We start from the raw sequence: 70456 nt of genomic DNA on the forward strand, positions 1-70456 counted from the left end.
ATTACAGGTGTGAGCCACCGTGCCCGGCCAGAGTGTTCATCTTTTACTTCCTTATGAATTTGTAAACATTGCTTATATATTGGTGATAGTAACTCTTTGTTATATATTTTTGATCAAGCCTAGTTTACTTTATGCTTTCTGCGTTTGCTGTCATGCTTACAAAAACCATCCCTATTATTTCAGTCTGACTCTGGTGGTTACAAAAACAGGCTCATTCTGAACCTCCAGAGAAAGAAGGGGAGGAGGCAGTGGGCATTGTAAAACTCATGTTCGTTTTAAAGGAGGACACAGACTAAGAACCTAACTTGTTTCATTTCATTAATCATTGTTCCAATATTTTTAATAATCTTGGTCAGTATACTATCTTTGTTACATAGTAACGTTTTACATAACATGGATCTATTCCATACTTTTATTTCCAACTGGATCTTTCTGTTAAATGCTACATAAGTACTACACTTTAAAAAAAGTATTATGGCTCAGCAATGTAGATTACTATTGATAAGGCAGGTCCTTCCTCCTTGGTCTTATTTTTCACATTTATTTTTCCAAATTTCAGAATCTTTTTGTTGAGCTACAAAAAAAAAAAAAAAAGACACTAATTTTTAAGTAAGGTTTATTGAGGTATATCTATTACAATTCACCCTTTTAAAGTGCACAGTTCAGTGAGTTTTCACAAATGTATGCAGTTGTGCGGCCACCACTACCAAGACACAGATCATTTTCACCACTTCCCCAAATCCCCTCCTGCCCCTGGCAATCATTTGCCACTGCAATATTATTAAGCCTCTGTTGAAGACTTAAGTCAGGAGAAAACTGACATATTTACATTGAGTCTTCTCACCAAGGAACAAACTATTTTCTTAATTCATATCTCAACATTTTTTCCAAAATTTTATAATTTTCTTCCCCTGGATCTGAGTCATTATTACATTGATTCTATTTATTATAGATTCTGTGTGGTTATTGTGAATTTAGTAATTTTTAAATACAGTAGGCATTGATTTTTGCATATTTACAACTGGATGCTGAGTAGATACATAAAACACTCAAAGGAGAGCTGAAGTTTAGGTGCACTAGTTGGCACTTTGGTTGGGGTCTCATGTCTAAAAGCTGCCCTACTTTTTTTTTTTTTTTTGAGACGGAGTCTCGTTCTCTTGCCAGGCTGCAGTGCAGTGGCACAACCTCAGCTCACCGCAATCTCCACCTCCCGGGTTCAAGCGATTCTCCTGCCTCAGCCTCCTGAGTAGCTGGGACTATAGGCGCCTGCCACCACACCCAGCTAATTTTTGTATTTTTAGTAGAGACGGGGTTTCACCATGTCGGCCAGGATGATCTTGATCTCTTGATCTCGTGATCTGCCTTTTCTTTATCTTGTCTGGTTATTTGCATCCCAGAGGCACTCTCTAGGGCCTACTTTTTATATCCCTCATACTCAGCCTAACATAGGTATTCCGCAATGTTGACGTCGTCAATCCATCAGTGAATGACTGTCTTGGGCTGTGATCCCGCAGATTCCCGACAGGGCTTTCTGAATGTACACGGCTGATGCTGGTAGAGGGAAAAGTGAGCCATCCAAAGGCCTGCCCTGCTTTGGGCACTAAACACTTGCCTGTCTCCATTAGGAGTGGAATTTAATCCTTGCAGGGCTCTCTGGCCCCACTTTCTTCTGTAACTAAGAGCGCCTTAGCAGAGCCTGGGCTGACAGGCAGACAGGCAGTTAGTCTCTCTCAGTCTATTACACGGGTGGTTCTCAGCAGGCTACTGCACTAGGGCCGACAGAGATCAAATGATCCTCAATCAGGTTTCAATTGAGTATTTGACAATGCCTACATGGAAAGACTGCACTGAGCCCCGGTAACGCCCCACAGGGTAACCAAGCAGCATCTCTCTCTGCTTTTTGATCATGTTACATCAACTCAATGGAGAAATGCTTGGTATGCTGTGCTGAATAGAAGTTCTGACAGGGAGCGACAGTCGTCTTTGATGAAAGTTTAAAAAGTGGGGCAATTAAATAATTATCAGAAAATGGAATTTGTTTACTTGAGAGACCCTTCAAATTGTGTTTCATGGGAGTGAAATTAAATAAAGAGCTTCCTGGAGGGGAAAAGATTACTTAATTCATTATTCTTTCTTGACTTTTTCCCTTTCCCTATTGGGTAAAAATTAATAGACTCTGTGCTATTGGGGGTTGGGGAGAATCCATGTGCCTAAGACTGAGGTGGGGATCTTGTTAAAATACAGACTGTGGGCCAGGCGTGGTGGCTCAGGCCTGTAATCCTCAGCACTTTGGGAGGCCAAGGCGGGTGGATCACCTGAGGTCAGGAGTTCAAGACCAGCCTAGAAAAATGGCAAGATCCCGTCTCTACTAAAAATACAAAAATTAGCTGGGCATGGTGGCGGGCGCCTGTAATCCCAGCTACTTGGAAGGTTGAGGCAGGAGAATTGCTTGAACCAGGGAGGTGGAGGTTGTGGTGAGCCAAGATCGCACCACTGCACTCCAGCCTAGGCAACAAGAGCGAAACTCCATCTCAAAACAAACAAACAAAAAACAAACAAACAAACAAACAAAAAAAACAGACTGTGATTGAGGAGAGCTGGAGTGGAGCCTGAGACGCTGCATTTCTGCTAAGTTCCCCAGTGGTGTGACACTGCTGGACCACAGACTACACTGAGTAGCAAGGCTAGAGAGGGAGTTTGAGTATTAGCTTTGCTACAAACTTGTAGATAATTCACCACTTGGGCCCTTCTTCCTCTATACAGTGAGGACATACCAGATGGTGTGTGACACGTCTGACATTGTGATGGCGAAGCCACCTCAAGGTCCTCCCGAAATCTTGGTGGCCAGGGCTCTTGGTATGACCTCTTGAGACCAGGAGGCTCTCACAGCCATCTACAGAGCTCAGCCTTGGCCCCTTACCTTTGCGTCATCCTTGAACAGAAAAAGGATCATGGGCTGCCAACTGCAGACCCACCCAGGAATACTTCAGATGGCTCAAGCACAGTGGTAATGTCCCTGGCTTACTCCATCAAAATGCAGTGAGCATCATTGGAGCAGTCTGGAGCTTGACTGACAACGACCAGCTGCTCACCACAGCAGCTAACAAGGAATGTGCCCACTCTCTCCTTCAGTTTGCTCCTCCTCAGTGTCAGGGTCCCAGGGCCCTAGAAACCTCTAAAAGCCTCCGAGCAAACTTCTTTGCCTCTCAAAGCTGTGGCAACTTTAGGTCCCGTCCTCCAGCTTGGGGTTCACTAGAGCTATTGATTTCCTGCCCCTTCAAGTGAGGATGAGAAGACACTGTCTCCGGAGCCTAAGTGTGGCTACCCTGCTCCGTCCACACCACACCTCAGGCCCACTTCCCTACCATCCGCCTCCCGGTTTTGCTGAAGCTTGCTGACACTTCCTCCACGCTGTCTTCTTTCAGGCCTTCTCTCGCCTGGGCAACCTGATGCTGGCATTAGCTTTTCTCACTCTGCCCAAGCTACAGCAAATTGCTCAGAGCTGTCCAGCGCATTCTCCACATCACAGACTTGCTTTCTTTCAAGCCTGCATTTTGCAGGGACTCTTTCCCCTCTACTTTTCTTTTGGAGTTACAGGGTGCAAACAGTAAAAGGCATAAATCTTAAGTTCAAAGTTTAATACGTTTTTACGTATGTAAGTCATCACCCAGATCGAGCTACTGAACATTTCAATCACTCTGGAAGCTTTCCTGGCACCCCCTTCTGAATTACTAACCATCCCAACTCCTGCCAGAGTTAAGCACTATTCTGACTTCTGTCATGATGGGTTAGTTTTCTCTGTTCTTGTAGCATCATACTTCATCCTAACACAATTATTCCTGTTTTACAAACCTAAAGAAAAAAAATACCCAACAACGAGGACAAGTGGGTTAGTCTTTTTAATCTGGTCCAACCTGAATATCGCCACCCTATGTTTGAGAATGGGAAGAGAGGCTTGGGGGGAGAGTTGTCTTTCCCTAGGGTTGTGTCTTCCTTGAACTGGATGCAAACATGGACAAAGTCACATGTATGACATGGAGACAACACATCTCCACAACGAATTGTGTCGCAGCTCCTTGAAATCAAAGGACCAAATTATAAATGAGTTTACACTGACTGGATATTTGATGATATTAAGCAAAAACCAAACAACAAAATCCAAGAGCAAAAACAAAAACGTTTTTGCTGTGCTGGTGAAACTGTGGTTGTTTTTTTCTTTCTTTTTTGTTTTTTGAGACAGCTCTTGTTGCCCAGGCTGGAGTGCAGTGGTGTGATCTTGGCTCACTGCAACCTCCGCCTCCCGGGTTCATGCGATTCTCCTGCTTCAGCCTCCTGAGTAGCTGGGATTACAGGTGCCTACCACCACCCCCGGCTAATTTTTGTATTTTTAGTAGAGACGGGTTTCTCCATGTTTGTCAGGCTGGTCTCGAACTCTCAACCTCAGGTGATCCACCTGCCTTCGCCTCCCAAAGTACTGGGATTACAGGCATGAGCCACCGTGCCCAGCCAACTGTGGTTGTTTTTAAGGACAGAGTTGGTCTCTTTCAGAGGCACATGCTGGGAATGGGCTGGGGTGGCAGTGGGTGGGGGGTGCAGACAAAATTAAATGATGGTAATTACTGAAGCTTGCTGATGGGTACATCAAGTTAATTAGTTAACTGTTTTACTTTTTGAATAAGTTTCAAAATTTCCATAATAAAAAGAAAAAAAAGAAAACTCAAGTTTTCTTTCAGTTAAATACCCACATAAATGTTCTCCTGAAATAGTACACAAAGTCAGTGACTTTAAGGCCCCTTATGAGGGGGGAAATGAGCATCCTCATGTTGAAGATTGAAAGGAAATACCTCCAAGTATTATTTCTTGGTAGTGGAACAACAGTGATTCAAAATTTTCTTCCTTCAACTTTTCTGTATACCAAACTTTCTTTCCTAAGGATATGGTATAATTATGGAAGAAGAGCCAACAAACTTTCAAATACATTGGAAAAGTGTATAGGAAGTAATTACCCCCATAAGGTCTAAAGGCGTTATTAAGGAATATGTGGCTAAAGAGGCTATTACTTGCATCTTGTTAATGAATAGAAATAACCATCCATTTTGTTACAGAGTAATATAACCTCTAACTGGTAAGTAAAAAGCACAAACTAGGCAGGGCACAGTGGCTCACACCTGTAATCCAGCACTTTGGGAGGCCCAGGCGGGTGGATCACGAGGTCAGGAGATCCAGATCATCCTGGCTAACATGGTGAAATCCCGTCTCTACTAAAAATACAAAAAATTAGCTGGGCGTGGTGGTGCATGCCTGTAGTCCCAGCTACTCAGGAGAATCGCTTGAACCTGGGAGGTGGAGGTTGCAGTGAGCCGAGATTACACCATTATTGCATTCCAGCCTGGGTGAGAAGAGCGAGACTCCATCTCAAAAACAAACAAACAAACAACAACAACAAAAAACAAACAAAAAAGTACAAACTAATTGGGTAAAAAATGCTCACATGGGTGACTGCTCTTTTAAAGGTAGCTCATATACACATACACAAAGATTTAAATTGTACTAAATAGAAAACCAAGAAAGGTTTGGGAGATTATGGATGATTTGAAAATATTAATGTTAATTTCTTTCAAACGTAAATTTAAGAACAATAAAAGCTATTTTAAAGGATCTTATGCAGATGCATTTACAATTTAAAATCATTAGCCTCCCAACTCGCATATTTTACTGGTAGTCAGTAAATCTCACCTCTTACACTTAAGATATCAGCTGCTTCATGAACAGCCAGACACATGAAGTACATTCATGCCTACTGCATTGATATGATTCTTGTAATTTTCAAATAAACAAGTGGCATTTCTGAAAATATTAATTCTATTGAAGAGTCTAGTGAAAACACTGTAACCCACCCAGGTAAAGATTTGCAAGGGATATTTCACTGAAACACAGCCTTGCGGCCGGGCATGGTGGCTCATTCCTGTAATCCCAGCACTTTGTGAGGCCAAGGCAACGGACCACCTGAGGTCAGGAGTTCAAGACCAGCCTGACCAACAGACAGAAACCCAGTCTCTACTAAAAATACAAAATTAGCTGGGCGTGGTGGCACATGCCTGTAATCCCAGCTACTTGGGAGGCTGAGGCAGGAGAATCGCTTGAACCTGGGAGGTGGAGGTTGTGGTGAGCTGAGAGTGCGCCATTGCACTCCAGCCTGGGCAACAAGAGCGAAACTCTGTCTCAAAAAAGAAAACAAACAAAACAACAGCCTTGCTTTTGATTTCCCAAGATTTGCAGTTGTAAAAGGTTGCCCCACTGGCATACGGCACCTCCGTTTTGGTTGGATTCACACAGTCACCATAAGCTCACGATAGGAGCATAACAAACAGGAACCTACCTAGAAATTGGGACTCGAGTTTTGCACCTTAATTCTCTGAGACTGTCCCCTTGTGCATAAACAGGAACATCTGAAGACATCACCTCTAAGGTCCCCTTCCCCGCTTCTAACATTCTGACTTCAAGCCTTTAAACTTGACACTAGAATGAAGAACAAATAAAAGTTTTCTCCAAAAGCTGCTGTTCCCTTTTTGGGTCATTGCGCAAGCCTTAACCTGCAACAGCTGAGAACTAAGACTGAATTTTATCTAAGAGCGAACTTGCTGCAAAGGGATCCACACAAATGTTTTGTGGCTTAAAACAGATAATCTTTTTAAAGATTTGGCCTTTGAGATACTTAATATCTCTCTTGTTAAATGAGAATAGTCTTTTAGTAAGTTCCTTTCTTGACCAGATTCCTAGGAAAGTCATTCCAAACCAACTGCTTCCGAGTTGGTTTCTATAAACTAAATCTTGCAGTTGTTTATTAAGGAACAGGCTATTGTATTAGCTTGCTAGGACTGCCTTACCAGGTTTGGTGGCTAAAACAACAGACATTTATTTCCTCACAGTTCTGGAGCTTGGAAGGCAAAAATCAAGGAGTCAGCAGGGTTTTTTTTTTTTTTTTTTTTTCTCACAACCTCTCTCTTGGCTTGTAAGATGGCTGTTTTCTCTCTGGCTTCTCATGGTCGTCTCACTGCGTCTCCTATTCTTTTTGAGACAGAGTCTTGCTCTGTTGCCCAGGCTGGAGTACGATGGCGCAATCTTGCCTCACTGCCACCTCTGCCTCCTGGGTTCAAGCGATTCTCCTGCCTCAGCCTCCTGAGTAGCTGAGATTACAGGCGCCTGCCACCATACCCAGCTAATTTTTGTATTTTTTAGTAGAGACAGGGTTTCACCATGTTGGTCAGGCTGGTCTCAAAACTACTGACCTCAGGTGATCCACCCGTCTTGGCCTCCCAAAGTGCTGGGATTACAGGCGTGAGCCACCGCGCCCAGCCCCCCCAACCCCCCTTTTTTTTTTTGAGACAGAGACTCACTCTTGTTGCCCAGGCTGGAGTGCAAGGACACAGTCTCGGCTCACGGCAACCTCTGCCTCCTGGGTTCAAGCAATTCTCCTGCCTCAGCCTCCCGAGTAACTGGGATTACAGGCACCCGCTACCATGCCCGGCTAATTTTTGTATTTTTAGGAGAGAGACGAGGTTTCACCATGTTGGCCAGGATGGTCTCGAACTCCTGACCTTAGGTGATCTGCGCACCTCGGCCTTCCAAAGTGCTGGGATTACAGGCGTAAGCCACTGTGCCCGGCTAATCTATTATTTTAAGAACACCAGTCATATAGAATTAGGGCCAACCTAGCAGCCTCATTTTAATTTAACTATCTCTTTAAAGACTCTATCTCCAATTACAGTCACATTCTGAAGTACTGAGATTAGGGCTTCAATGAATAAATTTTGGGGGACATTATTCACCTATAACTAGCATAGTTTTCTTTTTTTCACATACTTTTACTTTGATATAAATACTTAGGTTTAAGTATTGAGAATTTAAAAACCAAGACCTCTATCATGTGCCTGTAGAAACATATCATGTAAAAAGAATCTGTTGTCTATCTAGGCATTATATTTGTTGCATCTTAGGATTTACTGAAAAACTTTTGGAGAACTTTGCCCCTAGGGCCGCAGCTTCTGGCAGAAAAAGGCCAAACCCGGGATTCTAGGGCAGTTAAATTTAGAAACAAAAGCCAAGATTCATTCTATCACTCAATAATCATTTTCTTCAATGGCTGACACACCAAAAGAAGGGTCAAATTTATTTAAATTCGTTTTATGTATCTCTACATGGAAATATATAGAGGGTCTCACTCTGTTGCCCAGGCTAGAATGCAGTGGTGTGATTATGGCTCACTGAAGCCTTTAATTCCTGGGCTCAAGTGATACTCCGTTTCAGTCTCCTGAGTAGCCGGGACTACAGGCATGTGCCACCATGCCAAAAAAATCTTTGGTAGAGATGGGCGGGGGTGGGGGTCTCACTATGTTGCCCAGGCTTGTCTTGAACACCTAACCTCAAGCAATCCTCAGGCCCTGGCCTCCCAAAGTGTTGGGATTATAGGCATTAGCCATTGTGCCAGGGAAGTTATTTCCCCAAAAAACGCTTTCTTAAGGGATGGTCCCGGTCCGCCAGCATCTGAGTCACCTAGGATATCTGTCATGGAAGCAGGTCTTTGCATCATACTGCAGATTCAGTGAATGCAGCTCTGGGTCTGGGAACCTGCACTTCAGCAGGCGTCCCACCCACCTGCCCGCTGGAGCCTGTGGGTCTCTTTCCTGAGAACTGTGTGCAGCCATCAATGCACCCAATCATCACCCATGAAAAAGATCATGCTTGTTGGAACAGCAAAACTGAGTATGTTTATTTTACACAAAGTACAATCCAGTATATGCAGAAAGGTACTCAGCATCACACTCGTGATCAATATCCTCTTATTTCCATTTGGTATGTCACTGAAAACTTGGCACACCACTTAGCTAAAAATCACATAAAAGAACCCCTAGAGAAATCAAACTGATGTTTTTTTTCCCCAAACAATAGATTTCCTCTTCATTAGTCAAATCTGATAGTGATATTCATTAATAAGGAAAACTCAAGTTTTCAAGCATCAACTCTGAATGGCAGAGACCCTAATCTGACTATTATTAGCCACCATGAACTCAGAAGAGCAAAGAACTCAAGAAGAGGCAAGCAAGAGCACTATGGAAATCATATTCTTTTCCGTGAAATTCAGTCCCACAGCTATTTGAGCAAGGGTCCAAGACAATGGAGAGGCAGCAAAGCTGCCGGGGAGGGCCTGTTCGCAGGCAGAAATGCACTGGCTGTGCCTCACCCCGCTGTGTCCTTCCGCAGGTGGGCTCTTCACTGGCTTCACTTTAACTTGGTCCTCTGGTCTCCCCACAGCTTCCTGGGAGACTTTGGGTTGTAATCTTTACAGTTCCAAGAATCAATTTTGGTTGAATGCAAGGGTAACATCCCCATCCAAAACAGAAATGTTCTCATGGTATGAAGGCCATTCTGTAGAGTGCATGTATATATGTTTATATTTATATAGGCTCCTATGCGAGACAAAGTTTCCTTCTTCTTAGCAAGAGAATACTGCATCCAGCAACACTGCTTTGGCTAGCTCTTTTTCCTGTATGGCCTCATGTGTGCGGCAATTGAAGCAGCTATTTCTCCCTTCCTCTTGTTCTGGCCAAAATAATCTAGAAACTCACCATCTGGTCCAATCAAGTACATTATTATTGTGTGATCCACCTGCAGAGAAAAGGGAGGCGAGTGTGACAAAGATTACCAAAATAAGCTGCTTATTTTACTGAATGTATGCTGTAAGATAAGAGAACTTTACATTAATGCTTAAATAACCTTTGCAGCATCTATTATTTATGGAATAGGCTTAAGTCTATTATAGCAAATTCCTAACAAAAATTGTCTAAAATCTTTTGTGTCCTAAACATCTGCACTGGTTATTGCTTGTCACATCAGCTAGAACCTGAAATTCTTTTGGTTTAATCGTTAACATATTTACCCACACACTCTCTGAGAAAAGAATTCACCTTGTAAGAAATAGCTGCTGCAGGCTTTCATAAAGCAGTCAATGTTTGTGGAATAGCAATGCTTGTTGAAAAATACCTTCATTTTTGAGTAAGGCATCTCCTCAGACCCTAAACATGTTACAAAGAGACATCACATGGAATTAAGTGTTGGTGAAAAACTGCTTTCTTTAGTAAGTTCTTGGGTTTATTCCTTTATGTTTTAGAAAGAACTGGTTGTCATTCACTACTGCCAAAATTCTGCTTACCATGCTTTATGAGAAGAAATCAGAAAACTAATCACTAGTTTAAATAATCTATAAAAATTTGAACAATATTTAGTTTTAATATTAGTAATTCAAACAGAAACAGGAAAAGAAACATTTTTCTCCCCAAGGAAATTTTTGTCTCCTCCACTGAATAATCCTATCTGAAATCAATCCATCACCTGGAAAGCAAATCCTCAGGAGCCATAAATGCTGCCCTCCCCGCCCCGCCCCCCAACTCACAGAGCCATCTTAAAAATCACCCAGAAAGCAAATCCTCGGGAGCATAAATGCTGCCCCCTCAACCACAGAGTCATCGTAAACTCAGCATCCATTTTCCCAGCAAAGTCCTAAAACGGTCCCAGCTCTAACTTTAACTTAGATTAGTCATCAGATTTTTTAGTTAGACACTTCCATAAAATCCAGTTTAAGTGGGATTTGGCACTTAGAGTCCTTGGAATTTATTGCAGGCTTGATTGCTATTTGGCAAGACAAAGAAAGACAGGAATGTGATTACAAATACCAAACTGGAGACACCTCCCAAACATACCCCAGCACGCATTATATGTCTGTGAGGGTATTATTTTTTATACACACATTCTTAAGATAGCAAATGGAAAGAGCACTTGCCTACCCACATAAGGAAAGAATGTACACCAAAAGAGCGCCAACAACTGGATTCCAAGTGCTGTGGGATAGTTCACTGCAGGAGCAAGACGGGGGGCTATGTTTCTCCATACATTTGATACAGAAATCAGAATTAAGTCTCCAGTTCTCTCTTCAAGCCTTACTCTGTAGCTTACATCACTCTTTCTCCCTATTTCTTCCTTTTCTCTATTCTCTGTTAAAAAAAACAAATTACAGTATGTGGGACTTATTTTCTGAGTGTTCTTAATATAAATTACCTTGTAGTACACAACAAAAATATTGTTTTATCTGTATCTGTTGAACTTGTCAGAGGTCACTCCTCAATATTTCTTTGGGTTGTGACAGAGCACATTGACATTTTTTCTAATATAGAGGTCTTCCAAGTTCTAGTACTTCCTTGTATAGAAAACGGACACTAGCATTAACTGACAAATTCTTTCACATGTCATCTTAAGCCATGAAACAGGTATTCTCCTCCTCTACAAATGATATCACAGGCTGGAGAGAGTAAATTATATAATTGGTAAGTGCCAGGCCTAACTTTAAAACCTACAATCTGTCCAGTTTCAAAGTCCACAAACTTTTATCACCATGTTGCCTCTAGCTCCAATTCTAATGGAGAGCAGCAACTCAGTTTTTCTAGTGTGCAAGTTACGTTTTAGTGTGAGTTATTTTTTGAAAAGGTAATATATGCACATAGAAAAGGAATATCCAGTAAATGTATACAATGAAAATGTCCCTCCCCCTCTTCACACCCAGAGTGCCTCAGTTCCCCGTAGAGGGAACCAATGCCACCAGTTCCTTCTGTATCCTTCCAAAGAAATTCTCTCCATCTACCACGTGTATATATCCACTACCACTTTTTTTTTTTTATACACAAGTAACAATATATTATACAGTACTTGCTTTCTCATTTAACAATATATTGGACATTGTTCTACATTAGATTATACACAGTAGTTAAAAAATGGTTACTGGATTTTCAGTTTTTTCTCTTTAAAAACAATGCCATAGGGTATATTTGTAGGATGAAGCCCAAAAAGTAGAATCTCTTGCATAAAAAGTGTATCACTTTAAATGTGAGAAATACTGTTAAACTGCCCTCTGAAGAGGGTGTATGAGTTTAATTCCTATCAACAATGCATGAGTGTGCCTGCTGTTCCAAATTCACTCCTACAGTTTATTTCCTGCTTTTCCAATTTCGACAATATATTTTCAGATTTTCTGACCACTGCTGAGCCAAGAGAAAAATGTTACCTCATTATACAATTCACATTTCTTTTATTATGAAACTGAACATTTAGGTTTGAAAGCTATTTGTATTCTTTTTTCAAAAGTATTTTCTAACTAATACCTATATAATAATATAGTATTATATATATAAAATACAGTAATGTGCAGATCCAGCTTTCTATGGAATCCCAAATATTTGGTATACCCAGTTTGATCACTCTGAAGAGTCCGCTCAAAAGCCAGAAGCTTGCCTGTTGTTGCTGTTGTTTGGGATTAAGAAAACTTCATTCCATTACATCTCAATGTTAACCTTAAAGGTACCCCCTTACTTCCTGCAGGTCCTTAAATGTTAACAGAAGTTTCCCAAACCATCCTATGGATGAAAATCTGTGACCTCAAGGGACTGAAGTCATACTAATGAAAAACCTAAGAAGCTGGAGAGTGTCTCCCCCTATTGGATGATTTAGCAAATGTACAGCAATGAATTCCTCATCGAATCTCATCAAAAGTCAAATTCTTATGGCAGTAGGCCAGTATTTCTCAAAATGGGGCCAAAGACACATTCTACAAGGTCCAAGAAGTCTCCATAAGACTTACATATTTTCGTTTTCATTTGTAATTAAAAACGTTAATATCCATATTCTGGATTATCTGTGTTGTGGGTATAAATTTCAGTGCCCAGGCTTGTGTTTGCTCCATGATCTCACTGGCACCTAGCTGCCCGCTGCTGTTACAGGCAGACACGAATATGATACATTCTTGCCAAATCAACACTAACCAGGCAAGGCAGGCTACACAATTAAAGGTTTCCAACTATTTTAAATAGAAAATGCAGAGGGGCAGTTGAGTAGAGTTGGGTATGTGATAGCAGTCTGACCAAAACCCCCTTCTTGCCGTGAGCAGCACTTTGGATTCAGCAAAATCTCTTGTCAATATAACTGAATGTTTTCAATTTAAGTTTTGCAGGCTGTTTGGGTTTATTTGTACAACTGCTTTCTGATTTGACTTTCTGACTCTGAGTTATGAGTTCTAAGCATCAGACTATGGAGTGTTACCTAGTTTAGGACTGTATACATTTAAACAATTTAATGTAACTCATTTAATGCTGGAAATCAGACTGATGAGCTCATCTATTACTGCTGTCATCATCAGATAAACTCAAAACCAGTTAATACAACTCTCGATAAAGAAAGAAGTCTGGAAAGTCCTTTTCCTATGGTTTCCTCTTTTGGCCACTGTGGCTGTCTGCTCTTCTCTCATTCTGCTAGAGCAGCGGCAAGAGGAAAACAGAGGAGGCTCCCTCTACTTTCCTTACAATTAAGGCTTAAAGAAAAGTGCTCATTTTTCTCATCTTTTACTCCAAGGAATCCAAGTTTCCCTAATGCTACGAGGCAGCACCATCTGGAAGACAAGATTACTGTGTAGGCTTAATTAAGGCAAACGGGCCAGAAGCTAGCTTTTAATTTAGGCTGTAGGCTCCAGGGGCACAAGTGTTCCAGGTTCAAAGGGACAGAGAAACCACAGTTGGCTGTCGAGACAAAGCAGTGCAGTGAGACATCCTATCCCCTCTGTATCTCAAGTCTTGGGATGGGCCATGGGGAGCTGCTGGATCAGTGACTCAGGGTCTTGGCCATCTTTCTTTCTACAAAGACAGCTTCACAGCTAGAAAGTCTCTTATGATTACTCTGCCCAAACAATATTATAGAAAAAACACAGTATGACAACTAAGAAAAAAACTGAAATAATGCTAAAAAACAATGCCGACTCTTCATGTGATAGGAGAAAAATGTCCAAATTGAGAAGAAAATTGGTGGATAGTGGTGGTGCTAATGCCTTTTGGTGCTTCACTGTGAAACCACTGACAAGAAAAGAAACACAGTAACTTGGGCATGACCTTAAGGCTTCTAGGGCAGTGCTGATGAATATGAAGATAGTTAATATAAGAGCTAAACAAGTACAACACAATTTCTGTTCCTTATCATTAAAAAGCACATATTTAACACCTAACTGTCCAAGGCATATAGTCAATGGGCAAATAAACCTTTTATCTTTTGCTTTTCAGAATTCTCATTCAACCTAAAAATGCAGTTCTCCATGGCCTAAAACTGGTTCTCCAAAAGAGCAATTTCTAATACCTCTACTGGGGACCCAGTGAGAACCAATACAATCTCTTTAAAATAAGTGTTGTTCCAAATGATGGCTTCTCTTTATTTCCAACATGGCACCCAAGTATCTGGTTTTAAATTGCCCTAAAATCCTATATGCCACTATAAGAGAAAAACAGGCAATTGAATTATGAGAACAGTGAATATAAATCAATCATCTTTTAAAAAACTGCTTCTGGCTGGGCACAGTGGCTCAGGCCTGTAATCCCAGCACTTTGGGAGGCTGAGATGGGCAGGGCAGACCACCTGAGGTCAGGAATTCGAGACCCCCTGGCCTCGCCTGGCCAACATGGCAAAACTCCTTCTCTACTAAAAATACAAAAATTAGCCGGGCATGGGAGCGCATGCCTGTAATCCCAGCTACGCGAGAAGCTGAGGGAGGAGAATTGCTTGAATCCGGGAGGCGGAGGTCGCAGTGAGCCGAGATCGCACCACTGCACTCCAGCCTGCGTGACGGAGTGAGATTCCATCTCGAAAATAAATAAAAAGTAAAAAACATGTTTCTATTATCCTTTCAAATATTCAAAATTTCTAAGGAGGCTGGGTTCGGTGGCTCACGCCTGTAATCCCAGCACTTTGGGAGGCTGAGGCAGGTAAGGTCAGGAGTTCGAGACCAGCCTGGCTAAAATGGTGAAACCCCGTCTCTACCAAAAAATATAAAAAAGTAGCCAGGTGTGGTGGCGCGTACCTGTAATCCCAGCTACTCGGGAGGCTGAGATAGAAGAATTGCTTGAACCTGGGAGGCGGGGGTTGCAGTGAGCCAAGATTGTGCCACTGTACTCCAGCCTGGACGACAGAATGAGACTCCATCTCAAAAAAAAAAAAAAAAAAAAAAAAATTCCTAAGGACTTTGCCATAATCTTAGGTATTCTCTCTTCTCAGAAGCCCAGTCAGTCATTGAAAGCCTTATGACTATTTGGGATCTGGGAGCTGGTCCATGGGTTAAAACTGGAACATTTACTCACTATGTAGTCTTCATCTTCGTCCTTGGGGCCAGGGCTGTAATACACTCTGTATGCTCTGGCCACTTGATCGACCTCTTCTCTCGTGCCAGTCAAGCCAACCAGTTTGGGAGAAAATTCTAAATAAAACATGAGAGAGACAGTGAAAAATGAGAAGCCAGTAAAACAACCATCTCTACTTCAAAAAATGTATCAGTTGTAAAGCAGCTCTACTGCCACTTTCTTCCTGTGAGTCTCCAAACATTTCTTCATGATTCAAAGGAAAAGGAGAAGAAATTCACAAAGAACAAATGAAAATTCTCCTTTGTAATATATAAGTCAAATCCTTTTATGACTATCTTGTTAAGACCTGGAGGGAATATTTTCTAATCACTTATATCACATCTTAAATTGATTTTTAAAAAGTAGTCACATGTAGTTCTGAGATATACTAAAGCTTAAAAATATTATCATAAATTAAATACTATAACTTTTCATGGCATCATATGGGGAAAAAAATTTGCTTCACAACTAAGTTCATACCAGGTCAAAATACCTGTATCTTATTTTCCTGCAAATAATTTCAACACTGGTATCAAGTTCTACTCTTTACTTCTAGTAAAAAAAAAAACTGGTCAATTAATTAACACTAGTCATCCCCAAAACGCAATCATAACCAAGTTCTGAAACAAGGGCAAATCATTCACAGCGTGTATCTGCTATTAAGTTTTTGGAATTCATGTAAGTGAACTGGTAGAGGTCACTTAAAACAACTGGATTCATCAAACTACTGAAATGACAGCCCAACATTCAACAGCAGTTCCTTTTTCTAAAGGTACAGAAGCCAATTTTTGTTCTTTGGATGAACTCATCATTCTAAATGAGAAATTGTTCAGATTCTGAAAAGACAGGCTTTTTTTTTCCACTCTGAGTAAATAAAGAGAAAGGTGAATGAAGCCTGCGTTAGCTGCACATTCAAACTTTTTTAAAAACTAAATTGCTGAAACTGCATTTTTTTCTAAATACCAAGTTAAAGTTTTAAAAATCTCCCCAAAATGCAACTAGTAATGACTACATCATCAATCGCTACGTTCTGCTGAAAATTACCATAAAGTTTGGTGTTTTGGTTAGGTACAGCAACTCAAATGTCTACTCATTTGGGGATATTACGGTTTGGTTAGTAATATGTGATTTTTGCTGATATAACACATGTTTAAATTGAAGACTGTGCATAACTCAATGAGTTCATAAATATCTGGTTTTTATTGCTTCATGAAATGACTATACTATTGCCCAAATTTCTGACAAACCTATAAACTGTAGATATAAACTATGCTTAAGTATATGTAGTAAAAACTCTAAACTTCAAGAAGAAAACACAAACCTTTGTAACCTTAGGTTAGGCAAAGATTTCTTACATACCAAACCAAAAGCACTATACTAAAAGGACAAACTGATAAATCTGGACTTCATTAAAACTGAAAACTGCTGTTTGAAAGGCACTATTAAGAGACTGAAATGACAAGCCACAGACTGGCAGAAAATATTTGCAAATCACACACCTAACTTGAATCCAGAATATAAATAATACATATACACATAATGTGAAAACAAAGAACTTCATAAAAAGCGGTCAAAAGATATGAACAGACACTTCACTAAAGGTAATACAGATGGCAAATAAGAGCATAAAAAGAAGCTTAACATTAACAGTCATTAAGAAAATGTATGCTAAAACCACAATGAGATATCACTAAGCACCCACTAGAGTGGCTAAAATTAAAAAGACTGTCCACACCAAGAGTGGTGATGCTGTGGAGGAGCTGGGACTCTCATATACTGTTGGCAGGAATGCAGAAATATATCATTTTGGAAAACAGGTTCTCAGTGTCTTAGAAAGTTAAAATACACCTACCATATGATCTAACCATTCCTATCCTATTTACTCAAAAGAAATGAAAGCATGTGTCGACACAAAAACATGTACATAAATGTTCTTAGCAGCTTTATTTGTAACAGCCATTAAATGCAAAAAACTCAAATGTCCATCGGTGAACTATTAGTCAGCAACAAAAAGGAATGAACTATGATACACAGAAAGTGCAGACTAATCTTTATCAACAGAAAGCAGTTCTGCAGACGGGAGATTGGGGAGGGAAAAAGGGAGGGATTAACAAACGCAAAGGAAAACTTTTGAGGGTAACAGGTATGTTCATTTTCTTGACTGTGGGATGGTTTCAGTTACAAAAGTCAACAAGTTATATACTTCAAATATCTATACTTTATTGCATGTCAATTATACCTTAATAAATGTGTTAAAAGTAATTATACATACAGCAGATCCTTCATAAAACATATTTTTAAATAACCTCAAAGTTTAGAAGATATGTATTTGAATGTGTCATATAATAAATATAAATATAAAACTATTCTTTAGTGCTTTTAACCAGTTACTAAATCAATGTTAACATAATTAAAATTCAGATTCCTGATTTTTAAGCACATATGCTGAAGAAACTTGAGTCTAGAGAAATTAAACTTGCCCATTCTCACAGCCGAATTAGAACCTAAGCATCCACTCTCAATTCTACTATATCTGTAGTCTTTAAAAGTGCCTAACAGCTTTTAACCAGCAAACAGAGGTGTTTGATTGAAATTCCTCCATTGAAAGTAATGCCTTCCTTAGAAGCAGAAAAAACAATCCTAAAATTCCTATGAAACCACAACAGACCCCTAATAGCCAAGGCAATCTTAAGCAAAAAGAACAAAGCGGGTAGGATCACACTACCTGACTTCAAAACATAGTACAAAGCCATAGTAACCAAAACAGCATGGTACTGGCATAAAAACAGACACACAGACCAATGGAACAGTACAGAGCACCGAGAAATTAAGCCAACTGATTTCTGACAAAGACACCAAAAACATAAGCTGGGGAAAGGACAGTCTCTTCAAGAAACGGTGCTAGGAAAACGGGATATCCCTACGTAGTAGAATGAAACTAGATCCCTATTTTTATCATATACAAAAATCAAATATAAATGTAGGAAAGACAAATGGAAGATCTGCAACTATAAAATTAGTAGAAGAAAACACAGGGGAAACACTTCAGGACATTAGTCTGTGAAAAAATTTTATAGATAAGGCTTCAAGAGCACAGGCAACAAAAGCAAAAATAGGCAAATGGGGTTATATCAATATAAAAAGCTTCTGCACAGCAAAGGAAACAATAAACAGAATGACGAAACAACCTGGAGAATGGGAGAAAATATGTGCAAACTATTCATCTGACTAGGGAGTAATATCCAGAATGTACAAGGAACTCAATCATCTCAACAGCAAAAAGACAAATAACATTTTTAAAAAGGGCAAATGATCTAAATAGACATTTCTCAAAAGAAGACATACAAATGGCCAACAAGTATATGAAAAAATGCTCAACGTCACCAATCACGAGGGAAATGCAAATCAAAACCACCATTAGGTATCTCATCCCAATTTGAATGACTATCAACAAAAATACAAAAAGATAACAAATGCTGACAATGATTCAGAACAAAGATACCTCACACACACTGTTGATGGAAATGTAAATTAGTATAACCATTGTGGATAGCAGTATGGAGGTTCCTCAAAAAACTAAAAACAGAACTGCAATACAATCCAGTAATCTCACTACTGGGTATATATCCAAAGGAGATGAAAACAGTATATTGAAGAGACGTCTGCATTCCCATGTTTACCACAGCACTAATCACAATAGCCAAGATATGAAATCCAACAGTACTCATCAACAGGTGAATGGATAAAGAAAATGCAGTATACATACGTCATGGAATACTACCCAGCCATATGAAAGAATGAAATCCTGTCATTTGTGGCAATGGAGATGAGCCTGGAGGATACTATTATTATGTTAAATGAAAAAAGTCAGGCACAGAAAGATAAATACTGCATATTCATATTCATACATAGAAGCTAAAAAAGTTGATCTCACAGAAGTAGAGAGAAGAACTGTGGATACTAGAGGCTGGAAAGGGTAGGGGAGGATAGGGACTCTGTACCCTATAAATATGTACAACGGTTATGTGTCAATTAAACAACAGTTATTTTGTCATAGTAAATGTTTTATTTATTTTTAAGACAGAGTCTAGCTCTGTTGCCCAGGCTGAAGTTCAGTGGCGTGATGTCAGCTCACTGCCACCTCCACCTCCCGGGTTCACGTGAATTCTCCTGCCTCAGCCTCCCGAATAGCTGGGATTACACGTGTGCACCACCAAGCCTGGCTAATTTTTGTATTTTTAGTAGAGACGGGGTTTCACCATGTTGGCCAGGCTGGTCTCAAACTCCTGACCTCAGGTGATCCACCCACCTTGGTCTCCCAAAGTGCTGGGATTACAGGCCCACCATGCCCGGCCTGTTACAGTAAATGTTTTAAATTTATAAAACATGCGCTGAGTTCAAAATATGTTTATATTTAATTATTCATCTTTCATCTCCCAATGAACATACTTCCAGAATAAATGTTTGTTCTAATTTTACAAAGGAGAGAATGAGTTACGGCGCTGAATTAGAAGCCGTGTGTCCTTACTCTCAACTCAAGGCTCGATTAACTTAGGTGATACATGAAGGCCAAGTTCAAATCCTTTCTCTGTGACAAAATAGAAAGAGCACCGCATCAGGAACTGAGAAACCCATTTCTTACTTACGCACTAACTATCCATAATAACAATTCCTAGCTTCACCTTTTTATTCACCCATAAAATTGGTGATAATACCATTTGTCCTATTTCACAAGGCACTGTAAGGTTCAAATGAACTGATATTCCAAAAGCTTTAAGGCTAAATAAATGTAAAGTATTATTAAAAAAAATACCTTTCACGTAATTTGCAATGGCTTCTTTTGTGTCCCTCTCTGGGTCAATGCTGATGAAAAGTGGAGTTAGATCTGGCAGAGTTGTAATGCTATCTGAAAGAGAGTTCCAATTAGTCCGTATTCACACCCTAAGGGAAAAGACAAAGAAAACCAGCAATAACAGGAGAGTATAGGACGTGCTGGACAGCTAGGTGTTTTGGAAACAGATGGACATCTTAACATTCAGGTGAAGAGGAGGACGGGGAAGGGGATGGAGAAGGGATGGCCTTTAGGAGGAGGAGACCCATATACAGTAGTAGTATCTGTGGTGGATAACACAAGGTTACATATCCTATCAAATGCCTGCACCAGCACATAAATGTTCTTCCCCTGGATAATGTCATGTGGCTATCTTATCTCTTAATCCACTCCAGCATCTGTAGTTTTTTTCAATCCCACCATATCTCAAGGGCAAGAAGGTAAATTGTTAATAAGAACTGAATATCCTGAAATAATTCACTGTATGGAGAAGGCACCCTTCCTTCTTACTGGTACTAGTAAAATGCCACAGACTGCCGACCATTGCAAAGATTTCCTAATTTAATTGTCAGAATCAGTGGGGAAGAGGCAATGGCGGCATCAGTGATGCAAAGGAAGGGACACAAAAGCAGAGTTAAGGGAGACCACACTGACATTTTTAAGTGATCTAACATTTAACATCAAAACAAGCTTCTTTCAGTGGAGAATAAGGTCACAAGATTCAAAGCAACAAACAAGCCAAATGCTGAGATTTTATGTTCTTACAAATCACATAACGGCAAAACCCCACCTAACAATAATACAAGGATGTGACAAACCTGGTAACATTAAGTAAACATATACTTTGTATAGTTAGTGATGGCTTTCTTACCTATTTCATCCACGACTTGAATCATCTTTTCTAGTTCTTCTGGACAGACATCAGGGCAATGAGTGAAGCCAAAATAAATCAATAACCACTGACCCAAGTAGTCCTTGTCAGTTTTACGCTCCCCAGTATGAGTTGTGAGGGAAAATGGTCCCCCAAGTAAAGGTTTGCCGATGTGTCGCTGCCGTTCCTTCTCTAACGCTTAAGGAGACACAAACATAGACACCAAAAAAAAAGTCAATTTAACCAGAGGTACTCAAATACCTGACATATGGCCAGTACTATGCTACTCAGGGTGGGGGCACCAAATGTGGAAAAAAGTTTCAGTTTTCAAGAAGCTAAAAAAATCTTTTCAGAAAAATAAGCACAAAACATTAAAACAAAATCAAATGAAGTGCTATGGTATGTTGTAAAAAAGGAAAAAATATTTCTTCTTTTTCAGGAACAATTCAGTCCTAAGCCATTAGCTGTGTCCATGCTGGGGGCACGGAGGGGCCGCAGTGGCCTAGAGCTGAATGTCTGAACAAGTGGGGTGCGGTGGGTGGCCTGGCATAGGGAGTCTGATCCTGAGGGTGCTAAGGAGGGCAGCTGCGTGGGGAGGTGATAGTGGTGATGAGACCTTAGTTACACACAGGAAATTGATGAAATAAATGAATATATTAAAGACAAGAGAGTTACAATAGGAAACGGAGTCAATTATGGAGAGAAAGAGAGCTAGGCTGAACCCTGTAGTACTGGAAATACACTGCAGGTACTAGTGTGGACTTCTATCTATATAGATATAAATATAGATGTACATAAATACATCTATTTTCTTACCATGTCCACTGAGAGGACTAGGGAGCAGACACGCTCCAAGAACCATAAGCCCAGAACCTGACTTCTAAATATCATTCTTCACTAAAAGGAAACAGCTTTTTGGAGAAATGGCTGATACCAGGGTTGCGGCAAAGAAAGTGTAAAATGAGGCTGGAACCTCTTGTTGTGGCAGAAGGAAAGCAGAACTTAGAGAATACTGGAGATGTGTCAAAGACACAGAAGCCTGCTCCAAGGGGGCTCCCGCTGATCAATCTGGGACAACTTGGGCATCAAAATAAAGAGAATATGGATTTAAACTGAATGAATATACAGCAAACAAGTCCACAGATATAAATAAATGAATACATTGATAGTGTGATGGGGAACAGAATATGTAAGTATACGTATATCAATACAAATCACAAAAGACCATTAATTACATGAGTAACTTTTCAGTAGAAAACCTGTTAGACACACATTAATCAAGTGATCCAACTGGACATTATCAGTAATAGGACAACTGGTACTATGTGGTATCTGACCAAATGCAAGGAGAGACATTATCAGTAATGGTAAACTGGTACTATGTGGTATCTGACCAGATGCAAGGGGAATACAGCATCACTTCTGTGATATTCCTGCCAAAGGTACACAACCCGAATGACCTGAATGAGGAAACATCAGACAAATCCAAGCTAAGGGGCATTCTACAAAATAACTCTCCTGTAACTGTCAAAGCTGTCAAGGTCATGGGAGTCAGTTAAAGCCTGGGAAATTGTTACAGATGAAGGAGGCTAAGGTGAACAACTAGGTACAAGGTGGTGTGGTTCTGAAACGGATCCTTTTGCTCTGAAAGACATCAAGTAGCAAAACTTGGAAGACTGAACTGTAATCCAGCCTGGGCAACAGGAGTGAAACTCTGTCTCAAAAAACAAACAAATAAACAATACCCTGAAGATTGTCTGAAGACTGAACAGCAGCAAAATTATCAGCGTCAATTTCCTAATTTTGATGGTTGTATTGTGGTTATGCTAGAGTAGGTCCTTGTTTGTAGGAAATACACCAAAAAGTGTTTGGAGCTAATGAGGCAACATGTCAGCAAATAAATATTCTCAAATTATTTAGGAAGACTTTTCAGATTATTTCATAATACATTTTTAAAATAAAACAATTGTTAGAATTGCACTTGAAATTCCAAACTAAAGTCAAAAAAAGCTTCCATATTCTAGAATTTTCCCGCCACAACTTTCCTAGCTTTTGTTTCTTTGTGAAACTAAAGGAACTTACTGCTTATTAGACTATGAAAATCTTACCAATACTACTTATTATGCCAAAGAGTCTCATATATATACGTATGTCAGTACAAAACTTAACACTGCTAAGTTCCTAAAGCCTATGAATTCCCAGATTTAGTCATTAACCTTTGTATATAATGTTATGAAAAGAGACTCCAAAGAACGGAAAGATTTAAGCAATACTTTAAAGATTTACCTAAAACCTCTAAACCAAATCTTAGAAGTCCTAGGCTATTCACTAAAATGTAAAGTTCTTATAAATAATTTCTAAATATTTCAAGATGCTAATCCAGAGCAGTTCCTGGCATTTCCTGACCAGGCTCTTTGCACCTCCCCCTCATCCACAGAGGGCATGCAATATCTACCCGCACTATGCTCCTTGCCTGATCTCTAGGAAGCCTTCTCAAATCTCAAGGCTGGGCCTTGCTTTTGCTCTCAGAACATGGTAAGCTTCCTTCTGGCCTGGCAGAATCGCATCTAGTAAAATCCTTTACTTCTGTGTCTGTTTCCCTGCTGTGTGCACCTAAAAGGCTGGACTGCATCTTAGTCATCTTCGTGCCCTCGATTTCATCTTGCCCAGTCAAATCTATCCACAGTATATCTTTTAACATTGTTACGCAGTGGTATCCTAGCTTGGATCCTGGAACAGATAAAAGACATTGATAGAAAAACAAGTGAAATCCAAATACAATCTGTAATTTAATAGTTGTGTGCCATTTAAAATTTCTTAGTTATGAAAAATGTGCCATGGTTATATAAGATGTTAATATTAGGGGAAGCTGGGTGAAAGGTATGTAGAACCTATGCTATCTTTGCAATTTTTTTGGTAAATCTAAAGTTGTTTCAAAACAAAAAGCTAAAAAACAACAAAAAAGGTGCTAGTCCATAGCCAGGAAGAACTTTATACAGGGCTGAGCAGATGATATCTACTTACTCTCTGCCTTTTCTTTCTTGACGTGCTTCATTCCAGCCAGCAAAGCTCCTCCAATAGCAAATGTGATTGCTAAAGACTTCCAGGAAACAGGCTACTGGGGCAGGGATTTCAAACATAAAAATTCTAGTAAGATGCAAACATTTAACCATTCAAACTTATGACAGTAGTTTTTAATATACATACACACAGGCCATGATGTTGTTAAATGTGCAAAATGTTTCAGGGATGAGAAAATGCTCAAAGTTTCTGTGGATGCAGTTAGGTCTGGGATCTGAACTACAAAGGCATTCATCTCCAGGGGAAAGTTCCCTAAGTCAGTTCTCTTCATGTAAATTGAAAAAAAAAAAAAAAAAACTCAAGTACCACGATTGTTACTATGTGTGACCCTAGCTCCAGTAACGACTTAAAAACCAATTATGGCCCGGTGCGGTGGGTCACGCCTGTAATCCCAGCACTTTGGGAGGCCGAGGCACGTGGATCACCTGAGGTCGGGAGTCTGAGACCAGCATGGCCAACATGGTAAAACCCCATCTCCACTAAAAATACAAAAATTATCCGGGCGTGGTAGCGGGCCCCTCTAAACCCAGCTACACGGGAGGCTGAGGCAGGAGAATCGCTTGAACCCTGGAGGCGGAGGTTGCAGTGGGCCGAGATCGGGCCACCGCACTCCAGCCTGGGGAAAAGAGCATAACTCCGTCTCAAAACAAAACAAAAACCAAAAATCCAAAAACACACACAAAAAAACAATTATCTGCTTATGCTGATAACTGAGATAAATAGACCAAACGAAATTTGGGAGGTTAACCTAAGTCTGGCTTCCAGAAGTAACAAAGCCAAAGTAGAAGAGGAATCTAAAAGTGGAGCTTCTTGCAAATTACACCCATTATTTCTTTGTACCCTTATTCAACTCCCCAAATGAAGATGATGTTGGCCAACTAGGCCTAACTCATTAACCTTCCCGTAGCTCCGAAAACCCACTTCTCTTACCACAGGGTAGTGGCTCTCCTTACTTCTGGGTCAGAACTAGAACTCGAGAGAACCCCAAGAAAAAGGCATATCCATACATAACTAAGTTCCACTTTTTGTTTCAATTTCAGCGTATACATGGAACTCTGAATGGGACTCAAGTGACAAATTATAAAAGTTCTCTGACTTCTCAATCACTGTAAACTTCAGGTTCACACCCTTAAGAAAACCTGAAACTTAATTTTTTTTTTTTTTTTTTGGTGGAAACGCTAACATAAAATCCAAGTCGGGGCATCCATCCACGTGGAGAGGGTGTAAGGTCTCAAGTTCTCTGTGGAGAACTGGGACTACCCGCAAGGCACGGGAAATGGAGAATGAAATTCCATGACCCAGGTAAGGCGCGAAAGCTAAGGACAACTTTAGGGGAGGCGGAGTAGTGTCTGAGGTTACGACCAAGTGGGATGTGGCCGCTGGGCTGGCCGACAGCCGCGACGAGCACCAGGAGGGTTCCAGGTGTGCACTCACCCCGGGCTTCGAGGGGCGCGTGGAGTCTCCGGGGCCCTTCGGCGACCACGGGGGCGGCGGCCTCGCCGTGCTGAGGGGCCGGGTTCCCAGGCAGTAGCCAGGGCGCCCCGAGGCACGCCACGCCTCCGCTTGCCGCGCGCAGAACTGCCTCAGCAAGACTCTCGCAGTCCCCTCGGCTGGGCCCCAAAGCTCGAGTCCGCGAGGCAAGAAGCGCCAAAGTTGGCCACCCAGAGGTCGCATAACTCGTCCGGGTCCTAGGACCAGCATCGCCATAAGCCTCGGAGACTGGGTCTCCTTTGACCCTCCCGGCGATTTCCGGTAGTTCCGCTTCCTCCGGAAGTCGGAAGGAGCCGCTCTGTCCGTCCCGCTCGTTGGTGGCGCGCTTACATAGCCGGTAGTCAGGAGCCTTTCAGCCCAGGGGCCGGCGCACGGTAGGTAGTTCACTGCGGCTGGAGGCGGGTCTGGCGCGGGCTGGGCGGTGCTGCGGGATTGCGGGACAGCGGAGCCCCGGGAAGGGGGCTGCCTTAGGGGTCCAGGTGCGCGGCTGGGCCGAGGCAAGGCGGCCCCAAGCGCTGGGGGCGCCCCGCCTTGGTCGTGGGCTTCGGTGACCACAGCTAGCTCCTCGCCCCGGGGACACCCCCACCTCGGAAGAGAGAACACACTGCCTAGAGACCCACGGGACTGGGCAGCCACCATAACCCTACCTTGTCTGGCCGACTTTTGTCACCCTCGTCCTGCCGGCCAAGAGGAAGTGCAAGAATATTGACCCCTTTACATCTTTGAAATAGAAACCGACCCATTGCGACTGAAATAATCTTTAACTTAAAAAAAAAGGCTAATTAGGATAATTTGAGTGGTTAGGGTGGTCTGGAAGAACTTTAAATGCCCAGCGCTTCTAGTTATTTAACATTATAATGTAACCTAATTAATAAAGCATAGCAGTGTGTAAAGAAGTATAGCCGGCATGATATCCCATCCCTTAACTTAGTCTTCCTGGGCCCCAGTTTCTTAAAATACTCTCACGGACTCCCTTGCTCCCTACAGTTTCGTTATTTGAAGTTTGTTATGGGTTCCTCATTTGGGACTGCTTATGTTCCTTGTTAATGAGGCCAAGAGTATTCGTAGGTTTTTCGTTCTTTGTGAAAGTTTAACTTCATTCCATCTGCCTGTATTTATATCTTAATATCCGCAATATTAACCACTCCCTCCCCTCCCCTACCTCGGTGGTTGCTTTGCAAAATACAGAAAAATATAAAAAAGGAAAATCGTCCTCTAATTATCTTCCTTAACTACAGATCCCGCTCCTGTGTGACTTTTTTTTTTCCCCCATGGGACCGACACTGAGTAGGAGAAACTCGTGCTCTGATGATTGTTGGACCAGAGCATGGTTGGTTTGCTTGTTTTCTATGAGTTGGCCAAACTAGCCAGCTGTTCTGTTCTCTAACCCAGTATCGGAGCATAGTGTTACCTGTGTTTCTTGATGCGCGGTTGGACTAGAATTTTCAGAAATTTCTGCCAAAGTTCTTAAATGTTTGTTCAGCACTTCAAGTCGTTAATCAAACTATTTTTTTCTATCTTATAGTTGCCTGTGGGTAAGATTTTTACTCTTTTTTTTTTTTTTTTTTGAGACAGAGTCTCGCTCTGTTGCCCAGGCTGGAGTGCAGCGGTGCTATCTCGGCTCACTACAAGCTCTGCCTCCTAGGTTCACGCCATTCTCCTGCCTCAGCCTCCCAAGTAGCTGGGACGACAGGCGCCCGCCACCATGCCGAGCTAATTTTTGTATTTTTAGTGGAGACGGGGTTTCACCGTGTTAGCCAGGTTGGTCTCGATCTCCTGACCTTGTGATCCACCCTCCTCGGACTCCCAAAGTGCTGGGATTACAGGCGTGAGCCACCGCGCCCAGCGATTTTTACACTTTTATCTTTGTGTATTTGTTTGCCCAGGGATAATTTTTTCCTCTAATTGACAAAAAGACATAAAAGTACCTTGTGTAGTCAGGCAAGTAGCATACAAAAATTATTGTTCATCTCTAATTGCCCAATTGTAGGTTACCTGATCAGACACCCAAATTAAGATTGAAGTCAATGTTTCTAGCTGATCTATTAAATTTTGTTTGCAAAAGTGCTTCTTTTAGTAGCAACTTCTTCATATTAATTTTGTAATATTAAATAAAATACTATCATTGAAAACAGTTCTTGGGGCCAGATGTGGTGGCTCACGCCTGTAATCCCATCACTTTGGGAGGCTGAGGTGAGTGGATCACTGGAGCCTAGGAGTTTGAAGCTGCAGTGAGCTGTGATCAGGCCACTGCCTTCCAGTCTGAGCAACAAAGCAAGACTCTGCCTCTAAAAAATAAATAAAATAAAAATAAAATAGTTCCTGGCTCAAAGTAAGTGTTTTATAACTGCATTTTGGATGAATTGCTAGTAACACCTGAGCCTGATGGCAAGGACCCATGAAACTTTAGTGCCAGAAGGCGCCTACAGTGTTATCCCATATAAACCTTATCACTTTTATTAACTGCTGTGAAACCACCAAAGTCACCAAATGAGGTTTATGTTTTGTTTTCCAAGTTAGATATTTTTCTTTCCTTTTTTCTTTTTTTTTTTTTTTTGAGATGAAGTCTCCCTCTGTCGCCCAGGCTGGAGTGTGCAGTGGTGCAATCTCAGCTCACTGCAACCTCTACCTCCTGGGTTCAAGCGATTTTCTTGCCTCATCCTCCCGAGTAGCTGGGACTACAGGGGCATGCCACCACACCTGGCTAATTTTTTTTAAAAAATATTTTTAGTAGAAACGGTGTTTCACCGTGTTAGCCAGGACGGTCTCGATTTCCTGACATCGTGATCTGCCCGCCTCGGCCTTCCAAAGTGCTAGAATTACAGGCTTGAGCCACCGCACCCGGCCCCAATTTAGATATTTTTCTGGAGAGAAGCAGGGCATGGATTAGTATCATCTGATATTGGTTCTATCAAGTGATCAGATTTTGTTCTTGACATAACTTTAGGCTGGTTTGACTGGGACAGCTAGGCCCTAACTTTCTGTGAAATTCCCAGCACCATAATGTGTTTACTTCATTTTTGTTCCAGACCCCTGCCCCTTGTGCCTAACTCCTAACCACAAACATTTCCTGCCCCAACTTAACTTTCCTTTTGGTATGGTCTCTGCTTAGAAAACATTTGCTGCACCCTTAGGCTAGGAGCCTCTGTTACAATAGTTTCTTTTAACAAAGTCTCTCTTTATTAATCTCTAGACTTTCCCTGCTGCCCCCTTCACCTTTGACAATAGAGTGAAGGAAACATACTTTTTTCAGGGTAGAGCTACTTCTTTTACAAGTTCATTATTGATGCTTGAAGGCTTTCCACAAGGAACTTCAGGCTTCTGCCAATCTTAAGTATTGGAGAAGTTTTATTAGTATGATCTTGTAGCAACTTTTCAGTAATTAAGCATCCTTGGGTATGGGAGGCCTGAGGCAGGTGGATCACTTGAGCTTAGGAGCTTGAGACCAGCTTGCCTGGGCAACATGGCAAAATCCTATCTCTACAAAAGAAAAAAAAAAGCCAACAAGAGTCAGGTGTGGTGGTACATGCTTGTAGTCCTAGCTACCAGGGAGGCTGAATTAGGAGGATCACTTAAGCCCAGGAAGTCAAGGCTACAGTGAGCCATGATTGCACCATGCACTCCAGCCTGGGCAACAGAGCCAGACCCTGTCTCAGGAAAAAAAAAAAAATATATATATATATCTTATGCCTAAGGTGGTTTTCTCAAAATGCTGGCTGCTTATCCTGTACCATGACTTGATAGGAATTTTGAGAGCAACTCTTATAAACTTTTCTACATTATTCTCTTCTGTTAAAATGTTGCTGTAGTTTCAGTTATCTGAGGCTCATTGGACATATTTTCAGATACATAATTCTAAAATTATTTTCTTAACATGCATATAGTACTTTATGGTTTACAGAGATTTACAAAGTAATAGTTTAATGTGATCATAACTCAGTTAAAGCTCACAATAACCTGTTGAGGGTTATTTTGCTCCAGGAGACACGAGGACTATAATTCAGTTCTGGGTCTTTCATTTCAAAGCTTTCAGCACTTCATAATACCTCTTTAAAACTTAACGCAGCATATAATAAATGGTGCAGGCAGACTTTGAAAACAAAGTTCACTAAAAACTTGCCATTCTCCTTTCTATTCAAAAGCAAAATATTTCCTTAGGTCTTCTAATTTTTCCAGATTTGATTTTCTCTAAATTTTTGAATTTTTTTTTTTTTAAAACTTCAAATATACTTTTTTTTTTTTTTTTTTTTTGAGATGGAGTCTCACTCTGTTGCCCAGGCTGGAGTGCAGTGGCATGATCTCTGTCCACTGCAAGCTCCGCCTCCCAGGTTCATGCCATTCTCCAGCCTCAGCCTCCTGAGTAGCTGGGACTACAGGTGCCTGCCACCACACTCGGCTAATTTTTGTATTTTTAGTAGAGACGGGGTTTCACCATGTTAGCCAGGATGGTCTCGATCTCCTGACCTCATGATCCGCCTGCCTCGGCCTCCCAAAGTGTTGGGATTACAGGTGTGAGCCACCACGCCTGGCCTATATATACATTTTTAAACATACATAAAAGTAGTTAGAATAAACCTCATGCACGCATTCCTAGCTTCAACAATTATCCTCTACTCACTGATTTTTTTTGTGTCTGTATTTGATGGAGGGAGGGAGCTATTTTGAAAAAATTTCCTGACCTTAGAATGCTTATTAATTCCAAGTTTCCTCACTGGAGGTGGCTTTGAGTTTTTGATCTCGCTGTTCACCAGGACCAATCTTTCTGAGCTCCCCCAACATCTCCCTGAACCAAGAAAGGGAAGGCTAAACTCACTAGGAGAGTCAATTCTCTGAACACCTGGTTCTTTTTGCCCTGCCGTACTCACTTCTGATCCTGTCTTTCCCTGAATATGTTTCTGAAATCCGAAATGCCCCCAAATCAGAAACTTGAGCACCAACATGAAGCTCAAAGGAAATGTTCATTGGAGCATTTTGGATTTTGGATTTTCAGATTAGGAATGCTCAACTGTTAAGTATATTCCAAAATCTGAAAAAGTCCGAAATCTAAAACACTTCTGGTCCCAGGCATTTTGGATAAGGGGATACTAACCTTATTTTCAAAAGCCGTGTATATTCAACACTTTGGATCTCTCTTTTTACCCCAGAACACACTGCTATTTTGAAGTGTGTGCCCCTTGGTGCTTCTCTCCACATTAACTTTCCTTAAAAATTGCCAGTTCTTAGGATAGCCTCGAGTTTTTCTAAACTGAACTGTGTTCCAGTGGAAGGTATATTTGAGAGGATTTTGGTATCAAATGACAGAAAATCAATTTGATTTAACTTTAAGCCCAGGAGAATTTATGTGCTGATATGTGTAACTAAAAGACCAGAGATAGTTCTAGCAGGGACAGGTGAATTTAGGTATTCAACTAATGTTTTCAGAAATCTCCGTCTTTCCATCATTCAGAATTGTTTCCTTCTGTGTTGGATTTCTTATCAGTTCATTTTTCTCCAAAAATTGAAGCCTCAGTTTATCAGCGTAGGAGACATAGCGACTACTTTTGCTGGAAGTGCCAGCGCCTGTCCCAGGGCTGATGCTTATTGTGACCTTGCTTGAGTTACATGCCTACCCCTAACTGGACAGAGGAAACTGGGCTTTTATGGGCCAGGTCTGGGCTGTGTGTCTGCTATTTCACTTCCCCAGCCAGTGAATGGGGATGGAGGTTAGACCACAAGAACTGAGAGTGGGGAACTGGATAAATGCCTAGAGAAAAATTGGGGTGCTGTCACCTTAAGAACAGGAAATGAATGCTGGGTAGGCAAAAGTAACAGCTGTCTACTGGAGAGAAGATCCAATTCATTGGGACTAAATCCCCTCTAGGAGATCCACAATACATATTATCACCATAAAGGCTCTGAGTTTAAAGATAAAAACAAGCTCACTTGGTAGGGGATAAGATCACCCCCAGAAATAGTTTTCTCTTAACCTTGGTGATAATATTCATGTTATATAGTTGCTGAGTTATCTTCTGATCTGATTCTTCTATTAATCTGAACTTGGAATCGCAAATATTTGAAACCTAACATAAGGCTAGAGATTTTTAAACTGACTTAGATGGATTTTTGTCCTGTAATTGTATTGAAGTTACCCGCTTTTCAAATCAGATTACCTCATTTATACACCCTCATACATACTTACTGACTTGATATCTAATGAGATTTTCAGGTAGGGGCTGCAGGAAGAAATGGGCAAATAAAAAAAAGTATGAGAACACCATGTTTAAGGATTTCCATCTCTTTCTGGTGCTATCACCTATTTTAGGGCTAGTTATACCCAACCAGATTAAGGAAGAAAGTAGCTGAAACTCATAATTAGGTGGATTAAAGAGTGTATCATTAGTAACAACAGTTTTAGGATGAAAAGAGGCCCCTAATTCTCAAATAAGTCAAATTGAAGTCCTTATTCCAATTGTGGAGTTGTTGTTTTCATCTCTTACAGGAGTACTCTTAGAGTTGGGATTTTACATGTCCATAGAGGATTAAGTAGGCACTCTGTAGATATATTTGTCAAATGACTAGAGATGAGGAATCTGAAAGTAATTTTAGAAAGTCAAATGAATTTTTAGGTTTTAAATAATTCAGATACCACAGCAACAGTTTATCACTGTAGTCTTTATGACAAAAATCGTTGACAATTTAGGATCTTGGCCTTTGATTTTTGTTTGAATCATTAGCGTTATGGGCTCTTTTAAGAGATTATAATTTACAGTTTAAACAATCGAATAATAGTTTTTTCAAGTTTAAATCTTGCTCTTTTTGGCCACTGAGGCAGGGCAGAGATCATTTTTAAGAAGAAAATATTTCATATTTTAGGTTTTGATTGTGGGGTAGGTTAATATTCAAGTTAAAAAGAAAATAAAAAACCCTGGTTCAAATTAGGATCCAGGGCTGGGTGTGGTGTCTCATACCTGTAATCCCAGCTACTTGGGAGGCTGACATGGAAGGATTGCTTGAGCCCAGAAGTCCACGACCAGCCTGGGTGACATAGTGAGACCCTGTCAAAAAAATAAATAAATAAATAAACAAAAAAGCAAATTTTAATCCCAACTATTGAAGAACCAGGAACCACTGCTCCCAGAAATGGTAATAGTCACGTCAGTTAGTTTTTGTGCTGGATTTTTGTTGTTGTTGTTTAAAATTATTCCTCTCCTTTCATATCTACATTGCCTCCCCCTCACCTATTACTTCAGATATAAAATATAAGAAACTTATTTTGGGTGACTTACCCACCAAGGAAGAGAAAAGATTCAGCCTGACACAAAATAACCCATAATAGGAACCTTTTACAAAGTACATACAGTGAATGAATGTAATACACAGCTTTCCAAAAAAAAAAAAAAAAAAAAATCTGGCTGTTTTGATAGAATTATTTGGTGTTTGTGGGACAGAGGTGTGTGTGCGGGTGCGTGTGTGTTTAAAATGAGTATTTCTTAAAAATTAGCAATTATTCCAGATTTAAATTGGGCTTTATTAGCATTAGAATATCTATTTATTGATAGGCTAGGACCCTTTTGTAAATTGTTACTTCTGTGAAAGAGATTATCATCTATTTTACAGAAGAGAAAGCAAGTGTTTTAGAGGGTTGGTAGTTTAGACCTAAGACTGTTGGGCTCTAAAGCCCATGTACTTTTTCCTGTACCAAGCTGCCTAATGAATTAAACTTTAACATTCCCTTTATCATTTTCTTCAGCAAAATTGGGAAATTAAAACGTTTACAATTTAGTTATCTTTTTTTTTACTTTATTTAGAAACCTGTTTGGAGGTTATGGATGATAAACCCAATCCTGAAGCCCTAAGTGACAGTTCAGAGCGTCTTTTCTCCTTTGGCATTATCGCAGATGTTCAATATGCTGACTTAGAAGATGGCTTTAATTTCCAAGGAACCAGGCGGCGATACTACAGACATAGTCTTCTTCACTTACAGGGTGCCATTGAAGACTGGAATAATGAAAGCAGCACGCCCTGTTGTGTCCTTCAGCTTGGAGATATCATCGATGGATATAATGCACAGTTTAATGCATCCGAAAAGTCCCTAGAACTTGTTATGGACACATTCAAGAGGCTTAAAGTTCCAGTTCATCATACATGGGGAAACCATGAATTCTATAACTTCAGTAGAGAGTATTTAACACACTCTAAACTTAACACTAAGTTTCTAGAAGATCAGATTGTACATCATCCTGAGACCATGCCTTCAGAGGATTATTATGCTTATCATTTTGTACCATTCCCTAAATTCCGGTTCATTTTACTTGATGGATATGACTTGAGTGTCTTGGGCGTGGATCAGTCTTCTCCAAAATACGAGCAGTGTATGAAGATATTGAGGGAGCACAATCCAAATACGGAACTGAATAGTCCTCAAGGTGAATTATTCCTTTGAGCTGAGAATCTAATAGATTGTCTTTAAATTCTTCAGCTACCTTTTATTCAGCAGGAAGATGGACAATTAAGGTAAAAGTATATTGTCACTTGTTCAGGGTCAGGATTTCTGACAAGCTTGCTCTCACATGGATTGGTTACAGTTGATTCAAGATTGATTGATTTAACAGATATTTTAAATGCCTATTTTAGGCCAGGCACTTTTTCTAGGGGTAGATATTCCGAGCTGTAAACAATACTAACAATATTACTTTTTTGATGGATGGAATGGAGGGAACAAACACAGTAAGTGGGCAAGACAGATGATAAATGAAACAGAAACAAGATTATTTCCACTGTCATAAGTGCTGCTAAGAAAATAGAGTATGATGTTATAGAGTGTTATAGAAAAGGATTAGGGTTGCTATTTTAGATTAGGTGATTAGGGAAAGCCTCTCCAAGGAGAAAGATATTTAATCTGAGACCTAAATGACGAGGAGGAGTCTCCCTTGGAAAGAATGGGCATAGGGAGTTAGCAGACTGAGGGAAAAACATGCAAAGGCACTAAATGGAGTAAGACTTGAGCACTGTTGAAGAGCACAGGAAAGGGCCAGTGGGGTACAAGGTGATTTTGGAGGGTAAACGGGGCCAAGAATATGTAGCGGCTCAGTGGACTTAAGAAGTTTGCATTTTTAATATAATGGAAAGCCAGCGAATTAAGCAGGGGACTGTCAAGAGTGAGATGCAGTGTGATTTATTTATCTATTTCTCTAAATGCTTGTGATTTCCTATTTTGATTGTTGCTAATCAGATATTCCTAAAGAAAAAACAAGTGTCCCTACATTTACTAAATTTGAATGTCCAAATGAGGGGAATAATGACTTTTGATGGGGCTAACACACTGAATTCATTTCAGGACTTTCTGAGCCCCAGTTTGTCCAGTTTAATGGAGGATTCAGCCAAGAACAGCTAAACTGGTTGAATGAAGTACTTACATTCTCTGACACAAACCAAGAAAAGGTGGTGATTGTGAGTAAGTATTTAAATTATCTGATGACACTAACATTTTAGAGATTGGGAAAAGTTAGGCGTTAAAGCATACTAACAATATTTGTGTTTTGATATCCTCTTTCTATAAAATGGACACTTAGTTTAAAAATTTCTATTGAGAAACCACCTGAATATAAGATTAACATTTAAGGACGAACCAGGAAAATGTAAATAACAGAAACATCTTGCCATATATTGGCGCCTGTGAGTTGGCCTTTTAGGTTCAAAGTCAAATTTCCTCAAATGAGATCAGTTTATGAAGTAATTTCTTTTTTAAACATTAATATTATTATTGAAATCACTGTACATTCACATGCATTTGTAAGAAATAATTCAGAGCAATCACTTACATGCTTTGCCGTTTCCCCCAACGTTAACATTTTGTAAAACTTTAGTATAATATCACAAGCAGAATATTGACATTAATACAAAAATAAAAACTCCAGAAGTTTGGCTTTTTCTAAGTTTTTTTTTTTTTTTTTTTTTAAACCTTCTCTCCATAAGAGAAGCAAGAACCCAAAGGTGAGAGGACTTCACCATGATAACTAAGACATAAAAATTACCAAGAAACTTGACTCAAAATTAAGAACAAGCTGAATTCAGCCTGGCCAACATGGTGAAACCCTTTACTAAAAATACAAAAAAGAAATTAGCAGGGCATGGTGTGCGCATCTGTAGTTCCAGCCACTTGGGAGGCTGAGGCAGGAGAATTGCGTGAACCGGGAGGTGGAGGTTGCAGTGAGCCAATGTTGTGCCACTGCACTCCAGCCTGGGTGACAAAGCAAGACCCTATTTCAAAAATAAATAAATAAATACATAAATAAAACCAAGCACAAACAAAAAACACCAAGCTGAATTCTGAAGAGTGGAATCCAGGTTGCAATCAGCTTATAAAGGAGCTTAACGCCACACTAAACAATTTGTTAGTGGAGGTCAGTACCAGGGCTTGGATCCTTTCCTCAAGGTAGGAAGCCCTGAATTTCTTAAACTCTAATGAATTAATTTCTAAGTGAGAAATTCAGTTCGGGGACCATACCAAATCTCAGCCTTAGAGACCTTCCTATCAGCAAAGTGGCCACCAAACAGAGGCCACTGCTGCTTAGATGCAGCAAAACTGGTAGCACAGGGCATGCGTGCTACAGGCTCGGCTGGCAGTGAGCACTGCGCATTCTCTCGCTGTGCCTCCCACACAGTCACAAGGAAGTTAGATTTGTATTCTTTTCATTTAGAATCATTTTTGATGGGTACACTGCCATCAGAGATTGTAGGAATCCAGGGGTGCTTAAAACATGCGCGTGCGTGTGCGCACGGGCACGTGAAAACATACACGGAACTGAATTTGGATTTGCAGCATGGCTGGGAGACTTGGTTTGGAGGTTGAGATTAGAGCCCTTGGTTTAGAGTTAGAACTGATGTGGGATAACAGGTGAGAAGGCTAGACTGAGAGCTGGGAGGACAGGATGCCATTCTGGCTCTGGTTTATTTGAACTGTGTAGTCCTGGGCAAATAGCAAACCTACAAACTGCAGTGTTCTCAATAGTGTATCTAATGAAATTATGAATATGAAACCCCTGGCCAAGCACGGTGGCTCACGCCTGTAATCCCAGCACTTTGGGAGGCTGAGGTGGGCGGATCATGAGGTCAGGAGTTCGAGACCAGCCTGGCCGACATGGTGAAACCCCGTCTCTACTAAAAATACAAAAATTAGCCGGGCATGGTGGCAGGCGCCTGTAATCCCAGCTACTCAGGAGGCTGAGGCAGGAGAATCACCTGAAGCCAGAAGGCGGAGGTTGCAGTGAGCCGAGATCACCCCACTGCACTCCAGCCTGGGCAACAAGAGTAAAACTCCGTCTCCAAAAAAAAAAAAAAAACTCCTTTGAAAATGATAGGCCATTCAGATAGTTGATTATATAAAACTATATTTCTATCTGTAAAGGTAGTTTTTACTTATTAATCTTCCACTGATGTGGTAAAAACACGTTGAAGGAGCAGAAGTGTTCTGCTACCACTGAAATACCAAGTGTCATTCAAGCGTTGGTAGAGATGAGTGCCCTTGGGTTGTTGGAATGATGTGACACCTTTGGGCTCTATAATAAGTGGTCTCAGAAACTAGGATACTTCTTGACTTGTGTCTGCTTTTAAGTTTTCCACTGCCAGCCTGTTCTGGAGCTGAAAGGAAGCTAGAGATCATATAGCCAAACCTTTGAATTTTAAAGATAAGAAAACTGAAGCCCAAAGGGACTGAATTGCATAGCAGAATCATGGAGCTGCTGACAGCACTGAGACTAGAATCCACGCTTTGTGTCTCCATCCCCTTTCCCATGTGATCCTGTGTTCTTCCCTTTTCTTTTTACTCACAGCGGTACACCTATCTAATTTAGCAGTCTCTGACATTTCTTCTACCATTTGATGTAAGCCTAGAAACTGGAAAAGCAAACATTTTAAAAACGGAATGATTGAAGTTTTCTTTAGTAAAGTTTAAAAGTTAAAGTGTAATAAACATTTTCTTTTGCTTTTTAACTTTCATTATGGCTACTCCGAGGTCATCCTATACTTTTTGAATTTTGGCCATGCAGTTGGAAGGACAGAATTGCCATTAGCTGAGATAGGGGACACTGCAGGATGAGGGGTGCGAGCGGAGAGGGCAGGGGTTCAGGTTTGGAAATAGAAGTTTCAGATGCCTACTAGACATCAGTGGAGATGTTGAGTGGGCAGTTTGGACATTAGAAGTCTGAAATTCAGAATAGAGATTTGGGCTAGATAATAAACGTGGAAGTTGAAAGAGTATAGATGACATTTAAGGCATGTAAATCACTAAGAGATCACCAATGCAGTAGGTATAAATAGAGAAGTCCAAGGACCAAGCATTCAGGCACTCCTGGTACGACGTTGGGGAAATGAGGGGAAACCAGCATAGAAGACTGGAAATTAGTGGCCAATGAAGCTGGGGAAAAACTAGAAAGACACCACTGGGAGAAACAGTGGTGTCCTGGAATCCAAGTGTTTCAGGGAGAAGGGAACAACTAATGGCGTCAAATGCTGCAGGGACTTGATGAGTCAATATGGCTTTGAGGTGCTGGAAGGCAGCACACGCCTTTGGACGCTTAGCCCTTAGGTGGTAATCAGCATGTGTATGCACTTTAAAAAAAAAAACAAAAACTGTATTACAGATATTAAATAGAAGCATGTTTAAATTTTAGAATAAAAATGAACAGTAATAGAAAAAAAGTGATTTAATGGGAAGATGCAACGTGAGCTGTACTTCAGAGTGATAACCGTGGCTTGATGATAGATGTGTTGCTGTCAGAAATTCGAACTTCTCCTAACTCTACTTCCACATATCTCCTGTGGATGCCAGTATAAATCTTCCCTGTTTTAACTCAGTTTTTCATCTGAAAAGTGGGTATGGCTACCTTGATCTCATGGGTGTTTAAAGTCCCATAAATCAGTTCGGAGGCATTGTTTATGTCAATGACACATAATCCATGGCCCATGCCTAAACTGTTTATTTATTTATTTATATTTACATTTTTAGTTTTTGAGACGGAGTCTCGCTTTGCCACCCAGGCTGAAGTGTGGTGGTGTGATCTTGGCTCACTGCAGCCTCCACCTCCCGGGTTCAAGCAGTTCTTCTGCCTCAGCCTCCTGAGTAGCTGGAACTACAGGCACACATCACCACACCTGGCTAATTTTTGTATTTTTAGTAGAGACAGGGTTTCACCATGTTGTCCAGGCTGGTCTTGAACTCCTGACCTCAGGTGATCCGGCTGCCTTGGCCTCCCAAAGTGTTGGGATTACAGGCATGAGCCACCACACCCAGCCTGTTCTTTTATTTAGTGTTACATCATTCTGTGTATATAACATTCATATTTAAGGAAATCAATTGGATTGGATTCCAGCACAGCATCTGCCCAATTTCAGGCTGCCTTTGCAGACTGCCCTGCATAGGACACCCTCGATCTTCCTCGGTGTTTGGGCAACTGGAGATGACGTAGGCCTCAGAGATTCAGGGTTTTGCCTCTACAGCAGCCTGTCGCGCCTCATGTGAACTGTCTTACCCTTCTATGCTCCAGAGATGTGGCTGTAGATGGCCTAGTTTTCTCATGTGCGTGAATTCTCTCTGGTCTCAGTTCATTTGCATAATGAGATAGCAATTTTTTTTTCTTTTTGTGAGTACTAGCTTTTAGCCATTTATTTTTATAGAAGAGATATTTCTTAATTGGCTCATAACTCTTCTTTTCTTTAACTAACAGGCCATCTTCCCATTTACCCGGACGCCTCTGACAATGTGTGCCTGGCCTGGAACTACAGAGATGCCCTGGCAGTCATTTGGTCTCATGAGTGTGTGGTGTGTTTCTTTGCTGGTCACACCCATGATGGTGGCTACTCTGAGGATCCTTTTGGTGTATACCACGTCAACCTAGAAGGAGTTATTGAAACAGCTCCAGACAGCCAAGCCTTTGGCACAGTTCATGTCTATCCTGACAAAATGATGTTGAAAGGGAGAGGCAGAGTTCCAGACAGAATTATGAATTACAAGAAAGAAAGAGCCTTCCATTGTTAGTTTAATTTATTTTAACTTGATAGAAAATGAGCTTTGTGTTTGTCCCTCCTAAACAAAAAAATAAAAATCCTCTGTCTCATTGTTCAGTATTCAGCTTGCATAACAAAATGTATTTATAGTTTCAGTGTGTGATGGTTGATAAAATACTCAGAAATGTTATTTTGGATCATGTATCCATTGTAAGTTGGAAACAAAATAAACCAGGGAGGAAACTGAGGCAGGGGTGTATAGTCCTCATAAGGGGCATATAGTCCTCATGAGGAATTTTATTTGGCCATACTTGATTTTCTTTAACTTTTTATGAGGAGAATGTATTCACATGTGTTAACTATGTAACTTCAAGTTCAGCATATAAGCTCAGGTAAGCTTTTTCTGTTCACCCTGCTGTGTAAATGAGCTTTGGACAGTTTTTGCTCAGAACACCTATACTTGGATTTTTATAGGCTTGTATTCCCATTTCGTAAACAAAATTACCAAGTTATTTCACGGGTAAGCGTGTGGTGCTCCCATCCCTGTAAGAAGGGCCTCCAGAAAAGTCATGTCCTCTTGGGATTCGTAGGACCAAGTGGCAGTGCAGCCATGTGCCACCCGGCCTGGTCTGTTTGGGCCACCAGCCATTGCTGTGTAAAGCTACAGCAGGTAAATACATTTACACTGACTCCCTTTATACACTAATGGGACATGTTTAACACCGTTTTCATATATGCTAAGGCTTATGTGCAGAAACATTAGATGGCAAATGGGGACTATTAGGTGTAGAGAAAGTTTGATTCAGGGCCTAAACAACTATAAGAAATAAGCATGCCTGTTGAATACATGGGCACTATAGGGATGTAAAGGAGTGTTAGCTTTCTATGGCTGCTGTAACAAATTCCCCCAAACTTGGTGGCTTAAACCAGCAGACACTTGTTCTCTTGCGGTTCTGGAGGTCAGAAGTCTGAAATCATTTCCACTTGGCTGAAACCAAGGTGTTGGCATGGCTGTGCTCCCTGAGGAGGGTCTAGGAGGAATCCTCTTCCAGCCTCCAGAGCTGTACTTGTTGCATTCTGCAGCTCACGGCCCCTTCCTCTGTCTTCAAAGCCAGCAGTGCGGCATCTTCAAATCTTTCTTCACTGTCGTATCATATTCTCTGCTGTCCGTAGTCAGATCTACTTCAGCCTTCGTCTTGCAAGGACACTTGTAGTAACATTTAGGGCCCAACCAGATAATCCAGGTAACCCCCATCTCAGGGTGGCTTAATCACATCTGCAAAATTTATTTTGTGATAGAAGGTAACATATATCCAGGGATTAGGACATGTATCTCTCTGAGGGCCACTGTTCAGCTGACCACAGAGGTGACTATAATGTACTCTTGCACTCATAGACCTTACCGTGAATTAGACAGACATCCATGATTCAAGTATGTGAAATTTGCTGTCACACAAAGGACAGAGAGAACATGGAAGATGAATTTAATTTTGTTCGAAGGGATTGGGGATGAATGCAAAATGAAGAAAAATGGCTTGAATAAGTGGGGAAGAGTATATCAAGTAGAATAGCAAAAGCAGAGGCATCGAAGGATATGCCAAAGTCAGACATGACAAGTCATGCTGTGACGATTCACCAGAAGGGTGCCGGGCTGGGAGCAGGGGGATATGGCAAGAAATACAGCAGAAAAGGACAGGCTGGGGCCGTATTATGGAGAACCTTGAATGATGAGCCAAGAGTTAGAATTTAACTTGCCAGATAGTGTGGAGCCCTTAGAGCTTTCTGGGATGGGGAATACATGATTAGATTCGTGTGAAATAGAGAACAATGGAAGAAAAATGTGAAGGTGTGAAAGATTTTAATAATAGAGGCTGGGCATGGTGGCTCACGCCTATAATCCCAGCACTTTGGGAGGCCAAGGTCGGTGGACCACCTTAGGTCAGGAGTTCCAGACCAGCCTGGCCAACATGGTGAAACCCCGTCTCTACTAAAAATACAAAAATTACCTGGGCGTGGTGGCAGGTGCCTGTAGTCCCAGCTACTCGGGAGGCTAAGGCAGGAGAATCGCTTGAACCCGGGAGGTGGAGATTGTAGTGAACTGAGATCGCGCCATTGCACTCCAGCCTGGGGGACAGAGCAAGACTCCATGTCAAAAAAAAAAAAAGATTTTAATAGTAGAAATATTAAATTTAATAATAATACTTAAATTCAATTTCATTAATACTCTTCAAAAGATTATTCCACCAAAAGTGCCTTTTATATGCTTAACTCGAGATGCAAAAGAGACTCTGAATATTCACACAATTTCGTAGTCTGATATGGGAGAGGCATACGTGATGAAAGCACATCTTGAACATTACTGCCTTTCAGCACAGAAGTAAACATGACTTGGTCAATGGGTAGAGCCCATAGGGAATTTGCAAATGAGTCTGTTTCTTTGCATGTGACTTCAGTAGTTAATTAATACTAAAAGAGGTATAAAAGCCACAAATATGTAAGCAAAATGTACACTGGAAAACTCAAATCCTTTACCTGCATTTTACTGACCCTTAAGTTTCACTTTGACTGTTTTAATATCAACTAGATTTGTTTTCTCCCTTTTTACTCAATTCAAGTCTTAATTTTAGAGAATTTCTCACCATTCAGTGGCCACTGTGCCAATAACAAAAACAAAATACACATACCTCCTTTAACAAATATTTATAGAATACTTACTATAGTAATAAAGACAATAAAAATAGACAAACTACCAGACTCATTTACACTCTCCTAACCTGTGGAAGGTACTACTCGTTCTTTTTGAGTGAAGTATTTCCCAGATCTCTCTTTCCTAGATCAGACAAAACAGTATCTGACCAGAGTTTGATGCTTGCATATGTAAAAAGTTGCCATCTAGATACTGAAATACAGGACTGTCTAACAGAAATGCAATGTAAGCCACGTAAATAAAAGGAAACAGAAACAGATAAAATCAACTTTAATAGTATATTTAAACCAGTATAGCCAAAATATTGTTTCAACATGTAATCAATACAAAAAATATTTTCCATTCTTTTTCTACCATGTCTTTAAAATCCAGTGTATTTTACATTTATAGCCCCACTCATTTGGACACTAAATTTTCATTGGAAATACTTTATCTGTATTTAGGTATCATAAAATTTGCAATTGGAAAATTAGATTCAAATACCCAAGTTGTTCCAAACACAATTATAAGTTTTCTAATAATCAAGTATCCATTTTTAAATGAAAATGGAAATGAAAAAAAAAAAAGCTCTCCTCCCTAGGGTTACTTTGGACATACATTTATAAAGAATGTGTATAGATTTTGACCTTATTTCTCATTTAGAATGTAGTTATATTCCCTATTTCCTTTTTGTTTGGTCCCTAATTCCTTTATTCTATCCAGCTTCCCTTTCTTTCCAAGACATGCCTGCTCATTTGATTCATCTAGAGTTCTCCTTTAGTTCACTGCACTATGCCAGTTCCGGATAAGATTAGTTTAGGGCTGGGCTGGGCATGGTGGCTCACATCTGTAATCCCAGCACTTTGGGAGGCCGAGTGGACAGATCACTTGAACTCAGGAATTCAAGACCAGCCTGGACAACATGGCGAAACCCTGTCTCTACAAAAAATTTTTTAAAAATTAGCCGGGCATGGTGGTGCACACTTGTAGTCCTAGCTTCTTGGGAGGCTGAGGTAGGAGGATTACCTGAGCCCCGGGAGGTCAGGACTGCAGTGAGCCATGATCACGCCACTGCACTCCAGCCTGGGCGACAGAGTGAGACTGTCTTTAAAAAAAAAAAAAAAAAAAAAAAGAAAGATCGGGGTATAGCCCTCTCTTGAACGTCTATTTTCAGTATATTACCCAATCCCTGCTCCCCTCTATTTTAATCATGGGCAGCCCTCTGTAATCTTTCTGAACACTTTATATCTTCAGAGTGTTCTTACATTATCTAGATTGATCCTGGCTACTGTCTAACTAAGTAGATCTGGCATTAATCCTATTTTATAGATAAATATCCACCAGGAGGTTCATATATTTGCCCAAATTACATAGTTTACAAAGTTGAGTTAGAACTCGTATTTTTAAACTTCTATTCTCTAGCCTTTTCCACTACATTATGACACAAGACCCTGCAGAAAGTCTTCCAGAAAATATCAGACCATCTCTTACTTGTCCCATCCAATCTTATATCGAATTATATGCACCCTTAAAAAGTTATTTGGAGTTTTAAAAAACTCTATTAGCCCAAATTACCTGAAATAAACTCCTGGCTTGTTCCTCTAATGTTTATAAAAAATTGATTGAAAATATTCATTTTAAAAACGAAGTTCTTGAATTTATTTAAATTACTGTCTTGCAATGAGTTGGCCAGGAGGACCGCATTTCCTTGTTAATATATATGTAGACCCATGAGATAAATGGGAAAAGTGTGATTATAATGGCAATAGCCAATTGAATTCTTCCACCAACTGGATTCCTATAAAGACACAAAAATTATTATAAATAAAAATCAAATAAAAATTATGGATTGCTTTGGAAACAAGTATAAAGACTGAATTGATAAAAACACATAATTACATTTTAGTATGTTCTCATCTCAGTTGTTTTATTGAAATATAACTCACTGATTTGTAGAAATTCATTATATATATGCTAAACATAAATCCTTGTTTTTATGTGTTACAAATACCTTGTCCCACTTGATGTCTTTTCAGGAAGAGAAGTCATTGATTAATTTGACAATGTTAAAGTTGATCTTCTCCTAATGATTTTTGTGTTCTGTTTAAGAATTTCCCTCACCAAAGTTTTGAAGGTATTATATTCTCTAGCAGTTTTATTGTTTTGCTTTTTTTTTTTTTTTTGATTTTATCACACATTTATTAAAGACAATCATTTATAGTTTATAAAAAAATACTGCCCTGATAGACACAAAATGTTCTTGATAATGGTAATTAAAAACTACTCCCACCCCCCCCAATGTCCACACCAATATTCAGTTTAGATTGGTTTAATCTTGAAGTGTAATCCAATAAGACTGAAGATCAAACACTTCAGGGTCCTGGACAGGATAATAAAATACTTGTAAGCCTTCTGGATCCTTGGATTGATTGACATCAATGAGGGAACCAGTTTTTGATGTTGTAAAAGAAATGTGTTCATCTCCAATAATGATTTCAAGCTCCTGCCGGCCCACTCGGTTGGGAGGAAGCCATAACGCATCATCCTGTTTGGTAATTTCACTGTCATAAATTACACTCTTCAGTTCCTCCATCATGCTTTTATGTACATAAGCCTCTTTTCTGATCATGACATCATTCTTGTAATTGCTGTGTTGGCTTATCTTAATTTCCCGTCTGGTCAGAACTCAAACTCCAGAAACTCATGGCTGAACTTGCCCTTGTGCCCCACGTAGTAGCATAGATAAAAGTCACTCTCCATGGCTTGCAAAAGACAACTGAGACTGAACTTCTAAAAGAAAGCCACATCACCGCGGTCTGCACCCAACACTCTGTTTTGCTTTTTTATAATAGATCTATGATCCCCTTGGAATTGATTTTTATGAAAGTTGTAAAGTAGGGGTTGTTTCACTTTTTTCCAAATGGACACTGAATTTATCCAAGCCTATTTATTGAAAAGACTGCCTTCTTTGCTACCCTGAAGTACCATCTTTGTCATAAGTCAAAACTCTACATATGTATAGATCCGTTTCTAAATTCTACTGTTCTATCATTTTATTTATTCATCCTTTTGTCATTACATGTTTAGCCCTCCAATTATTTAGGTCTTCTTCAATTTCTCCCATAATGTGTTATAGTTTTATGTGTAGAGATTTTGCATACCTCTGCTAGATCTATTCCTACAGAGTTGATTTTTTAATGTTTTTATAAATGTTAACTTTTTGTTTTATCACTTTCTGTTACTTGCTGATAGAAAAGCAGTTAATTCTTGTATCCTGATCCAGTGATCATACAAAACTCATTTATTCTAGTAATTTTTTAGATTCTTTTTTATTTTCTATACATGTATTCATATCACCCACAAATCATGAAAATTTTATTTCTTCTTGTCCAATCCCTGGGCATTTTATTTTTTTCTCTTGCCTTATTTTACCGGCTGGGACAACAGCTAGCATGGCATTGAGTACAAGTGGCAATATGGCCAAATTCATCTCATTCCTGATCTCAGAGGGAAAGTTTTCAACTGTTCACCATTAAGTCTCAGGCTTCAGTGTAGATATCTTCTATCAGGTTAAGTTCCCTCCTATGCCCATTTTCTAAGAGCTTTTAACATAAATGGATGCTGAATTTTATGAAATGCTGTTTCTGTATGGCTCTAGAAGATAGTTTATTTTCTTATTTCATTCCATTAATGTGGTGGAAAACACTGGTTTTTTTTTAATGTGAAACTAACTTTGCATTCCTAGAATAAACCCAACTTGGTGGTTGGGTTATATATTGCAGGATTTGATTTGCTAACATGTTGTTTAGGAGTTTTCCATCTGTGGTCATGAGTGAGACTGCCATGTAATTTCATTTTTTTGTCATGTTCTTGTCAAGTTTTGGTTACCTGTCCTCATAAAATTAGTTGGAAAGTGTTTCTTCTTTTTCTGTTCTCTGGAAGTATTTATTGAAAGCTGGTATTTTTTTTTCCTTAAATATTATGTAGACGTCTCCAGCTATGCCATCTAGGTCTAGAGTTTTCCTTTAGGAAAAATTTAAATTCTGAACTTGATTTTTTTTTTTCTTTGAGACGGAGTTTCATTCTTGTCACCCAGGCTGCAGTGCAGTGGTGTGATGTTGGCTCATTGCAACCTCTGCCTCTGGGGTTCAAGCGATTCTCCTGCCTCAGCCTCCCGAGTAGCTGGGATTACAGGCACCCGCCACCACGCCCAGCTAATTTTTTGTATTTTTAGTAGAGACGGGGTTTCACCATGTTAGCCAGGGTGGTCTTGAACTCCTGACCTCAGGTGATCCTCCCATCTCAGCCTCCCAAAGTGCTAGGATTACAGGCGTGAGCCACTGCGCCCGGCCCTATGAACTCAATTTCTTTAATAGTTATGGGACTGTTCTGAGTATTTCTTCTTGTGTAAATGTTGGTAAACTGTATTTTTTCAAGAAATTTGTCTAATTTATATTTTCAAATTTATTGGTGTAAAGTTCTTCATCATATCCACTTAATGATTTTTACAATACTTGTTAGATATATAGTAGTATTCTCTTTTTTATTCCTGATAATTTGTTGTTTGTACTTCCTCGTGCTCTTTTTTCCTTTTTGTCTTGTCAGGGCTTATCAATGTTATAAATCATTTTAGAGAATCAATATTTGACCTTGTTAATTCTCTATTTTTATGTTGATTTTTTATTTCACTGACTTCTGCTTTTAAGTTTATTTTCTTCTTGTTTCTTTGGGGCTTAACTTGCTGTTCTTTTCCTAACTTCTTGAAATGAAAAATTCCTAACTTCCTGGAAGCTTAAAAAAAAGTACTTATGGCTATATGTTTCCCTCTAAGCATGATTTTTAGCTGCATCTCACATATTTTGATATGTAGTATTCACCTTATTCAGTTCAAAATATTTTCTAATTTCCATGGTGATTTCTTCTTTGACCCAAGTGTTATTTGAAAGTGTATTTCCTAACTTCCAAATATACAGGAATTGCCCAATTATCTTTCTGTTAATGATTTCTAGCTTAATTGTACCGTGGTTGAATAACATACTCTGTAGGATTCAATCCTTTGAAATTTGTTGGTACTTATTTCATGGCCAAACCTATAGTCTTTTTGTAAAATACTCAATGTGCACTTCAAAAGAATGTGTATCCTGCCATTCTCGGTTCATTGTGGGGTTAAAATCTTTTATATCATTATTTTTCTTTTTTGTGTTTGTTTGTTAGTAACTGAGAGAAGTGTGTTAGTCTCCCAAGATGATTGTGGCTTTTTCCATTTTTCTTCTTAGCTCTGTCAGTTTTTGTTCTATTTGGAAGCTATGTTATTAGGTCCATACAAATTTAGCATTGTTATATCTTCTTGATGAATTGAATCTTTTGTCATTAAAAAGTGTCTTCTGTTGGCATCTTGAATCTACTTTCTAACAAGTGGTGTTGAGATAACCAGATAGCCACATAGAAAAATATAAAATTAGACATGTTCTTCATACCATTACACCAGGATAAATTCTATCTATCTATTTATTTATTTATTCATTTATTTATTTGAGATGGAGTCTCTCTCTGTCTCCCAGGATGGAGTGCAGTGGCGCAATCTCGGCTCACTGCAACCTCCGCCTCCCAGGTTCAAGCGATTCTCCTGCCTCAGCATTCCAAGTAGCTGGGACAACAGGCATACGCCACCATGCCCAGCTAATTTTTGTATTTTCAGTAGAGACGGGGTTTCACCATTTGGCCAAGCTGGTCTCGAACTCCTGGCCTTGTGATCCGCCCGCCTCAGCCTCCCAAAGTGCTGGGAGTGCTATAATAGGTGTGAGCCACCGCGACCAGCCTACACCAGGATAAATTCTAAACAGATCAAATATTTAAATGTACAAATGGAACCATACAGGTATTAGAAGAAAACTTGGGTAAGTTACTTTACAACCTGAGAGAGAGAAAGTTTTCCTAACTATAACTCCAAATCCAGAGGCAATAAGGAAAAGGACTGATAAATACAATTACATGAAAAAACAACAACAAAAGACTTTTTCATGGCAAAGTATACTTTGCATAAGCAAAGTTAAAGGAAAATAACAAACTGCAAAGAAATACTTTCAGCTTACATCAGAGATAGAGCTTCTAAAAATAGAGAAGACCAGCAACCTTAGAATCAGGTTAAACCTACATTGCTCAGAGATAGACCAAGATTTTTATAGAAAAAGAAATATAAATGGCTCTGAACCATATGAAAATGTGCTCACTTTTGCTCTTAATAAGAGAAATGCAAGCTAAAACTACCCCTTTCTCAACTATCCGATTAGTAAAAATTCAAGATTTTGATAACATACTCTGTTGGCAAGGCTATGGGGAAACAGTCACTGTTAGCCATGGCTGGTGGGGATGCAAAATGGAAGAGCCATCTGGAGGGGAATTTGGGAGTATATAGAAATATGAACTATGCAATTACACTTTGACCCAGCAGTCTCACTTCCAGGAATTCATCTGAAAGACACACTGGTAAAAATATGTTAGATATATGCATATCGCTATTAATTGCAGCACTATTTTTAATAGCAAAGGCCTGGATACTATCTAAATAGTAGAGAACTGGTTGATTAAGCTATGGAGCCATCAGCAGAGTTAAGGAAAGTTTTTCTATACTATAGAATGATCTCCAGGATGTAGTAACTGGAAAAGCAAGTGGAATACAACTGTGTACAATACACTGCCAGTTACCTTAGATAAGCAGGAATACAACTAAGCCACACATTTGCTCCACTGAAAAATCGTGGAAGGATAAACTGTAAAACTGAAAAAATTTTCCCCCATAGGGAAAGGGAAGCTATAGGGTCAGGGGGCTGGAGAAGCCGGATTTCTTTTAATATATCTTATTTTATAGATTTGACTTTTGAGCCATGTAGATATTTTACATAATTATAAAATAATATCAATATATTTTCAATACAATTAGCCCTAGAAATAAATGAATCTAACTGTGTATTTACTTGGTGGGATTAGCATACAGAACAACTATGCCCAGTAATTTGAGTGTACGTCCCTTAGTAGGTTATATCCTAATAACAAAAACAAACAAAAGAACCTGTTTTCAGTAGTCATATTATTATTTGGAGATTGCATTTGTATTGTAGAATAAATCAAATGGGTGATTATGTTGAGGTCACTGAGACTAGAAATTTTGCCATGATTAAAAGGAGATACAGATATAAAATGTCCAATAAGGTTAATAAGAACTGGTACCTCTAAATTTGAGTAGTTAGTATAAACTCATAAGACATTTTAACTTTAAATGTATATGTGTACATGTATATATTTATGTATGCATATACATTGATGACATATATACAAATTCACAAACATTGCAAACACTGTTGATTCCAGGTCTGTGGCCTAAAACGTGATCCTGGGTATAATATGCGCCTGGAACATCTTGTCATACCAGAAAGCAAGGAAGCTATCAAAGGTTTACTAGGGTCATGTCAGAAAGAATTCAGTCACTGGACTGAATAAGTGCCACTGGACAGTCTGAGCATCAATAATGACAATAACTGTCATGGACTGAAACACATTAAATATGTTTAAACTGGCCGGGTGCGGTGGCTCATGCCTGTAATCCCAGCACTTTGGGAGGCTGAGGCAGGCGGATCACTTGAGGTCAGGAGTTTGAGACCAGCATGGCCAACATGGTAAAACCCCGTCTCTACTAAAAACACAAAAATTAGACAGACGTGGTGGCACCCGCCTGTAATCCCAGCTACTTGGGAGGCTGATGCAGGAGAATTGCTTGAACCCGGGAGGCAGAGGTTGCAGTAAGCTGAGATCGCGCCACTGCACTCCAGCCTGAGCAACAGAGTGAGACTCTGTCTCAAAAAACAAAAAAAAGAAAAAAAATAGTTTGGCAGTGTGGTGTGGATAAGGTTTAGATAAAACAAGATTGGACACACCAATAATTGTTGAAGCTGGGTGGTGAGTACATCTGATTCACTATATTAGTCTCTCTGCTTTTATACATGTTTGAAAATTCAAAATAAAAAGTTAAAACAAAAAAATTAAAAATAGTCACAAAAAGTTGTTTTTCTCCAATAATTGCCTTAAATTCTACTTTGTTGTTAAATTGCAATACTGTATTTCATTTGGCTGGTGTTTGTAGTTTTTTTTTCATCTTTCGACTTTAAATCTTTCTATATCAGTACAGTTAAGGGTTGTCTTTTGTAAGCAGTGTAGAGCTGGGTTTTTCTTTGTTTTTTTTTTTGAGATGGAGTCCCACTCTGTTGCGCAGGCTGGAGTGCAATAGCGCTACCTCAGCTCACTGCAACCTCCAACTCCCGGGTTCAAGTGATTCTCTTGCCTCAGCCTCCCGAGTAGCTGGGATTACAGGCGACCGCCCCCACGCCTGGCTAATTTTTTTGTATTTTTAGTAGAGACGGGGTTTTGCCATGTTGGCCAGGCTGGTCTCGAACTCCTGACCTCAGGTGATCTGCCTGCCTTGGCCTCCCAAAGTGCTGAGATTACAGGTGTGAGCCACCTCGCCCGGCCTAGAGTTGGGTCTTTAATCTTTTTATATACCTTGAAATTCTTTGACTCTTAACTGAAATCTTTATCTTTACATTTAATGTAATTTCTGATATCTTTGGGTTTAAATCTATATCTTAACACATGCTTCCTATTTGTCCCATTGTTTCTGTTTCCCCTTCCCCTTCTCTTGCCTTCTGTACTCATTTTAATGCTATCAGTGGTTACCCTAACGATTACAACATGAATCCTTGACTTATCAAAGTATAATATGAATGGATACTTTTATCTCTTCTCACACAATTAAAGGACCTTAGAACGCTTAAACTCCATTTACTCTTTTCCAGCTTTTATGCCACTGTTGTCATGTATTTCTATCCTGTATATGTTTAATTAGTTAATATTCATTGATATGTACACAGGCATTTACATTGTCTTTGCTCTTCATTCTTTTCTGAATCTCTAAGTTTCCTCCTGAGATCATTTTCCTTCACCCTGAAGAACACCCTTTAGGCTGACAACTGCCCATGACTATACTGGGCCTTGTAGAAAACTATGGTTTTGGTGGACAAGAGTGACCATGACACTTTAAATCAACTATTATTAACTTCCCTTAAGAAAAGGGAAGATTTCTTTCAAAAGATTCCTGTTTTTACTTGTATGGCAGTATTTTCACTTACTACCTGATTTTGTCAGCCTTGAAGATGTGATTTCTTTTTTTTTTTTTTTTGAGACAGAGTGTCGCTCTGTCGCCCAGGCTGGAGTGCAGTGGTGCAATCTTGGCTCACTGCAACCTCTGTCTTCCGGGTTCAAGCGATTCCCCTGCCTCAGCCTCCCAAGTAGCTGGGACTACAGGCACGTGCCACCAAGCTGGGCTAATTTTCTGTATTTTAGTAGAGACAGGGTTTGACCATATTGGCCAGGATGGTCTCGATCTCCTGACCTCGTGATCTGCCTGCCTCGGCCTCCTAAAGTGAAGATGTGATTTTAACTAATGAGTTGAATACTTACTTTGAGGAACTGCGGCACAGGATAATCCATGCTGTAATAATCACCAGACCAGACAGCTCCCTATAAAAGGGCATACATTTCAGGTTTTGGAAGTGGCTATAAGTGAGATGCATATCAGCACATTTTCTCCATGACTACTTGATATCATGGAGGTAGAGTCACTTAATCGAGTGACTCTCCCTCAAGATCTATGGCATCGATGGAATATTTTCAAATCTGACCATGATTCATAAATTACTTTTTTCAGAGAATTTAAAGCCTTGTATGAAAATACATTTCATCTTAAAAGGCAGGTATGAGATCCCTGACTATGCCCTGATTTATAAGTGGATCCCCCCAAAATGAAATGAATATTTTTTAAAAATCCACAGATACATCACTTTTTTCAGGTTGCTGGAAGAAACAGTGCAACTAAGAAAATCCCAGATTTGATCAGTCAATACTTTCACATTTTTAAAGAGGCTTCAGTGTGAAGCAGAATGAGCCCAAACCAATACATGATCTGTGTATATACTACAAGAGATTGGGTCACTTCCCAGGGGAGAGGAATGATTTGTAGTACAAATCAGACTAATAATTTGGGGGTGGGTATCTGCTTCTATAAATACGTATTATATGCACATATCTTTTACATAGAATAAAAAACAATCACTTCAGCCATAATACCACTAGAAGCCCCAGGCTGAGTTCACTATAACCCATGGGCTTCATGCTGGAAGTGATTCAACCCATTTGGTCTACATTCTTATCTACAGACCCAACCTATAGTTTGGCTCTCCAGTGTTCTAAAGATTGGGGGTTATAACAAAGAAACACCTTTTCAGTGATGTTTAACTTACAGATCTATGAATTTTGTTGTTGGCAGATGGCAGTAGGAGTAGAAAAGAAACAAAAGGACCTATTAATAAGTCCTTAGAGACAAGGGTGGAAGGAAGCAAAGGAAGAGGTGTTAAAATAGGAGCAAGTGGTCACGACAAGGAAATGACACAAGACATACCAGGGCAAGTCTAACAGGTTGACTTAAAGTACTGATCTCTTGTCTGGGCACGGTGGCTCATGCCTGTAATCCCAGCACTTTGGGAGGCCGAGGAAGGTGGATCATGAGGTCAGGAGTTCAAGACCAGGCTGACCAACATGATGAAACCCTGTATCTACTAAAAATACAAAAATTAGCTGGCTGTGGTGGTGCGCACCTGTAATCCCAGCCACTCAGGAGGCTGAGGCAGAAGAATAGCTTGAACCTGGGAGACGGAGGTTGTAGTGAGCAGAGATCGCATCACTGTACTTCAGCCTGGGCGACAGAGAAAGACTCCGTTTAAAAAAAAAAAAAAAGTACTGACCTCTGAGATGGCTGATCATACTTGTAGATAAGATTCTGGCTTAAACCAGAACTGAATCAGAGGCTGACAGAGTTATCACCATATTAGATCGGACTGAGTATTATTGTATCATACCGTTGCTAGTTACAAGGGGGCCAAAGTCCAACAGCCTGACAGTAATATAATGTAATATGTAGTGACTGCCACTAGCAGTGATAATGAAGTCTGATAGATGGGGCTGGGTTTGAATCCTGGATCCATTATTCCCTCAGTTTCATCAGCTTATAAAGAAGATAATACCTTCCCTGCTCCGCACGGTACATTGGGGGAATTCAGTTATCATTGTGCACAGATGAGGTGTTGCAAACACGATTCCTTAGTTCTATCCCTCCACAGGGCAAACGTCACCGCTCACCTGCCTTCTTCCTCATGTAAGATGTTCTGTTGTGTATGACGCAAGAGGTAGGACGCCAAGCCAACAGCCCACACCATACAAAAGAGTATGTGTATTGCAGAGATACTTTTCCAAACAACATTACCTAAAAATAGATGTTCTGATGTTAATCATGGAATCACAGCCCACAGAAAAAAAATGATCTTTTTGTATGTTTTGCCATAGTCTGCTTTCAGAAAAGACATTCAGATTCCCTCACCCCCATCGCCCCTTTTTGTTTTAGGACAACACAGAGGTCATAGCACTAATTATAAACTTCACTGGCCATTTCTTGTTTGGGTTGTTCAGCAGCTCCCCTTCCTAGGACGATTACCCTTATTTTCTTTGGGGATCCACCATGTCCACACTCACAGTCCATGTTTCCCAGCGAACTGGACTTTGGCTAGGTCAATCAATACATGTTATCTCCTCAGGCACAGTGATTTGGATCAGCACAAACGGACAAGCAATCAGAGCCAGCAACTGCATTCTGAGACTTTGGTGGAGTGAAGAAACACAGTCCATATTCCACTGGACGTGGCACCGTAAAGATGTGAACGGGGGGCTGCAGGGCCACTGTGTGGAGCCCAAGAGTGAAGTTAGCATGACAGATGGTGGAACTGAGAGGTGGAGAGAAGTTAAAGTTCCGAGTCCACCAGCCTGAAGCCAGCACCACCCCTCACCTTTTCAGTACACTGTACCAATACCTTTTCTTCTTAGCTCATAGCACATTTGAGTTATTTTCTAGCTTGTTATCTAAACGAGCCCTAACTGATCTACCTTAAAGATGCAGACGGAGTTCTAGCTGCCTATACAAGCAGCCCAGGCATCTAGGGAACTAGAATTTTCCCCACCAAGGTGGGACTCATTAGTCTTTATTCTAAGGCCCCTGAGAACATTTGAGCCCCACTAGGAGAAACTGTTTTAAAGAAAGTGAAGAAGAATCTGTCCTGTTACTTCTATAAAACAGAAGATGCTGTTTTATAGCAGATCCTTCTGACGTTTTCCTGAAGATGGGTAAGGATGATTAGAATTAGCCCCTTTTATTATCAGAAATGAGAAGAAAGGCCTAGAGAGCCCCGTTTTACTCCTGCGAGTTGGGCAGATAGACCCTCATTATTAGGAGGAAATCTGATTTGCTGTCTCTTCATTTAGAATGCAAGGCTTATACCTGTGACTTGAGGGTTAAGTCCAACAAGCAGGGTCAGTACTGCAGGGATTGTGTACACCACCTATTAGGAAAAAGGGAGGAAATTACATGAGTTAAGACGTATGCCCAATATATGAGATGTTCAGAGATACAGGAAGTAAAGAAAGATGAGATCAGGGGCTGTTGTGCCCCATGATTTGCCTCTAAGTTTCAATGGTGATTGAGAAAGTGGTAGATTCTCCTTTTGTGGCACTTAGCATGTCTGCCTGCAATTTTATCTACCTTCCTCCTAGACTACAGGCTATTCCAGAAGCTCATTTATCTTCGAGCTCTAACACTGAGCACAGGGTTTGGATCTTAAGACACACTAACTTTCCAGTCTCTCCCAAGCAACTTTCATGCCCAAATGGCCTTTCCCCACTTGCATAAAGGAAAATGTTCTTTGAAAAGTAGGGCAGGAGCAGCCACTATGCTAGATGGCCCTGCTGGCTTTGGACCCAATGAACCATCCAGGCCAGTACTGCATCTCTGTGAGACCACAGAAAGTTTTCTATTAATGCATACACAATCAGCTGTGCCCAGTAATAAGGTCAGGCTCTTCATCTTGGAAACTGCTGATAAGTTGTCTGGAAATGAGAAGACTGGCCCTAAAGAGGCCCTATTCCTAAGCCTTGTTCATAACAAGCAGGCTCTAGCCAAACTTACTGTTTTGTGTGTTGTTGGCAGAGAGTAAGTAGGGAGGGTGGGTTTCTAAGAAGGATGGGGACTTTCTGAGCAATGTAGCTGTCTAATCACATCAATTTCTGTGCTTATGTCAGAAGAAGATGTTAAGGCAGGTGCCAGGGGTCCATGTGAGGGCAGTGGAGGGCTGAACTGTGAATGAGGGAGGATGTCTATGGGGACGTGGGGTCTATTCTTCCTATTGTATCATCTGAGCATGAGTGAAAGGTAAAATGTGCTGGTACTATGAAGACAAGCAATTAGACCTGATTGCTTAACTAATTTTTTTTTTTTTTTTTTTGAGACAGAGTTTCGCTCTTGTTGCCCAGGCTGGAGTGCAATGGCACGATCTCGGCTCATGGCAACCTCTGCCTCCCGAGTTCAAGCGATTCTCCTGCCTCAGCCTCCTGAGTAGCCTGGATTACAGGCATGCACCACCACGCCTGGCTACTTTTGTATTTTTTTAAGTAGAGTTGGGGTTTCTCCATGTTGGTCAGGTCCCGACCTCAGGTGATCTGCCCACCTTGGCCTCCCAAAGTGCTGGGATTACAGGCATGAGCCACCGCGCCTGGCCTAATTAATTAATTTTTTAGAGATGAGGGTCTTGCTATGCTGCACAGGCTGGCCTCAAACTCCTGGGCTCGAGCGATCCTCCTGCCTCAGCCTCCTGAGTGGGACTACAGGTGCATGCCACCATGCCTGGCTCAAATTTATTTTGTGTTTTGAGGGGCTCTCCAAGGCAGTGGTAAGGAAAAGGGGATGTTAAACATGACTGAGATTCTGAACAAGGACGATGCAGAGAATGATTCTGCTGATTAACAGAAATGGGTGAGTCAGAAGTAGATTTTGGAGGGAAAGATGCTAGGTAGGTCCTTGGGCATATCTGAGGAGCAATGTGACACGCAGGTGAATATACCCAGCAGTCTTTTGGAAATTCACCATTAAGCTGGATGTCTGAGACTTGTCTGCAGGGAAATAATATTTGGAATTCAAGATATGGACCAGGGTGCCAAGGCAAAGGCAGTTTGATTTGATTCAGAGGCATAGTGATCTGGATAGTAAATATCAGAATGTAGTTTTACTGCACTAAAAACACAAAACCTGGATAGAATTTCATGTTATAATTCCAAATACCATCATCCCTGTTGCTCCTCTGTCAGTATTATTCTAAAGCCTAAGAATCGTCTCCTTGGTGATACTGTACAGTCTTGTGTATCTATATTGAGAGAAACTGGGCAAAATTCAGATATTTTAGAAGATAAAAGATATTTAGAGCCAGGCGTGGTGGCTCATGCCTGTAATCCCAGCACTTTGGGAGGCTGAGGCAGGTGGATCACCTGAGGTCGAGAGTTCAAGACCAGCCTGACCAACATGGAGAAACCCTGTCTCTACTAAAAATACAAAATTAGCTGGGTGTGGTGGCGCATGCCAGTAATCCCAGTTACTTGGGACACTGAGGCAGGAGAATCACTTGAACCTGGGAGGCAGAGGTTGCAGTGAGCTGAGATCGCGCCACTGCACTCCAGCCTGGGCAACAAGAGCAAAACTCCATCTCAAAAAAAAAACAATAAAATGTCCCCCTCCTCCAAATGGTTCAAATCGGAGCATTGCTTATATGAAGACTGTAGGTTTTACAGGATTTAATACTTCCTTTTTTTTTTCTTTTTTTTTTGAGATGGAGTCTCACTCTGTCGCCCAGACTAGAGTGCAGTGGCATGATCTCAGCACACTGCAACCTCTGCCTCCTGGGTTCAAGCGATTCTCCTGCTTCAGCTTCTCAAGTAGCTGGGGACTACAGGCGCATGCCACCATGCCTGGCTAATTTTTGTATTTTTTGGTGGAGACGGGGGTTTCACCATGTTGCCCAGGCTGATCTCGAACTCCTGACCTCAAGTGATCCACCCGCCTTGGCCTCCCAGAATGCTGAGATTACAGGCGTGAGCCACCTTGCCCAGCCAGGAGTTAATACTTTCTAGAAATATAAGTCACTGAATTAGCAGAACCTCAGAACTTAAACCTGCTATTTTCCGGTCAAAGGTTTGCACTGAGTGTCTGGCTAGAAACTCAAGGAATTGCTCAACTGGTCTTGAGAGGCCTACTCTAGGTCCTCAAGAAAGTCCTCAGTTGGGCCATCTAACCAAAGGGAATACTGCAGAAAGACCTGTTTCCAGAAAGTCAGAAATTCACACACACATTACATTAGAACTCTGATCCTGCCTACTAATATTTTAGGAAAAAGAGCTTCCCAAGGGTTTGATTTTTAAGTTTCTAAAAAAATTAAGCAGGGAGGAGAAGTAAAGACATAAAACCGTGTGTTTTGTGCCATTCCCCAATTCTTCCAAATGGAGGAAAGCCTGGAAGCGGCTCATACTCACCACCCACAGCTCTGCATCTGGGTCATTTACCTGGAACGCCAGAATACCAAGGTGTTAGCAGACATCCTGTGCTGTTCCATTCCTTTTGAATTCATTTGTTAAGTACTTTTTAAATTAATTTGTTAAGTGCCAGACACTGCAATAGGCATCGAGGATACAAAATCTGAACAGGATATAGTCCAGCAGATGAGGGTTGGTGAAGGGGTTTCTGGCTGACACAACAGATGTTTTTAACAGGCAGCCACACATTTTTGAAAAGCCTTCACGGCAGCTCTGGAGAGGACTCGCCAAACCCAGAATGGGTATTTTAAGGGCCCTCCACCCCCACCCCCCACCAGTCTCAAGAAATGAGGGAAATTATTATGAAGGGGGTTCCCAAGCCGACTAGAAAGTTTAATGATGCTATAAAGGGTTTTGGTCTGCTCCGTCTTCTAGGCCCTGAGATAGGTTCAGTGTCGTCCCCGGGCTGGAAGTTAAGGCAGGGGCCAGGGCCGTTTCTTCTGAGGTCACCCGGGAAGTTCCACGCGTGGAACCAGCCCCTTCCAGGGTGTCAGCCCTGGTATGGGACTCGCTTCCATGAACACATCCGCGTCTCTTAGACTGGGGAGAAAGTGGGGGCTCCCCAAGCAGAAAGCCCAAGTCCCGTCCTCCCCATTAACTGTGCGCCCCTGCGACTCTGCCCGCTAGTCAGTTACACGGCCCGCTAGGCCAGGGGGCGGAGCCGGGAGCCGTGCGGGTCCCCCTCCCACCGCGGCCGCCTGACCTGCACGAAGGCCGCCAGCGCGAAGAAGGCGGCCATGAGCCCGTTGCAGGCCCGCCACAGGGCCGGCGCCATGGGTCGGACAGCGCGGCGCGGGGCGGTGAGTCCTGCCACGTACGGCCCGGCTCCCTCCTTCCGCGGAGGGACCGAGACCCCGCCTCGGTTTCGGTGCTCTGGGGACACTGCTGTAGCCACCGCTCCGCGCCGGGGGCGGGGAGCGAAGGGCGTGGCTGGAGCCCGTACTCAGCGTCCCATTCAGCCCGCCCCGAACGCCGCGGGGTGTAGGCGGCGCCGTCCCGGTTTCGCGGATGGAAAAGCGAGTCCCACAGGGGAGCGCAGGTCTCGGTGGTGGACGGAAGTCGAATTTGAACCCGTATAGGTTCAACTCCAAGCCCTGTTTTCACTAAAGCTACCTTCCTCATATTAAAAAAAAAAAAAAAAGGCGGGGGGAGAAGAAGGAAAAAAGGAAGGCAGGCAGGCAGGAGGGAGGGGAGAGAGGAAGAAAGAGAAAGAAAGAGAAAGAAAGAAGGAAAGAAAGAGCCGGGCGCAGTGACTCACGCGAAAGAAAGGGCTAGGCGCATTGGCTCACCCCTGTAGTCCCAGCACTGTGGGAGGCCGAGGTGGGCGGATCACCTGAGGTCAGGAGTTCGAAACCAGCCTGGCCAACATGGTGAAACCCCGTCTCTCTACTAAAAATACAAAAAAATTAATCGGGCGTGGTGGCGGGGGCGTGTAATCCCAGCTACTCAGGAGGCTGCGGCAGGAGAATTGCTTGAACCCGGGCGGCGGAGGTTGCAGTGAGCCCAGATTGTGCCACTGCACTCCAGCCTGGGCGACAGAGCAAGGCTCCTCAAAAAAAAAAAAAAAAAGGAAAAAAATTGTTTTTACAAAAATAAGAAAGAGAAAGAAAAAGAGATGGGTGTGTGTGTGTGTGTGTGTGTGTGTGTGTGTGTGTGTGTTCTGTTTAGTATTTATGCATTTCCTTCCAAAGCTCAGGAACTTTCAAATCCCTGTAAGCATTATGGTAATTTCTAGAGTGACGACAGTTATATTAACATCTTATACGGCTCACAGCTTTTCGGCAGACAGACTTATTTATCTTCATGGGCTTTTATTATAAAAGATATTTACATATTATACATATTTACAATTCACTCCCACCACCAAAACCAACAAAATTTCCAAAATTGCTCATGAATTTCTTATGAACCGAAGACACTGAAATATTCACTGTTCTCTCCTAGTCTGTCTTCGTCTTTTTCTGTTTTGTAATTCGCCCTTCTGCTTAGTTCCTCCCCGGGCTCATTTACACATCCATAGGCCTCATTTCTGCTGTTCTAAAGAGTCTTTATCGCTTCAAATCAGGAGCTTCTGTGCCTGTCCTCCTTTCCTTTGAGCTAAATCTCCTAAAACTGTCTAGTTTTTTTTTCTTTCCCTCTCAGTTTCATTCTTTTCACGAAACACTTATTTCAAGAACGTTGTCTGCTCTGTGCCTGGTGCTGGGACCGTGAAGGTCCGGTGCCGGGACCAGCTAGGGAGCCTGGCAGCTGGTGGGGGGTGGGCACCCGTGTTTGCAGAGGTAGGGTGGGGACAACGGGGACCAGCACTGGGTGGAGTTCCACCACTAAATCAGCCTTGGGATTGGAAACAAGCCAAGACTATTCTCACTGTCCTTTTCCTTACATAAAAGAAAAAAATGAGAGCGAGGGTGCTAGGGGCTGACTTGCATTCCCCTACATCCCTAATTCATATGCTGAAGCCCTAACCCCCAATGCCTCAAAATGGGACTGTATTTGGAGACAGGGACTTGGCAGAGATGATTAAGTTAAAATGAGGTTATTAGGCTGGACCCTAATCCAATATGACTAGTGTCCTTATACGAAGAGGGGACAGTTACGGAGGGAAGACCACACGGGCACACAGGGAGAAGACGGCCGTCTGCAAGCAAGCCAAGGGGAGAGGCCTCATGAGAAACCAACCCTACCGACATCCTGAATTTGGACTTCCAGCCTCCAGAACTGTGAGAAAATAAATTTCCGTTGTTTAAGCCACCTACTCTGTGGTACTTTGTTGGGGCGGTCCTAGCAAATTAATACAGGGAATGATTATAATACCCACAAGGAAACAATGGCATGGAAGTCCTTTTAAGCTCTTGAATGCCGTACAACCACCATGAAGTTTTACAGTTTTCACTGCTGTCTGGGACTTTCTTTCTTTCTTTCTTTTTTTTTTTTCCTTTTTTTCTTTTTGAGACAAAGTCTTGCTCTGTTGTTGCCCAGGCTGGAGTGCAGTGGCACGATCTCAGCTCACTGCAACCTCCGCCTCCCAGGTTCAAGCGATTCTTCTGCCTCAGCCTCCAGAGTAGTTGGGACTACAGGTGCCCACCACCATGCCAGGCTAATTTTTGTATTTTTTTAGTAGAGATGGGGTTTCACCATATTGGCCAGGCTGGTCTCGAATTCCTGACCTCATGATCTGCCTGCCTCGGCCTCCCACAGTGCTGGGATTACAGGCATGAGCCACTGTGCCCGGCTGGGACTTTCAAAGTCACCTTAGTGAGCGTCTGTTGGTTTTGCCTTTGCAGGGTTCAGACCCCTTTCTTTTAGGATCAGTGTCTTTAGTACTGTGGGTTACCACATGCACTATGGGTGGATGTGGACTACAGGGCTGACCATGCTCCCCTCCTTCTGGGGATAGGCAAGTGACTTTGGCTTGCCAGCTGACATATCCCATTCTGCTGACCACTGTGATTGGGTCTAGGGTGGGCATAGGATCCAGATTGCCCAGATTCAATCCTAGGACCTATATGGGATGTAGGGTTGTCAGTAAAGGACAACCTCAGTTGAACTGAATTTTGGATCATCAATGATGTGTTCCAAATATTTGCTAAATCTGGCAACCCTACTCACACTATTAAAGAGAAGCTTTCTTTGTGATGAATGTGTAGAGCTGGTAGAGTGTGAGCCTGGAGCTGTCAGGAGAAAGCCTCGCAGGGAGAAAGGCTTTCCATGGGTGAAGTCACTGTAGAGGAAGTGGACCTGAGTTAAAGGCCTGGATCCAGCCATGCCTGAAGCTGGAACAATCTCACAACCAACAGAGTCTCTTCTTTATGTAAGCCCATGTGAATTGGGTTTTTGTAATTTGCAACAAAGAAAGATGACTTGTAAAGTCACGATTCAATAGTTAAGGCAATGTGTGAAATCCTCTGAAACCTCCTGCTATAGGTTTGTCCAGACTTTGCAGAGATACGGAAGAGAAGGGTTAGTCTGAAAAGTAATGAAAAATACGTTTAAACGAACCCAGTATCTCAGACAGCTCTGCTTGAAGAGTAATTTCGTTTTCCTTTTTAACAAAAGGCTGTGATACAATACTGCAGAGAAGATGAGGTTTTAAAGGCAGTAGGGTCTTGTCAAAGCTGGCTTCCCTCTGCAGAAAGGGCAGCACAAAGGACCCTTCATCCTGCTGGGCCCTCCCTGGCTGCCCAGTCAGTGACAGCATCATAAAAGCAATTGAACCACAAGAGCGAGGTGAGCTGGACTCACTTCCCCACTGGAATCTGAGAATGGCTGGACATCTGTCCTCTGAGAACTTCGAGATAGAGGTGCTTGCTTGTTCCCTGAGAGTAGGGTTATTAATCCAATGCTAAGAGTTGGAGAACAGACAGGAAGCTCATAAAAAGACACAAATGGCTTCCCAGGGTCACAGGATTGAGAGAGAGAAAATGAATGCATGAAAGTATGTAAAAGAAGAATGTCAGCAAAGGAGGATTGATGGGCTTGGAGGCTCCAAGTTAGGTCATCTGAAAGACAAGCATAGACCAACTCCATCCTCACACAGACTGGAGAGAGTGCTTTGCTCCACCAGATGTGGACACTCACATTTCTTGGTCGGGCCAACCTCTTGGGGGCTTATGTGGGTTGAAAATTTCACAGGCTCAACCCTCCCCTTGCTGTGATCCCAGAAGGCCAATTTTGGAGACTTTGGCTTCCCGCCTAGTTGGCCTGCAGAGTGGAGAACATGTGGCTCTCTGAGCCAGGTGCATTTCAAAGTGTGTATCGATGGAATGCCCGTGCCATTCTCTTTTATAGACTTGTTTTCCTTTTAGCAGTCTCCATTATCTATCCTGCCAGGTGTGGTCAGCTATTCCGGAATGTGGCAGGGGTGGAGTCCGGACAAAGTCTGAAACAGGGTCATCACCAGTGAGTGGCTCCTGCCTGTGCTGGGTGTCCAGAGTGTGTGTGTGCTGGTGATGCTCCCAAGGTGACATATTGGGAACAAGGATTACAAGGATCAGAAACTGCTGCCCATGCCATCTACCTCCGTCTGTCCAGCACACCAGATCAGTAAAGGCCAAGCCATGCTGTCTCCAGGCTCTGCTGATTCCATGTGAATGAAGTGTTGGGGCAGGAAAGGGTTGGAACAGAACAGTGGAGGAATTCTACTGGGAGCAGTGGACGAATTCTACTAGGAGCTAGACAGCCTTCTGCTAAGATATTTGAAATCAGAAAAGTACCTCGCCACGGCAAGGATTGATTTGCTTCTACAAAACCCATCTAGTCTCTATGAAGGACTCGGGTTTCTACTGTTAGCAAAATATAGCCCGTGTCATGAAAGTCTTAAAGCTTACACATATTGATGGACAACGAAAAACACTTGGCTTGAATAATATTCCTCAAATATCCCCTTATGCCACTGGAAGGAGAATACGGTTAAATGAACCCTCTGCATGTATTTATATCCACCCTATTCATTGGCATGAAACACTCAGTGAGCCATTTATTCTATCCATTTATTCTGTCCATTTATTCAAGACTTCCTACGTGTCAGGCACTATGCTAATAACTGAGGATGTGACTGTGACCTTGAGAGACACAGTGTTTGCCCTTGTAGAGCTTACAGGCCAAACAATAATTACACGAATAGGTAGGGGTTCCAGCCAGCAATGGTGTTGATGCTGCAAAGGAGAAGTGAGGCTGCTATGGGAATGTGTGAAACCAGAGAATCTGACCTCTTCCCAGGGGTTCCAGAAACCTCCTGAGGAGGTGATTTTCAGGTGTGCCCTGAAAGATGAATTGGTGAGGACAGGTGAAGACTTTATGGACCGGTGCTTAAGGCTGAGAGAGAAGTGCTTATGAGAAGACCCCAAATTCTGAAGGTCTTCAAGGCCTGGCAGGGAATGAGAGTACAAACAGACATAGATGAGGCTGGCACGATGCAGGTAAAGAGTTTGGTTTTATCTCGGCTGGGTGTGGTGGCTTATGCTTATAATCCCAGCACTCTGGGAGGCCGAGGCGGGTGGATCATCTGAAGTCAGGAGTTCAAGACCAGCCTGACCAACATGGTGAAACCCCATCTCTACTAAAAATACAAAATTAGCCAGGCATGGTGGTGCATGCCTGTATTCCCAGCTACTCAGGAGGCCGAGGCAGGAGAATCACCTGAACCCGAGAGGTAGAGGTTGCAGTGAGCCGAGATCATGCCATTGCCCTCCAGCCTGGGCAACAGAGTGAAACTCCATCTCAAAAAACAACAACAACAACAACAACAAAAACCCAAAAAGTTTGGTTTTATCCCAAGTGTGCTGAAGAGCCCCTGGAGCACTCAGGGGGGAGCGCATGATGGGAGGTGTGCTTGGGCTGCCCCGTGGAGGAGGATGCACCGGGGAGAGCCCAGAGAAGACGCAGAGACTGGCCATGAGGTGCTGGCAGTAGGCCGGGAGAGAGATGACGCCGGCCAGGGCTAACAGGGTAGCCGTGCCCATGGAGGGAAAGAAGCATGAATGAGTGACATGGGGGAGCTAAAGTCAATCAGACTGTATGCAGGGAATAAAAAAATGCCTCCACTCCTTATGACAAAGTTAAGTTTTCAAGGCTGGGCGTGGTGGCTCACACCTGTAATCCCAGTACTTTGGGAGGTCAAAGTGAGAGGATCACTTGAGCCCAGGAGTTCAAGACATCCTGGGCAACAGAGCAAGACTCCATCTCTCCAAAAAAAATTTAAAAAATTAGCTGGGTGTGGTGGTATGTGCCTGTGGTCCTAGCTTCTTGGGAGGCTGAGGCGGGAGGATTGCTTGAGTCCAGGAGCTCGAGGATGCAGTGAGCTGTGATTTGCACCACTGCGTTCCAGCCTGGGTGACACAGCAAGACCCCATTAAAAAAAAAAAAAAGGATTTTCAAAATCATACATGGCAGATTACATAATAAAAAAAAATAATTCATAGAAAGTACTTAAAAAAACAAGTTTTTGATCCTGCATGGCTGAGAACAGACTGCAGAAGGTAGGTGAGCGCTTCAAGGGAATGGCAAAGTCCTTCCCAGTGTTGCCTTTGCTCCGTCCAGAATTGCTGAGTGTCAGCCTGTGCTAGCACCTACCTGGCCTCGATTAGAGTCGCCTGATCTCCTTAGGTGGGAACGTGGATGCTCTTCTCCTTATACTTTCACTTTTTTTTCCTTTGATGGAAATTCTTTGTTTTTTTTTTGTGTTTTTTTTTTTTTTTTTTGAGACAGAGTTTCGCTCTTGCTGTCCAGCCTGGAGTGCAATGGCGGGATCTTGGCTCACTGCAACCTCCACCTCCTGGGTTCAAGCGATTCTCCTGCCTCAGCCTCCCGAGAAGCTGGGATTACAGGCATGCGCCACCACACCCAGCTAATTTTTTGTATTTTTAATAGAGATGGGGTTTCTCCATGTTGGTCAATCTGGTCTTGAACTCCCAACCTTAGGTGATCCGCCCACCTCGGCCTCCCAAAGTGCTGGGATTACAGGCGTGAGCCACCGCGCCCGGCTGGAAATTCTTAGTTTTAATCTCGCAATAATTGTTCTGTGTCTATGTGTGTTGTTCATGCTCCTAGACTATGCCACAAATTTCAGAAGGTAAGGACTATAACCTGTTAATTTTTTCTTCTCTCCAGTAGCACCTGACATACCTGGATATAAACAATATCCAAGATGAGTGGGGATACATTGAAATGTTGTAGGAATATTGGGTTTGGTGGTGGGGGATGTAATAGGTAGCGTCTTGAATTTACTTAGTTAGGCAGTATTCTAATCACTTCATATATATTAACTCATCTTGTGCCTACAACAGATCTGTTAGGTAGATAGTACTATCATCCCTATTTTATGGATAGAGAAACAAAGGCATACACTAGCTTTTAAGTACCCTGGTTAAGAAATAAGTGAGTCAGAAATTAGATTTCTTCAAGCTCATGGTGAGGCCTTCTGCAGGTTTACGAAGGGAGTGAGTGAAGTGGGCTCTCTCTCCCATAAGAGTGGAGCATTTCATTCAACAGCTGCCCTGTTTCCATGAACTGGAGAGGGTGAAAGGGGTCATCTGTAGACCAGGGGCTCAATTCTCCAAAGGCTGAAGGGGCGATGTTTGAGGGCCTCCTTTGATGCCATTCTTCTTATGTCTTAGCTATTTTAAAGACCAGGAAGATTCTCCACTCATACCCTTGACTTTTAGAGCCAATTAGATGAAGCTGTATTTGTAGGTAGGAAGAGAAGTTGAGTGACTTTGAAGCCATCTTCTCTCTGATCTTGACTTTCTGATTTTGGTCTGGGCTGTTGGAATTGTATGTGTCCACAAGATGGCGGACTTCTGCTGGGAATGGAGTCGTGTGGGCGTGGAACGAAGGAGGGGAGGAGGGAAGAGTGGGCTGTGCCTCCTCTTGGCTCTCCCAGGAAGCCTGTGATGTAGACTTCTGGGTGGGTACGAGGTTGGTATCAGCTGGAGGTGAAGAAGTGCAAACAGAGCTTTACACTTGATCTTAACCAATAGGCGGAGAAGTGATTCAAATAGAACTTTGTACCAGGAAATATTCATGCCCAAACAAGGGTGTTGCAAGAAAAGAGCTAAGCTTTGCTGTGGTGCTTGCAGAGCTTGAAACTGTTTGCCACCCCAGTACTCCAGGAAATTCAGACATGCTTGAGAGGAGCAATCACTTCTAATGTAGGCGTACTCTAAAAGTAAATGATGATAACAACTATGAATTGATGAGTATTTACTGTAAGCCCGGCTATGGCCCTTTCACCTCCTGACATCTGAAAGCCACCATAATTTCTGAATTTCTACGTGTAAACTCATACCCACCCTCCTATCCCACAAGACCTGAGCCCCTCCGGTTTCCCTCTCTCACCCATTCAAGTGCTCCTTGTTATCGGTTGCTTAGGGCTGCCTTAGCAAATTATCACCAACTTGCCTTAGAAGTAGGGGAATTTATTCTTTCACAGTTCTAGAGGCTAGGCACCCAAAGTCAAAGTGTCAGCAGGACTGCACTCCCTCTGAGGGCTCTGGGGTAAAGTCTTTTCTTGCTTTCACAGCTTCCAGTGGCTTCTTGTGGCCACGTGACTCCAATCTCTTCACATTACCTTCTCTGTGTCTGTCCTTTTGCTCTTCTTTTATAAGGCGATGTATCATCAGATTCAGGACCCACCTGGACAATCCAGGATGTCTGTCTTGAGATCCTCAATGTAATGTTTGCAAAGACCCTTTTGCCAAATAAGGTCCCATTCACAGGTCCCGGGGGTTAGGATGTAGACATCTCTTTATGGGAGCTACCATGATCATTGTAGAAACCTGGAAGTTATTCCTGACACCTCGTCCTTCCTCCTCTCTCAGTCCACCACTGATTCTGGTGAACTTTTCTGCTCAGTAGTCCCCCATTTTTATTGCTGACACCTGGTCCCAGCGATCAGCATTTCCCCCCTTTGAACACATTAACCTCCTAACTGGCTTCCCACCCTATTATGGATGGCATCCACCCTATTATGGACTGACTTGTGCTCCCCCTGCACTCCCTAGTTCATAAGTTGAGTATTTGGAGATAGGGCCTTTAAGGAGATAATGAAGGCTAACGAGGTAGTAAGGGTCGAGCCCTAATCCCACAGGGCTGGTGTCCTTACAAGAAGAGGAAGAGGCTCCAGAGCTGGCTCTCTCCTGGCCCACACAGAGGAAAGGCTATGTGAGGACACAGGGAGAAGAGGGCATCTATAAGCCGGGAAGAGAGGCCTCACTGGACACCAACCCTGATGGAACCTTGATCTTGGACTTACAGCCAGCAGAGCTGTGAGGAAGTCAATGTTTAAGCATCATCCTAGTCTGTAGTGCTCTGGCAGTAGTGCTCTGGCAGACTGAGCAGAAGAATACTTATTCTGTGCTCCCTCCCACCCAGTCTCCATATTGCAGCCAGTGACTGTATGAGACACAAATCTCCAACTTCTGCTTAAGACCCTCCCTCCCTCCCTCCCTGCCTCTCCTCCCTCCCTTCCTCTCCTCCCTCCTTTCCTCTCCTACCTCCCTCCTTCCCTCCTTCCCTCCCTTCCTCTTCTCCCTTCCACTCTCCCTCCCTTCCTCCCTCCCTCCCCTCCCTTTCTCCCTCCCTCCCTTCCACTCTCCCCTCCCCGCCTCTCTGCCTTCCTTGCTCTCTTCCTCTCTTCCTCTCTCTCTTCCTCCCTTCCTCTCTTCCTCCCTCCCTCCCTTCCTCTCTCCCTCCCTTCCTCTCTTCCCTCCCTTCCTCTCCTCCTTCCCTTCCTCTCCTCCTTCCCTCCCTTCCTCTCTCCGTTCCTCTGTCCCTCCCTTTTTCTCCTCCTTCCCTCCCTTCCTTTTCTCCCTCCCTCCCTTCCTCTCCTCTCCTCCCTTCCTCCCCCCTCCCTTCCTCCCTTCCTCCCTTCCTCTCCCCTCCCCTTCCCTCACTTCCCTTCCCTTCCCCTTCCCCTTCCTTCCTTCCTTCCTTCCTTCCTCCCTTTTTCTTTCTTCCTCCCTCCCTCCCTCCCTCACTTCCTCCCACAAATGGATCCAAGGCACTCATCTAAGCACTAGGGATATAGCAGTGAACAAAACAGACAACTCCCACCTGATGTTCTTGTGTGACGCTTACCTTCCAGCACCCCTCGCTGCCTATGGCTCTGGGGTTAAAAACCAACATTTGAATCTGGTCTGCGAAGACTTGCATACTCAGAGCACTGCCCAGCCTGGTCAGCCTCCACTTGTTCCAGCTCACCTTCCTTCTCCACCACTTCACACACACACACACACACACACACACACACACACCCCGGCCCTGTGGTTACACAGCCTCTTCAGTCCTTCCAAAGGTCAGTGCTTCTTCCCTCCAGAGAGCTTTCAGACACTGCATTTCCTTCTGTCGGGAAGGGTCCCCCTTTGCCTACTTTGTCCTCTTTCCACTCTTAGCCTCCTTACGTAAGCCTGTCACAGGCTCTTAGCAGCTGTCACTTCTCCCTTGCAGCACTGATCACAATGGCCATTAAATAATTAACTGTACAATTAGTTGTTTAGTGTCTGTGTAGCCCACAGAACGACAGGCCCATGAGAACAATGTCTCTCTCTCTCTCTGCTTTTGGTTCCTGCTACCTTCCCAGGCTTAGCTGGGTTGAACGCGGTGGGTTCTTATTAACTATTGCTACAGGAAAGAGCCAAGGAATAAATGAACTATTTAAATCCTAATAAGCCCCTCCTATCCTTTAGATATTTTTGTGCCCAGTTTATAGATGTAAAAGTAAGGTGCAGGTGCAGGGTGGTTAGGTAACTGGCCCAAGGTCACCCAGTTAGTAACAGTGGAGACTGAAGTAGAAATCCAGAGCTTTCTGATTTCGAAGATCAGGCTCTAAACAGCCACGACTCAAGCCCAGTTTGCTTTAGATGATGATGAGAGAATTCTTAACAGAAAGTCAGAAGCATCCTAACTAGAAATTCAAGAAAGAATAATTTTATTTTATTAAAATAATTATTGCAATCAACAAGAGAATGGATAAACAAACTGTGATATAATTACATAATGGAATACCACTAGCAAAAAAGAGAAACAGACTACTAACATGCTATCGCATCCATGAATTGCAAAAACATGCTGAACCAAAGAAGCCAGACACAGAAGACTACATGCTGTGTGACTCTATGTGAAATTCCAGAAGAGGCAAAAACCATGGATGGTGAGAGCTATTAGGTCAGTAGCTGTCTTTGGGGTGAGACAGGGAGTGTCTGGGAAAGAGAATAAGGGAATTTTCTGGGGTGATGATAATGTTCTGTATCTTGATGGAGATTTCAGTAACCTATTTGTGTATGTATTTGTCCAAACTCAGCATCCATACTCATGAGATATGTTAATTTCTCTGTTTGCAAAGTGTATCTAGAAAACCAAACAAACTCTTAAACCAATATTGAACTCTAGTTCGTGACACGAATGCTGAAGTGTTTAGGGGTGACGCGTACTGACGTCTGCAGCTTGCTTAGAAAATAAGATGGATGCTGGTGGACAGAGGGAGGAATGCATGAACAGACGCGGGGTAAAGCGAGGAGAGTAAAATGGTACATGTAGAGTCTAGTGGTGGGGGTGTGTGGGTGTTCACTGCTCAAAACTTTCCAACTTTACTGTATGTTTGAAAATTTTCATTATAAAATGTCAAAAAAAGTTCATGACCAGCCTGGCCAACGTGGTGAAATCCCGTCTCTACTAATCATACAAAAATTAGCTGGGCGTGGTGGCAGGTGCCTGTAATCCCAGCTACTTGGGAGGCTGAAGCAGGAGAATCCCTTGAATCTGGTGGGCAGAGGTTGCAGTGAGCTGACATCAAGCCACTGTACTCCAGCCTGGGTGACAGAGTGAGACTTCATCTCAAAAAGAAAAAAAAAAAAAAATCAGTCAAAAAAAATACGGTAAGCTGAAAAAATGCATTTCAAAAGCAGCTAATGTTTATGGTAATCAGTAAACAATCCAAAGATGCATGATAGAAAATTATTCACCGTTTTTTATTAGTTTAAAGGGGATGATTGGCAGGGAGAATGTGGAGAAGGGGCCCGGGAGTGGGGTTGGGAGATGCCTAATTCTTGGCAGGATCTGGAAGAAGAGGCAGCTGGTAGGATCCTCTTCAGGGTAGAGAGGTTACAGAATACGAGACTGAGCCTTTGAGGGCAGCCACCTCCTCCCTGAGGCCTCTAGGGTGGCAGTTAGCTCTGAAAACTTCTTTCATTTAT

At 41.8% G+C, this 70456-nt stretch overlaps 4 protein-coding genes across 20 annotated transcripts; 1 reads left to right on the forward strand and 3 right to left on the reverse strand.

Annotated features, from left to right (window-relative positions):
• Window positions 1–8742: 8742 nt before the first annotated feature.
• Window positions 8743–26376, reverse strand: LOC134759371 (protein SCO1 homolog, mitochondrial). 3 transcript variants are annotated; one of them, XM_063718020.1, is made up of 7 exons: window positions 25475–25812; window positions 23984–24074; window positions 23573–23689; window positions 20960–21157; window positions 20071–20163; window positions 15219–15334; window positions 11709–15063 (listed from the first exon to the last, which is right to left on the reverse strand). In XM_063718020.1, the coding sequence occupies exons 1-7, from the start codon at window positions 25745–25747 to the stop codon at window positions 14785–14787; spliced, it is 1167 nt and encodes a 388-aa protein (XP_063574090.1). In that variant the 5' UTR covers window positions 25748–25812; the 3' UTR covers window positions 11709–14784. The 3 variants fall into 3 exon arrangements, with proteins under 3 accessions (XP_063574092.1, XP_063574090.1, XP_063574091.1); XM_063718022.1 differs by lacking the exons at window positions 11709–15063; window positions 23573–23689 and adding an exon at window positions 8743–9666 and having other exon boundaries at window positions 25475–26181; XM_063718021.1 differs by lacking the exon at window positions 23573–23689 and having other exon boundaries at window positions 25475–26376.
• Window positions 25817–39634, forward strand: ADPRM (ADP-ribose/CDP-alcohol diphosphatase, manganese dependent). Of its 3 annotated transcripts, none has more exons than XM_002827047.5 (4): window positions 25817–25905; window positions 33319–33936; window positions 34848–34964; window positions 39235–39634. In XM_002827047.5, the coding sequence occupies exons 2-4, from the start codon at window positions 33336–33338 to the stop codon at window positions 39543–39545; spliced, it is 1029 nt and encodes a 342-aa protein (XP_002827093.1). In that variant the 5' UTR covers window positions 25817–25905; window positions 33319–33335; the 3' UTR covers window positions 39546–39634. The 3 variants fall into 3 exon arrangements, with proteins under 3 accessions (XP_002827093.1, XP_054391432.1, XP_054391430.1); XM_054535457.2 differs by having other exon boundaries at window positions 25822–25905; window positions 34848–34960; XM_054535455.2 differs by having other exon boundaries at window positions 25832–25909.
• Window positions 28055–59032, reverse strand: TMEM220 (transmembrane protein 220). Of its 13 annotated transcripts, none has more exons than XR_010137922.1 (8): window positions 58471–59027; window positions 57708–57737; window positions 54634–54694; window positions 53445–53568; window positions 51711–51770; window positions 43776–43998; window positions 41521–41638; window positions 28055–32565 (listed from the first exon to the last, which is right to left on the reverse strand). XR_010137922.1 is itself a non-coding variant. In XM_063718024.1 (8 exons), the coding sequence occupies exons 1-7, from the start codon at window positions 58540–58542 to the stop codon at window positions 32491–32493; spliced, it is 540 nt and encodes a 179-aa protein (XP_063574094.1). In that variant the 5' UTR covers window positions 58543–58876; the 3' UTR covers window positions 28055–32100; window positions 32479–32490. The 13 variants fall into 13 exon arrangements, 12 of the variants coding, with proteins under 12 accessions (XP_063574094.1, XP_063574096.1, XP_063574093.1 ...); XM_063718024.1 differs by lacking the exon at window positions 43776–43998 and having other exon boundaries at window positions 28055–32100; window positions 32479–32565; window positions 58471–58876; XM_063718025.1 differs by lacking the exon at window positions 43776–43998 and having other exon boundaries at window positions 31714–31743; window positions 32479–32565; window positions 58471–58876.
• LOC100433225 (protein mago nashi homolog) lies at window positions 44043–49816 on the reverse strand. The gene has a single exon (XM_054535458.2). The coding sequence runs from the start codon at window positions 44827–44829 to the stop codon at window positions 44530–44532; it is 300 nt and encodes a 99-aa protein (XP_054391433.1). The 5' UTR covers window positions 44830–49816; the 3' UTR covers window positions 44043–44529.
• Window positions 59033–70456: the final 11424 nt, after the last annotated feature.

Source organism: Pongo abelii, chromosome 19, assembly GCF_028885655.2.
Source record: "Pongo abelii isolate AG06213 chromosome 19, NHGRI_mPonAbe1-v2.0_pri, whole genome shotgun sequence".
NCBI classification, from domain to species: domain Eukaryota; kingdom Metazoa; phylum Chordata; class Mammalia; order Primates; family Hominidae; genus Pongo; species Pongo abelii.

Bases quoted from the DNA above. Each gene is read 5' to 3' on its own strand.
- LOC100433225 (XM_054535458.2), bottom strand. From the start codon at position 44,829: ATGATCAGAAAAGAGGCTTATGTACATAAAAGCATGATGGAGGAACTG.
- ADPRM (XM_002827047.5), top strand. From the start codon at position 33,336: ATGGATGATAAACCCAATCCTGAAGCCCTAAGTGACAGTTCAGAGCGT. The intron at 33,937-34,847 runs GTGAATTATTCC...AATTCATTTCAG, and splicing joins GGAACTGAATAGTCCTCAAG to GACTTTCTGAGCCCCAGTTT. The intron at 34,965-39,234 runs GTAAGTATTTAA...TTTAACTAACAG, and splicing joins AGAAAAGGTGGTGATTGTGA to GCCATCTTCCCATTTACCCG.
- TMEM220 (XM_063718024.1), bottom strand. From the start codon at position 58,542: ATGGCGCCGGCCCTGTGGCGGGCCTGCAACGGGCTCATGGCCGCCTTC. The intron at 54,695-57,707 runs GTGAGTATGAGC...TTTTCCTAATAG, and splicing joins CAGATGCAGAGCTGTGGGTG to GTGGTGTACACAATCCCTGC. The intron at 51,771-53,444 runs GTGAGCGGTGAC...GCCCTTTTATAG, and splicing joins TTACATGAGGAAGAAGGCAG to GGAGCTGTCTGGTCTGGTGA.
- LOC134759371 (XM_063718021.1), bottom strand. From the start codon at position 26,170: ATGGTGGCTGCCCAGTCCCGTGGGTCTCTAGGCAGTGTGTTCTCTCTT. The intron at 21,158-23,983 runs GTAAGTAGATAT...TGTCTCCTTAAG, and splicing joins CAAGAAAGAAAAGGCAGAGA to CGTTAGAGAAGGAACGGCAG. The intron at 20,164-20,959 runs GTAAGAAAGCCA...ACTCTCTTTCAG, and splicing joins TCAAGTCGTGGATGAAATAG to ATAGCATTACAACTCTGCCA.